Source organism: Dendrobates tinctorius, unplaced genomic scaffold (genome assembly GCF_039654945.1).
Source record: "Dendrobates tinctorius isolate UK_male_01 unplaced genomic scaffold, ASM3965494v1 ptg000070l, whole genome shotgun sequence".
NCBI lineage: Eukaryota > Metazoa > Chordata > Amphibia > Anura > Dendrobatidae > Dendrobates > Dendrobates tinctorius.
Genome location: NW_027361738.1, coordinates 29710045 through 29782133, shown reverse-complemented (window position 1 = coordinate 29782133; position 72089 = coordinate 29710045). Strand labels below are relative to the sequence as shown.

General features: G+C 45.2%; 1 protein-coding gene across 1 annotated transcript; it reads left to right on the top strand.

The window, feature by feature from the left end:
- The first annotated feature begins 34798 nt into the window (after nt 1–34798).
- LOC141095505 (nuclease EXOG, mitochondrial-like) lies at nt 34799–60309 on the top strand. Its single transcript, XM_073581532.1, has 6 exons — nt 34799–35004; nt 41655–41804; nt 43959–44098; nt 44538–44614; nt 51855–51969; nt 58811–60309. Exons 1-6 carry the CDS (start codon nt 34875–34877, stop codon nt 59267–59269), a joined length of 1071 nt encoding a protein of 356 aa, XP_073437633.1. The 5' UTR covers nt 34799–34874; the 3' UTR covers nt 59270–60309.
- Nucleotides 60310–72089: the final 11780 nt, after the last annotated feature.

Below are 72089 nucleotides of genomic sequence, written 5' to 3'. Positions count from 1 at the left end.
TATAAATTACACAAGTGCATATGGTATATATTTGTTGTAATCCAAAGGTACAGGAAATAGATGTCTTTAAATCTCTTACCTGTCTCCTACCCTGTCTAACTGACATGTTATAACTGCCTCATACTTTGATCAAATGTACTTCGATTAAATGTGCATAAATGCCCCCTGCATAAATGCCTTCCCCAAGCTATGTCTGAATACAGTTGTGGCCAAAAGTATTGACACCCCTGCAATTCTGTCAGATAATACTCAGTTTCTTCCTGAAAATGATTGCAAACACAAATTTTTTGGTATTATTATCTTCATTTAATTTGTCTTAAATAAAAAAACACAAAAAAGAATGAAGCAAAAAGCAAAACATTGATCATTTCACACAAAACTCCAAAAATGGGCCAGACAAAAGTATTGGCACCCTCAGCCTAATACTTGGTTGCAGAACCTTTAGCCAAAATAACTGTGACCAACTGCTTCCGGTAACCATCAATGAGTTTCTTACAATGCTCTGCTGGAATTTTAGACCATTCTTCTTTGGCAAACTGCTCCAGGTCCCTGATATTTGAAGGGTCCCTTCTCCAAACTGCCATTTTTAGATCTCTCCACAGGTGTTCTATGGGATTCAGGTCTGGACTCATTGCTGGCCACCTTAGAAGTCTTCAGTGCCTTCTCTCAAACCATTTTCTAGTGCTTTTTGAAGTGTGTTTTGGGTCATTGTCCTTCTGGAAGACCCATGACCTCTGAGGGAGACCCAGCTTTCTCACACTGGGCCCTAGATTATGCTACAAAATTTGTTGATAGTCTTCAGACTTCATAATGCCATGCACACGGTCAAGCAGTCCAGTTCCAGAGGCAGCAAAGCAACCCCAAAACATCAGGGAACCTCCACCATGTTTGACTGTAGGGACCGTGTTCTTTTCTTTGAATGCCTCTTTTTTTCTCCTGTAAACTCTATGTTGATGCCTTTGCCCAAAAAGCTCTACTTTTGTCTCATCTGACCAGAGAACATTCTTCCAAAATGTTTTAGGCTTTTTCAGGTAAGTTTTGGCAAACTCCAGCCTGGCTTTTTTATGTCTCGGGGTATGAAGTGGGGTCTTCCTGGGTCTCCTACCATACAGTCCCTTTTCATTCAGACGCCGACGGATAGTATGGGTTGACATTGTTGTACCCTCGGACTGCAGGGCAGCTTGATCTTGTTTGGATGTTAGTTGAGGTTCTTTATCCAACATCCACACAATCTTGCGTTGAAATCTCTTGTCAATTTTTCTTTTCCGTCCACATCTAGGGAGGTTAGCCACAGTGCCATGGGCTTTAAACTTCTTGATGACACTGCGCACGGTAGACACAGGAACATTCAGGTCTTTGGAGATGGACTTGTAGTCTTGAGATTGCTCATGCTTCCTAACAATTTGGTTTCTCAAGTCCTCAGACAGTTCTTTGGTCTTCTTTCTTTTCTCCATGCTCAATGTGGTACACATAAGGACACAGGACAGAGGTTGAGTCAACTTTAATCCATGTCAACTGGCTGCAAGTGTGATTTAGTTATTGCCAACACCTGTTAGGTGCCACAGGTAAGTTACAGGTGCTGTTAATTACCCAAATTAGAGAAGCATCACATGATTTTTCAAACAGTGCCAATACTTTTGTCCACCCTCTTTTTTATGTTTGGTGTGGAATTATATCCAATTTGGCTTTAGGACAATTCTTTTTGTGTTTATTCAATTAATACAAATTAAATGAAGATAATAATACCAAAGAATTTGTGTTTGCAATCATTTTCAGGAAGAAACTGAGAATTATCTGACAGAATTGCAGGGGTGTCAATACTTTTGGACACAACCGTATATAGGAGGCTAAGGCTTAGATTTTTTTTTTTTTTTGCTCTCCTCGCTAATCCATCAAACTAAACTAAGACAGCAGGGCACAATAAATGTTGGGCTCAGATAAACCAATGTCCAGGCCTACATGCATCATAAACCACTTAGAAAAGTTTCTTGACCTCACAGCATAAGGGGACAAGCAGAGTAAGTTGAAATAATTATACACCAGATATAAGCTTGCATAGTTTCAAACACATATGTAGCATTCAGGATTAACTGCTTGCTGACATTGAATGGAGTGTAGACACACAGGAGTTGATTCAGAGCAGAGACTGAAAAAGCTGGTTACCTGTATGAAGAGACTAGAGATGCGTGTCACATTCATCCATGTTATAACTGCCTCATACTTTGATCAAATGTGCTTCGTACATAGGCAAACTGTAGTATCAGGTAGCCCCCCCATCCCCTATAGGCAGACTGTAGTATAAGGCAGCACCCCTCATCTCCTATAGGCAGACTGCAATATAAGGCAGCCCCCCCATCCCCTATAGGCAGACTGTAGTATAAGGCAGCCTCCCATCCCCTATAGACAGACTGTAGCATAAGGCAGCCTCCCAATCCCCAATAGGCAGACTATAGTATAAGGCAGCCTCCCAATCCCCTATAGGCAGACTATAGTATAAGGCTGCCTCCCCATTCCCTATAGTAAAATAGTAACATAGTTTTGAAGGCTGAAGGAAGACCTTATGTCCATCTAGTTCAGCCTATTTTTAGTGCAGCTGTTCTGCATTGTTGATCCTGGGGAAGGCAAAAAACCCACAGAGTAGAAGCCAATTTTCTCCATAGGGAAAAAAATTCCTTCCCGACTCCTAAGCTGGGTCACCCATCTATCTATAATATTATGTTATTCGTAACCTATACTGTTACTCACAAGAAAAGCATCAATTCCTTTCTTAAATTCATTCAGTGAGTTGGCCATCACCACTGTTAAATGTCACCTGCTTAACCCAGCAGGAAGTACGGTGGCGTCTAAAAATCACTAAAATTGACAAATCCCCGGGCCCGGATGGGATACACCACCGAGTACTGCAGGAATTAAGCACAGTCATAGATAGACCATTATTTTTAATCTTTAAAGATTCCATAATAACAGGGTCTGTACCACAGGACTGGCGTATAGCAAATGTAGTGCCAATATTCAAAAAGGGGACAAAAACTGAACTTGGAAATTATAGGCCAGTAAGTTTAACCTCAACTGTGGGTAAAATCCAGGAGGGTTTTCTAAGAGATACTATACTGGAGTATCTGGAGAAGAATAACCTCATGACCCAATATCAACATGGGTTTACAAGGGACCGTTCCTGTCAGACTAATCTGATAAGCTTTTATGAAGAGGTAAGTTCTGGACTGGACCAAGGGAATGCAGTGGATGTGGTGTACATGGACTTTTCAAAAGCTTTTGATACGGTGCCACACAAAAGGTTGATACATAAAATGAGAACAATGGGGATAGGGGAAAATATGTGTAGGAGGGTTAAGAGCTGGCTCAGGGATAGGAAACAAAGGGTGGTTATTAATGGAGCACACTCAGACTGGGTCACGGTTAGCAGTGGGGTACCACAGGGGTCAGTTTTGGGCCCGCTTCTTTTTAACATATTTATTAATGACCTTGTAGGGGGCATAGAGAGTAGAATTTCAATATTTGCAGATGACACTAAACTCTGCAGGGTAATCAATACAGAGGAGGACAATTTTATATTACAGGAGGATTTATGTAAACTAGAAGCTTGGGCTGATAAATGGCAAATGAGCTTTAATGGGGATAAATGTAAGGTCATGCACTTGGGTAGAACGAACAAGATGTATAATTATGTGCTTAATTGTAAAACACTGGGCAAAACAGTCACTGAAAAAGACCTGGGTGTATGGGTGGACGACAAACTCACATTTAGCGGCCAGTGTCAGGCAGCTGCTGCAAAGGCAAATAAAATAATGGGATGCATTAAAAGAGGCATAGATGCTCATGAGGAGAACATAATTTTACCTCTATATAAGTCACTAGTGCGACCACACTTAGAATACTGTGTACAGTTCTGGTCTCCGGTGTATAAGAAAGACATAGCTGAACTGGAGCGGGTGCAGAGAAGAGCGACCAAGGTTATTAGGGAACTAGGGGGTCTGCAATACCAAGACAGGTTATTACATTTGGGGTTATTTAGTTTGGAGAATCGAAGGCTTAGGGGTGATCTTATTACAATGTATAAATATATGCGGGTACAATACCAAGAGCTTTCTAATGATCTTTTTACTCTTAGACCTGTGACGGGGACAAGGGGGCATCCTCTACGTCTGGAGGAAAGAAGGTTTAAGCATACTCACAGACGCGGATTCTTTACTGTAAGAGCAGTGAGACTATGGAACTCTCTGCCATATGATGTTGTAATGAGTGATTCCCTACTAAAATTTAAGAAGGGACTGGATGCCTTTCTTGAAAAGTATAATATTACAGGGTATATACACTAGTTTCCTTAATATTGCGTTGATCCAGGGAGCTAGTCTGATTGCCGTATGTGGAGTCAGGAAGGAATTTTTTTCCCCAATGTGAAGCTTACTGTTTGCCACATGGGGTTTTTTGCCTTCCTCTGGATCAACATGTTAGGGCAAGTTAGGATAGGATATGGGTTGAACTAGATGGACTTAAAGTCTCCCTTCAACCTTAATAACTATGTTACTATGTTACTATGTATGTTACTTCCTCAGGAAGAGAATTCCAGAGCCTCACTGCTCTTACCGTGAAGAACCCTCTTCTATGCTGGTGCAGAAATTGTCTTTCCTCCAAACGAAGAGAATGCCCCTTGTTCTTGTCACAGTCCTTGGTACAAACAGTTCATTGTAGAGATCTCTGTATTGCCCTCTGATATACTTGTACTTGTACATATATATTAGGTCTCCCCTAAGTCTTCTCTTTTCTAGAGTAAATAGACCTAATTTTGATAACCTTTCTGGGTATTGTAGTGAATCAACTCCATTTATCATTTTAGTAGCCCGCCTTTGAACCCTTTCAAGTTCAGTAATGTCTTTCTTGGGCACCGGCATCCAAAATTGCACACAATACTCCAAGTGTGGTCTGACGAGTGATTTGTACAGAGGGAGAATTATGTTTTCATCTCGTGTCCCCAGACCTCTTCTAATGCATCCCATGACCCTATTTGCTTTGGTGGCAGCTGCCTGACACTGGGCACTCCAATTTAGCTTCTTATTGACTAAGATGCCTAAGTCTTTTTCCATGTCTGATTTCCCCAGCTGTTTCCCATTTAGTAAGTAATTGTAGCATCTGTTTCTCCTTCCCATGTGCATAACCTTACACTTATCTGTGTTAAACCTCATTTGCCATTTTTCAGCCCAATTCTCCAATTTACTCAAAACTGTCTGTAGTTGCAAACTGTCCTCCTTTGTGTTAACTACCTTACATAGTTTTGTATCATCTGCAAATACTGATATTTTACTGTGTAAGCCATCCACTAGATAATTAATAAATATATTAAATAGTAGGGGGCCCAATACAGACCCCTGTGGTACCCCACTAGTAACCCTGGACCAATCTGAGTATGCATCATTAATAACCAAGCTTTCTCATCTTACTTACCAATCTTTTATGTGGGACAGTGTCAAATGCTTTAGAGAAGTCGGGATAAATGACATCCAATGATTCTCCTTGGTCCATTTGAGAGCTTACATCCTCATAGAAGCTGATCAGATTAGTTTGACAGGAGCGAGCCTTCATAAATCCATGTTGATATGGAGTTAAACATTTATTAACACTGAGATATTCCATAATGGTATCCCTTAGAACAGGGTTCCCCAACTCCAGTCCTCAAGGCCCACCAACAGATCATGTTTTCAGGATTTCCTTAGTATTGCTCAGGTGAAAATTGCATCACCTGTGCAATACAAAGGAAATCCTGAAAACATGATCTGTTGGTGGGCCTTGAGGACTGGAGTTGGGGAACCCTGCCTTAGAAACCCTTCAAAAATTTTACCCACAACAGATGTTAAGCTTACAGGCCTATAGTTTCCAGGTTCCCTTTTACACCCCTTTTTGAATGTTGGTACCACATTTGCTTGCCGCCAATCAAAAGGAACAGACCCTGTTTCTATAGAGTCTTTAAATATAAGGAATAGAGGCCTGTCTATCACATTACTTAACTCCCTTAATAACCGAGGGTGAATGCCATCAGGGCCTGGTGATTTGTCAATTTTAATCTTACTAAGGCAGAGTGTAGTATAAGGCAGCCCACACCCTACAGTCAGACTGTAATATAAGGCAGCACCCCCACCCTAAAGGCAGACTGTAGTATAAGGCAGCCTCCCCATCTCCTATGGGCAGACTGTAGTATAAGGAAGCCCCCAATAGGCAGACTGTAGTATAATGCACCCCCATAAAAAAATAAATCTAATACTCACCTCTCTTGCTCCCGGCTCCTGCACTGCTCCAGCTCATCTCCTGACAGCGGGTGCCAGGTAGTGATGTCATCGCACCCGCTGTCAGCGAGAGGGAGATGATGGGAGGTAAGCTGTATCGGCACCGGGCCCACCCCACCTGGTCAGGGGCCCATAGCGGCTGGGCGGCAGGGCAGGGAGATCGATTCTCCTTGCTGTGCCGCAGAATGTAACTGTATCGGCGCGCTATGCATGGCGATACAGTTACTGTAGCGTAGCTCCAGGTGGGCCTCCTCTAGAGCGCGGGGCCCGGGGTCACCGCTTCCTCTGCCCCCCCGGTAGCTACGCTACTGCAACCAGACTATTGCATGTAAAAACATCATTAGGTCCTTTACATTTTATTCTGCAGATGAAAACTATTTAAAATCACAAATTATATGTCATGTGTCACTACTCGTTATTTACTATGCCACATGTACATGTTATTTGATTTATGTATGTTTCATTTTCTGGGTATATACAGTGGGGAATAAAGTACTTAGTCAGCCACCAATTTTACAAGTTCTCCCACTTAAAAAGATGAGAATGACCTGTAATTGACCTCATAGGTAGACCACAACTATGAGAGTCAAAATGAGAAAACAAATCCAGAAAATCACCTTGTCTGATTTGGCAAAATTTATTTTTGCAAATTATGGTGGAAAATAAGTATTTGGTCATTCTTTCATGTACATGGATCAGTCGTCCTGGTCTCTTTGCAGAGAAACAGCCCCAAAGCATGATGTTGCCACCCCCATGCTTCACAGTAGGTATAGTGTTCTTTGCATGCAACTCAGCATTTTGTCTCCTCCAACCATGACGGGATTTATTTCTACCAAACAGTTCTACTTTGGTTTCATCAGACCATTTGACATTCTCCCAATAATCTTCTGGATAATCTAAATGCTCTCTAGCAAACTTCAGACGGGTCAGGACATGTACTGGCTTATGCAGGGGGGACACGTCTGTCACTGCAGAATCTGAGTCCCTGGCGGTGTGCTACTGATGGTAGACTTTGTTACAGTGGTCCAAGCTCTATGCAGGTCATCCACTAGGTCCCCCATGTGGTTCTGGGATTTTTGCTCACCGTTATTGTGATCATTTTGACCCCATGGGGTGAGATCTTGTGTGGAGCCCCAGATCGAGGGGGATTATCAGTGGTCCTGTATGTCTTTCATTTTGTTATTATTGCACCCACAGTTGATTTCATCACACCAAGCTGCTTGCCTATTGCAGATTCAGTCTTCCCAGCCTGGTGCAGGGCTACAATTTTGTTTCTGGAGTCCTTCGACAGCTCTTTGGTCTTCACCATAGTGGAGTTTGGAGTGTGACTGAGGATGTGGACAGGTGTCTTTTATATTGATAACAAGTTCAAACAGGTGCCATTAATACAGGTGATGAGTGGAGGACAGAGGAGCCTCTTAAAGAAGAAGTTACAGGTCTGTGAGAGCCATAAATCTTGCATGTTTTTAAGTGACCAAATTCTTATTTTCCACCGTAATTTGCAAAATCTTGCCAAATCAGACAAGGTGATTTTCTGGATTTGTTTTCTTATTTTGACTCTCATAGTTGTGGAATCCTATGATGTCAATTACAGGCCTTTCTAATCTTTTTAAGTGAGAGAACTTGCACAATTGGTGGCTGGCTGAATACTTTTTCCCCCACTGTACAGACCAGACAGCATGTCACAGATATCCAGGCAGCACGTGAGATTGATGACATCTTCGTGCTCAAGACCATCCCAAGGCACTTCACCTCCTGACATAGCTGAGACTCTACTGGTTTTAGGCCATGTGCACACGATGCAGATTTGCAGCGTTTCCGCAGCGGATTTTACCGCGCAGAAACGTTGCATATCCGCATTGTGATGTACAGTACCTTTAAAATGAATGGAAAAAAAAAAACGCTGTGCAGACGCTGCGGATTTTTCCGCGCGGTTTTCCTGCGGTACAAAATCCACAGCATGTTACTTCTTTTGTGCGGTTTTCTATCTCCCCTGTCACCAAATCCACAGGGGGAAAACCGCAATGGAAAACCGCACAAAAACCGCATGAAAACCGCATGAAAAATGGAAGAAATCCGCAGGAAAAATGCAGGTCATTTGACCTGCGGTTTTCTTCCATTCTGCACGGAAAAATCCGCAGAGCTCAAAACTCCGTCTGCACTCAGCCTTAAGGTGCGAGGCATTTACTGGCTCCACTGTGGCATCAGGGGGATGATGTAGAACGCTTGTTGGTACAACTAGAATGTTGCTGGACAGTGACCTTGGGTACCATGGAACAATATTTTTCCAATTTCTAATTATTATTCTTTTATTACTTTTTATCATTGTTTTTTATTCTCCAAAAAATATTATTTGCTTTTTTAATTACCCATATATAGTCGAGTATAAGCCGACCCGAGTATAAGCCGAAGCACCTAATTTTATCTAAAAAATCTGGGAAACCTTATTGACTCAAGTATAAGCCTGGTATGCGTTGTCCCCTCATCCTGGTATGCACGGCCTCCTCATTCCCATCATTGCATTCATGGCACCATCCCCATCCTTGTATGCATATTACCACCCCCATCCTTGTATGCATGGCCTCATCCCCATCATTGCATACATGGCTCCATCCCCATCCTTGTATGCATGGCCCCATCCCCATCATTGCATACATGGCTCCATCCCCATCCTTGTATGCATGGCACCATCCCCATCCTTGTATGCATAGCACCACCCCCATCCTTGTATGCATGGCGTCATCCCCATCATTGCATACATGGCTCCATCCCCATCCTTGTATGCATGGCCCCATCCCCATCCTTGTATGCATGGCTCCATCCCCATCCTTGTATGCATGGCCCCATCCCCATCCATGTATGTATGGCCCCATCCCCATCCATGTATGTATGGCCCCATCCCTATCCTTCTATGCATGGCTCCATCCCTATCCATGTATGTGTAGGGAAGTGGACTGACCTGTTGACCTGTCTGCAGTAGGAAGGTGAATGCAAAATGTACTGTAAAAGTGCTTGATGTGAACTGATTAATATGTATGCGGGGAGACAGCTAGAGACAATGAAAGATGGTAAAGTACTGGGTTTTGACCACTAGGGGGAGACCAAGAACAGCAGGAAAAGTAGACGGTGCAGTACTAGAGTTTGGCCACAAGATGGAGGCAGAGAACAGTGAGGAAAGGGCTTAACAGCAGCTTAAGGCTAGGAAACCATTTAGTCATGGTGGGCGGAGTTACAGGGGCTCTAGAGGGAAATTCCCTCGGAGGAGAATAAATAGGCAGAGAGAGTTCCAGAAGGGAGCCAGTCCAGGAGGAGGAGTTCAGCAGAGAAGGAGACTGAAGGAGGAAGAGACAGAGAGGAAGAACTCCAGGAAATACTGGAAGGCAAAACGGTCAGGGGGGTGGCCCTGACAGGAGAGCCGCAGGACATAGGAAGTCCAGGGGTACCAGACGGACGGACTCAGACAGGAGAAGCGTTGTGGTGGTAGGCCTAGGGCAGCCACAGCGATAGAGCCGCGAGGGATGTCAATTTCATGAAAGAGAAGGAGCTGAAAGGTACCCGGGCCTGTGTGTATGGAAGCTGTCGTGCTGCTGTGGTCGTCGGGAGGACGACCAATAAAGACCTGTTGAACGTACATTGGTTTCTGTCTCCAGTCTGTTCGCAGCACAAAGGGACCACCCCCCCAGTCGACACACGTACCTACAATTGGCGTAGTTGGCAGGATCACCACCGCCAATACACCAACGGCAGCGGTAAGAGCGCGCCGAAGAGCCAAAGAACCCAAGCTGAATAGGTTGAAGATTTACCGCTGTGGATTACAAATTGGACTATGATTGTGATTGCGGGATTTAATCAGAGGAAAAAGGACTTTACAGAAATGGCTGTGGCATATAAGCGCCTGAAGAATCGCAGGAGTTTGCTGCTGCATTGGACTATCGGGGCAGCTAAGCCGAGCCCGCCCCTGGAACACTGCTGGGTAAGCTGGATGCCGCTGCTGGAAAGCTGGGTACCCTCCCACGCTAAAGGGCTACAGCGGGACCTGGGAGCCATCACAAAAGCAGCAAGCTCTCAGCCGTCCTGAAGACCTGCCGCAGATGGAGTCCTCGATATCGGGGCCTTGGAGCTGGATCGCCTGGCAGGGGTGCGCCCGCGCTCTCCACTGTTCACGCCGGAGTTAGAGGCAGCGCAGGAAGTGGGGCCTGCTCTCCAGCCACTGGAGCAGCCGTCGCTGACGTGTCCTGCGGGACCATCGGGCCTGGAAGCTGGTCCTGCCGAACGGTGGGATGAAGAACAGCAGCGAAGACCAGATGACGGGACCGGGAGCTGTGGAGGAGCAGTGGAGACCAGCGACACCCCAGACCCTTTTGTCGCATGGATGCACCGACCCCTGGAAGATCGGCGGAATGGCCTGAAGGGAGCTGCGGATGGCGCCAAATGCAGACTGTCAACTATGCCGGGTCTGCCCCTGGGAGCAATGGTATACGCGAGTGACAAGCGTCCTCCCCACCGAATGCTGGAAAATGGGTGGAGGCCGGCGAGATCCCCACCCTGGAACGGGAGTGATGCGGCTGGGAAAGCTGGGTGCCGCGGCAGGAAAGCCGGGCACTCTGAAGGACTACAACGGGAGGTGGAATCACCAACAGCAGGACCTTTGGAGCTGGGAGCAGTTACAAAAGCAGCAAGCACTCATCCGTTTTGAAGACCTGCCGCATATGGAGTCCCCGACATCTGCGCCTGCTGTCCCGGAGCCGGATCGCCCAGCGGAGATGCGTCCGCACTCTTCACGGTCCATGCCAGAGACAGCGCGGGAAGCGGAAGCCGCTCTGCAGCCAGAGGAACTGAAAGACCCGGGAGCTGTTCCTGCTGGGCGGCAGGCGGAAGGTGAACCCCAACGCACCCGAGACGGCGGGGACAACTCAGGAGGAGAAAATCGAGGAACCGATGGAGACCTCGGCCTCCAGCATGCAGCACTACCTGCAGGAGATGAAGGCCAGACGGAGCGGAACCGCAACATCAAAGGGGGTGAGTTCATCTCTACCTCAGCCGGTGGCGGACCACGCAGCCCCAATGCTGTCCTACTGCGGGGATTCGGGGCCCAAGGTCCACGTCACTGAGCACCCACACTTCCGCCCCCTGAGACCACCGAGCCCTCCGGAGAAGATGTCGGTCCCCGTGCAGAGGCAGCTGAGGTCGTCTTTGCCCGTTTATCCTTCGCGGGTTGCGGGCTCTGCGGCTGCAGAGTCCTCTTCGGCCCGGGCCTCCCGTAGAGACACGGCACAGGATGTGAGCCGCGGAACTCTCTGTGGCCCCTTCTTGCCCTTCTAGTGCACGTATGCACCATCTGAGACTGCCAGTCATCCCGAGGGCTCCACGGCAGTGGAGTTCCTTTTTGCCGGCGGAAAAAAATCAGCCACCAGGAGACGCCCCCAAGCACCGCTGAAGTAAACGGACTGCTGGGACTACCGTGCATGGTTGCACAGCATGGGGACTGTTCTGGTCCCCTCAGGGTAAGAAACCCTGTCTCCTGATGCGGCAGGGATGTACGGAGTGCTTCCCTCACAGGAAGGGGAGCACTGTTGCCAAATGTTTGAAAATGATGGAAGATGTTGAAAATATACATATTTAAAATGTTGCAAATATTAAAAATGTTATAGATGAAAATGTTAAAAATGTAGATATATAGGAAAATGTAAAATGCCTGCCATGACAAAATGTAAAAGAAAGCAAATGAAATTTTCATATGATGGTTTATGACTTGGTGCAGACAGCGGTCCACGGATTAGGTCCTCGGTGGGAAATATCTCAAAAGCAGGAGGGGGGAACAATTACCTGGTAGGCTCCATGGCAGCCTCGGTCATTCTGCCCCTGGAACTAAAGACGATTCTGGAAGCATAAGAAAAGTGGGGGAGAGCACGCGTTGAGGAGTCCGGGTGGTCCTACCCCAATCAAAGATGGGTATTTGAAGTGTAAGAAAAGTGGGGGAGAGTACCTGTTGAGGAGTCCGGGTGGTCCTACCCCAATAAAATGGAAATTGTCATATAGGCGCAAGCGCCTGCGAGTAGCCGTCAGCTACTCGGAGCTTAACTGCTCCAGGCTCTGCCCAACACCCCGTGTAGTGCTAAAGTGCTCCGGGCTCTGCTCGGCAACCGGCCACACAGACAAAAGCAAATTGGGGAAGTGCAAAAAAAAAGAAAGGTTAGGGATTGTCGGGGACGACAATGGTTACAGGAAGGGGGTATGTAGGAGGGTGGACTAAGACGTGGACCTGTCGGAGTGTATAGGACAAATGAATATGTGCTGTAACCATTATATGTAGATGTTGGAGGTAGAATGTATCAGCTAGGGAAAGTTGGAGTTTGGTAATTGGCCACTAGGAGCAAAGGATAAAAAGGTGGGGTCATGCCTGCCAGACGGGCTTTGGCCGGGAGTATGCATATCACATACATCACCGCCGCTACCGGCTCAGAAACGCGCAAATCCTTACGGCACACAGCGCTGCACTCAAGGGATTCATAAGTCTACAGTCACACAGAGTGACTGCAGACTTTACATTTTAGGCAGGACAACTCCTTTAACCTCTTCCCAACACGTGCCATACAGATACTGCTCTATGGGAGCTGCATTCCCACAAAGAGAAGAGTATAAGAAAACCTACAAAAAATACTCCCATGAAAAGCATTTATAATCAAATATCTCCATTTCAACAAAAATACATAAAACAATTAAAAAAGGAAATATACTGCAGAATGAAACAACTGGTATACAAATAAAACGGTGCACATTACATGACATGTTAGAAAAATAGGAAATAAACTGATCCATGTGGAGTATAGACACAGGGATACACAACATTAGCCCTGGGAGCCAAAAAATAGTACAATCCTGCCCCCTAGTGGTTATGGAGGGTATAAGAAAAAAACAATGCAAGGGATATACTGTATATACAGAATGTACACACACGTGTATCAGTATATTATAAGACATATAGTGTAAATTAAATGAATCCATATATTAGAGAAAGTGCCAGTGCTCACATGAACAATCTGTGTAAGGCTGGAGTCACACTAACCTGCGCAAAATACGGTCCGTAGTTTACTTGCGTAATACGGATGAATGACCACTAAACAGTGCTCCGTAGGTCATCCGTAAGCAAGGTGAGGTCGCGTATTTTGCACATGTGTGCATCCGTATGTAATCCGTGTGGCATCCGTATGTAATCCGTATGGCATCCGTATGCAATCCGTATGGCGAGATTTTCTCGCAGCCTTGCAAAATGGACATTTAACGGTTTTGAGGCCTGCAAACAATTTAAATCATTAGCCTGCACCCTATTTAGACACTCAGAAACAGGTGGCTGCCTACATTCTGTACATTTGTCACCTTGCTTTCACGAGGTGTGTTGGTGTTCTTTGTGCAGCATGGCAGAGGGTCTGCGATTCAATACAACTGAGCAGGTTCTCTTTACCTGGCTTTTGTCACGGCGCTTTGGGCAACCATATCCTGTGATAGTGGATCCGCGGAGGAGGAGACGCATGTGGGTCCATCCACTTTTGAGGCAACGACTCACAAGAGGGCATTTTCACCGCCTCTATTCTTCTCTGTGGGAGCATCCGGATAAATTTTACCAGTACTGTCGCATGAGCCTTTCCACATTTGATCGCCTCTTGGAGACAGTGCGCCCTGGGATAACCTTTCAGGATACAAGGATGCGCAAAGCCATATCTGCAGAGGAGCGACTTCTACTCACAATACGGTATGTACTACACAACCACATTCTCTATATTCCTAATGTGTGTGCTAAATTATGTTTTTTGGCCTTCTTGGACAAAGTTGAATGCCATCATCTTACTCCAAATATGAATCACCTGACACAGCAGAATGTTACATCTAATATGTCCAGCATATCACTTAGTCATTGTGCCACCAAATATGTGTGTGTTCTTCTCTATCATTTCCTAACAAGTTTGGTCGGCATGTAACTGATTTTTTTTTACTTTAGCCATTCTAAACTTTACTATTTCTGTTGTTCTACAGCTTCCTGTCCACTGGCCTGTCTTATGCCGCCCTCCACCATGAGTTTCTCATAGGAAAATCAACCATTTCAGGCATAGTGAGGTCTACATGTGCACAAATCTGGACAAGACTCCATCAAGTGGTCATGCCCGAGCCCAGGATGGAAGACTGGTTAAGGATATCAAGGGAGTTTGAGGAGGACTGCCAGTTTTCAAATTGTATTGGGGCCCTGGATGGCAAACATATCAGGGTGCGTAAGCCGCCGAACTCTGGCTCCCAATTCTTCAATTATAAACAATACTTTTCTGTTGTATTGTTGGCTCTGGTAGACCCTCAATACAAGTTTATAATTTTTGACATTGGGGCCTATGGAAGGACGGGAGACTCTAGAGTCTTCAATACTTCCATAATGGCTCGGCGGCTACGCACCAACCAGTTGGATCTACCACCACCACGCTAGCTACCAGGCTCCCCCAAACAATCAGTCCCTTATGTCCTTGTGGCAGATGAGGCCTTTCAGTTATCGCGCAATGTCATGAGGCCATATCCCCGGCACAACCTTGACCACAGGCGCAGAATTTTTAACTTGCGCCTATCACGTGCTAGGCGACTGGTGGAGTGTTCCTTTGGGATTCTTTGTGCCAAATGGCGAGTACTCCAGTCTGCCATTCAGATGAGTGAGCAAAATGTGAAGTTGTGAAAGCCTGTGTTATTCTGCATAACTTCACCAGGATACATGATTGCTCCTCCTCTGATGGTGTTGTGCGTAGGCCGGACAATGTGCGCAGGGTGAGACCACCTATGAACCCTCAACGTAGACTGCTCTCTGGCCTCAAAGTGCGTGATATTTTCACTAATTACTTTATCTCACCTGAGGGGGCAACTTCTTGGCAAAAGCATGCTGTGTCTATGTTATAATTTGTTTCTTTAAGTGTATCAAAATATATATTACTCAAGCCTTTATGATTCTATGTTTCAGTGCTTTGGTTGGTGTCTGTTAGTATGTTGTGAGGGATTGTGAAAAATCACACAGAGACGTTAAGTAGAGTAGACAAATATTTAGTTTTGCCTTTTTTTTTTTCGCTTAAAGGCAAACATAATTTTGCCATAAGACAAATTTGGCAATGGCCAAAATGACCCTTTGTGCCTTCTTTAACTTGTTGTAAAATGAACATTACAGAACAAAACAGCCACAAACATTAGGCAAAAAAAACATTGCTGCATCACTAGATTAACCTAGATTTGCCAACAAAAGGTGAGCTCCATCACCAAAATAAAGGCAACGAGATAACACTCACATTTCCACATAATGTTAGCCAAACATAGAAAGATTCCACCATGACAGGCAAGGCTACCTCACATCTTTCACACAGATATTACCTGTCTGTAGACCAGACAATATTTAAGCATGCTATACCGAAAAGGATGAAAATACAAAACTCACTTGTTAAGACATAGAGAAAGCGGGTTACTCTGAATGCTTGTCGCCTAGAAATTTTGTACTAGAGATTGCTAACAAAAAAGGTGACTACTTAACTAAGGCGAGCACGCCTTTCCTATGCCTTAGCAAGTGAGTAGTGTATTTTCATCCTTTCAGTTTACAGCATAGCGCATTTAAAGATTCTCTTTTCTACACACATGTAATATCTGTCTGAAAGGCGTGAGGTAGCGTTGCCTGTCATGATGGATTGTTTCATATGTTTGGAAAACATTGTTTAAAAATGTGAATGTTAAAATATGTTATAAATGTTGGTGAAGGAGAACACCTGTTTTTACATTTAGATTAGGAGCACCAGTTACATCTGACTGGACATCTCCAACCAACAGAATCATAAATCTTCATATGTTGGGGAAGGGGAACGTGGAAGAACAGCCTGTGGGTGCTGCTGGACATTGTGGCCAACATCGCCCTGTGTGGGGCCATACTGTTGCCCATGATGCTGGAATTGTCCAGCCTCCTGGGACTGTTGGGGATACTGGCCAGAGTACTGATGATGGTGAGGGGCTTCTTGTTGGCTCTGGTAGGCCCGTGCTCATACCCACCAAGATAGCCAGATCGTCCCCAACCAGGTTGGGACCAGCCTCCAACACTGGGTGGGTACAAGTGGCCATATTGGTGGGGTTGGCTTGAGGAAGACATTTGGTGCTGCGGTATAGACGGTTGGGTAGGGGGAGGAAGGGGTTGAGGTGTTGGCCCACGTATTAGGGGCTGTTCAGACCCTGCTTGAGCAAGCATCTGTGTAGATGGTCTCATGCGCATTAAATTTCGTGGTGAGAGCTGCCACCTCTCCAGAAATTCAAAAACCTCATATGGGGTATTGGGGGGGGGGGTGCTTGCATCAAGCAGGATCTGAATACATCCCCTAATACGGAGCCTGACCTCACGGGTAAGGGAACGGAGATAAAGGGTGAGGCTACGTGCATAGGCCTCCTCACCATCATCTGTTGTTACTCTGGACAAATAATTTAGCACCCCTGTGTCCACATGGGTCCTGCTCTCTTGAAGAGTGACCTGGCGCCTTCTTGTTCGCCGTGATGCTAGAGCAGCCTGTGGGGAGGACCTGATCTGGGCAGTTGGGCTGCTGCTCAAGTTGCCCGGCTCTTCCAGGATGGGTGAGGTGGCAGCAGCAGACCGTCCTGGTGGTGTGGTGTGTAGGGAAGCCATTGTGTGGTCTTGTGATGCCTCATCTTCAGCCATCCTTCTTGTAGGGGGAGAAGATGGGCCAGCCACCTCATCCCCTACAGGATCTATAATGGGCTCTGCCTCTGAGGCCGTTCCTCGATCCATAAGGTTGGAATGAGTTCTGTTATGAAATAGAACAGAGGCAAAAATACATCAATATTTTTGTCCCTGTAAAGTATTTGTGTAATGTATTTGTGTAATGTGGTGCGAGCTATGTACTTACGGTCTCAGATCCAGAATTGGGGCGAGGAAGTTCAGCTGGTCATAGTAGATATATTTTCTCTTCACATGCCCAGCATCCACACTCCTGGACCGCTGCTGGCGTTCCCGGCGGAACTGGTCCCGGATGCTTCGCCAGTGTTTCATCACATCTTCCACTGCAATGTGACAGGAAAGATTGTCAAAATCACATACTGTATTTGAGAGGTCACATTTTCTAACAGTAGTCTAGGCATGGGGCCTTCTGGGGTGTGCTTTCTACCCATGGGGGCATATGTAATTGGGCCGATACACAGGGTCTCATTAGCTACACTGAAACTAATTTTATTGGCTAGGAGGATGAGGAGCTTGTGGCCTAACCCCTAATTATGGCTGTGTGAAGCCACGTGTCACATCCAAATGTAACGGCCTCATGAGGCTAAGAATATTACATGCCCAGGAAGGGGGGGTGCTGATTGTAGATTCATTTTTAAGCGCGCTAAGGTTAATGATGTTTTTATGGTTGCACTTACGAATTTTATGCTGCTCATCACGTGGTCTGTCACCAAAGTCCTGGTACATCTGGCGACAGATGCGCCTCCATGACGCCTCCTTTCTTGTCCGGTTCGCATAATTTGCATCGCGTGGGTCCCATATTTCGGGACGCTCCTGCACCAGCACAATGAGCATCTCAACATTAATATATGTGGACGCCATGCTGCTGCTGTACTCCGTGGAGGCGTACTTCCTGGATGTCTGGAGCGCTTTTTGAGCTCATTTGCATGTTAAGGCTTCCTGATGATGGATTGGCCCATTTCCTGTCACCAGCCAAAAGACCTGCGTATTGCTCGCAGGTCACACGTGTATTCCGTGTGTAATCAGTATTTTTTGCACACCCATTGACTTGCATTGGCGTATTACGGCCGTAGTACGCTGACAATCGCAGCATGCTGCGATTGGCACGGAGCGTAGGATACTGAGGAGAAATATACGCCTGGTGCGAGTGACCCCATTGAAAATCATTTGTCCGTGTCTAATGCGTGTTTTTCGCGCCTCTAACGCGCCCGTATTCCTCGCCAGTGTGACCCCGGCCTAACGTGGAAATGCAGGAAATGCATATCATAAAGTTACCAGTAAAGGCAGTTTCCCATCCTAAGGAGCCCCCAGACATTGCAGGAGGTGCATCATGTGTAGAGCTTCATTACCAGCCGGGATCCTCTAATGCCCGTTGGGGCATCGGCACGCTCAGGAGAAATTGCACAGCAAATTGTATGGTGCAATGTCTCCCGTTACCCTTATGAAGATGCAAAATGTGGAGCTAAAAAACATTTTCACAGTCACAGTGGACTCTCTCCATAAGCTGCAGTATTGTACTGAGAGAATAAAGTTAACATGTCCCTTATATCTATTGGTAAGCTGCAGTAAAGCACCACTCTGGGGTTTCTTTTATTTCTGCGGTGGCTTACATGCATTCCATTATTATATTTTATTAAATTACTCTGGCCTTTAACCCCTTGACGACCTTGGACATATAGATACTTCCAAGATCGTGTCTCTGTGCCGGAGCCCGCAGCTTTCCCTGCACGTGACTACTGATCTGATCAGCTGTCATGTGCATCTAACAGCAGTGAGTGGATTCACGATCCACCCACGGCTGGTAATCAATGCCGCCGTCAACCTCTTACAGCGGCATTTAACTCGCGCTAACCGGAAGCGTGTCACAAGAGCCGCCTTTTGGCATTCCTGTCACATGATCGTCTGGTGCCAATGGGTTGTCACAACAGCCGGAGGTCTGCAGGAGACTCCCGTGCTTGTCATTGTGAAGCTAATATGAACGCTGGCCCGTGGCCGACGTTCCTAGGAGATGATATTTGCTACATATGGTGGGCTAAAAAATATAAAAGTTCAAATCTCCCCCCCTTTTGCCCGATTCAAAATAAAACATTAAAAAGTAAATAAAAAAATGCACATATTTGTTATAGCCGAGTTCAGAATCGCCCAAAATATCAATATACAGTCATGGCCAAAAGTATTGACACCCCTGCAATTCTGTCAGATAATATTGAGTTTCTTCCTGAAAATGATTGCAAACACAAATTCTTTGGTATTATTATCTTCATTTAATTTGTCTTAAATGAAAAAACACAAAAGAGAATGAAGCAAAAAGCAAAACATTGATCATTTCACACAAAACTCCAAAAATGGGCCGGACAAAAGTATTGGCACCCTCAGCCTAATACTTGGTTGCACAGCCTTTAGCCAAAATAACTGCGACCAACCGCTTCCGGTAACCATCAATGAGTTTCTTACAATGCTCTGCTGGAATTTTAGACCATTCTTCTTTGGCAAACTACTCCAGGTCCCTGATATTTGAAGGGTGCCTTCTCCAAACTGCCATTTTTAGATCTCTCCACACGTGTTCTATGGGATTCAGGTCTGGACTCATTGCTGGCCACCTTAAAAGTCTCCAGTGCTTTCTCTCAAACCATTTTCTAGTGCTTTTTGAAGTGTGTTTTGGGTTATTGTCCTGCTGGAAGACCCATGACCTCTGAGGTAGACCCAGCTTTCTCACACTGGGCCCTAAATTATGCTGCAAAATTTGTTGGTAGTCTTCTGACTTCATAATGCCATGCACACGGTCAAGCAGTCCAGTGCCAGAGGCAGCAAAGCAACCCCAAAACATCAGGGAACCTCCGCCATGTTTGACTGTAGGGACCGTGTACTTTTCTTTGAATGCCTCTTTTTTCTCCTGTAAACTCTATGTTGATGCTTTTGCCCTAAAAGCTCTACTTTTGTCTCATCTGACCAGAGAACATTCTTCCAAAATGTTTTAGGCTTTTTCAGGTAAGTTTTGGCAAACTCCAGCCTGGCTTTTTTATGTCTCGGGGTAAGAAGTGGAGTCTTCCTGGGTCTCCTACCATACAGTCCCTTTTCATTCAAATGCCGACGGATAGTACGGATTGACACCGTTGTACCCTCGGACTGCAGGGCAGCTTGAACTTGTTTGGATGTTAGTGGAGGTTCTTTATCCAACATCCGCACAATCTTGCGTTGAAATCTCTTGTCAATTTTTCTTTTCCGGCCACATCTAGGGAGGTTAGCCACAGTGCCATGGGCTTTAAACTTCTTGATGACACTGCGCACGGTAGACACAGGAACATTCAGGTCTTTGGAGATGGACTTGTAGCCTTGAGATTGCTCATGCTTCCTCACAATTTGGTTTCTCAAGTCCTCAGACAATTCTTTGGTCTTCTTTCTTTTCTCCATGCTCAATGTGGTACACACAAGGACACAGGACAGAGGTTGAGTCACTTTAATCCATGTCAACTGGCTGCAAGTGTGATTTAGTTATTGCCAACACCTGTTAGGTGCCACAGGTAAGTTATAGGTGCTGTTAATTACACAAATTAGAGAAGCATCACATGATTTTTCGAACAGTGCCAATACTTTTGTCCACCCTCTTTGTTATGTTTGGTGTGGAATTATATCCAATTTGGCTTTAGGACAATTCTTTTTGTGTTTTTTCATTTAAGACAAATTAAATGAAGATAATAATACCAAAGAATTTGTGTTTGCAATCATTTTCAGGAAGAAACTGAGTATTATCTGACAGAATTGCAGGGGTGTCAATACTTTTGGCCATGACTGTATAAAGTAAATTCATCCGATCGGTAAACGACGTAACGAGAAAAAAAATCAAAACGCCCAAATAACTTTTTTGGTTGTCGCAACATTGCAATAAAATGTGATCGTATCTACCCCGAAATGGTATCAATAAAACGTCAGCAGCAAAAAAGAAGCCCTGACCCAAATCACAAAAAACGGAGACGCCCCAGATCTCGGAAAATGGCGCCTTTCTTTTCTTATAATCTTTGGACTTTTTTCACCACTAGACATGTTTGATATCTGAGAACACGTGACGACCTGGAGAATCATAAAGGCGGGTCAGATTTATCATTTTATGAACATGGTAAATTACATAAAAGCTGAATAGCTGTGGAATTGCTTTTTTTTTTTTTTACAATTTCACTGCACTTAGAATTTTTCTCCATTTTCCAATACGCTATATCGTAAAATAATAATAATACATTTTATTTCTATAGCGCCGACATATTCTGCAGCATTTTACATTTCAGAGGGGATTTGTACAGACAATAGACATTACAGCATAACAATAATCACATAGATTATAACAGATACCAAGAGGAGTGAGGGCCCTGCTCGCAAGCTTACAGTCTATGAGGAAAGAGGGAGACACGAAAGGTGGGTGGTAACAATTGCCCTGATTGTATGGACCAGCCCTAATGTTAAGTGTGTAACAGTACGGACACAGAGGGCTAATGGATGCATAAAACATGTGGGAACATGATGCGGGGAACCTGGTGTCGGGATCCCTCAGATTACTCTTTCATCTGAAGGACCGATGTTCTTGGGTGTGAAGCATCATATGTCTCTAATTAAATCAGCTCCGTGGAGAAGAACTATACAAACAACAGCTGTATGGTACAACTCGGGATGCCTGTCAAGACGCCTCTGGCTTATCAGTTAGGCTTCCGTCTTTTATAGTAAAGAATTTAAACGTTTACAGACATGCGCAGTACAAATGATTTTACAACTTGTTTTCGACAAAGAAAGTCATTTAGGCGAAAAAGCAGAGGTATTTGACCTTGGTTCACAAGGGAGATGTCTGAGACATCTCCTCGAAGAAAAGATAAGGTTTTAAACAAGAGAATGCAACATAGACAGAACTCAATTTAACTCCTTCAGTTCCTATCATTCCCCCCTTTGACATCTTCATTTTTCATCAATCTGGAACACTGGGTCCTGCAACGACAGCTGATAGTGGCTCGTTCACCAGGTACTATGCCAGGCCGACGGGTTGCCTGAGGGAGACAGGCATCTTCTTTTACCCTCTCCATCCCCTGGTTACTAAGGCCACGTCTGTCATCACAAGAGTACGCTCCTTCATGTCAGAAATGAGATGTCAACCTGAAACCTAAAGAAAACAGTTATCAATTTTGGCATATGTTCTGTCATTAATTTATCTATTTCATCTATACCTGTACTTTTTCTTACATACAGAAAAACACCAAAAAACAAGTTTAAAAAATACATATATTACGAAGATACAAACAACAATACGTAATAGACTTAGTATAATCCCAGCTATCCAGCCTCCAATACCCTTAAACCAATTAGCTGGATTAAGAAAAGAGAATGTATCTGACCACCAACTATCCTTAGTACGATCATTGTCTTTATCGTACTGATCTCTAAGTCTTTGAACATCCTCTATTTTTGATCTTAACTTTAAACTACTGTTGGGATCTATATAATGACAGCAAGCGGGTCCGATGACTTGACACATACCTCCTTGCGCTGCAGTTAAATAATCTAATACTATGGTATGCTGATTAGTGACTATGATAAGCTGATTTTGGACAGCAACGGTGGTGTTCAATATATCCAATATATCCCATATTTGGTCATCTAAGTAATCTGTAGCCCTGACTAATTTATCCCACATTTGAGTGATCATAGGATAAATAAAAATAGAGCTGACAATTTTATTAGCCACACTCATCTGCACTATATGTGGTCTCCCAGAGAGGCGAGGTGTATTGTCAGCAGCTCTTTTGTATAATCATAGAATCATAGAATCATAGAATCGTAGAGTTGGAAGGGACCTCCTGGGCCATCTGGTCCAACCCCCTGCTCAAAGCAGGATTCGCTAAATCATCCCAGTCAGATGTCTGTCCAGCCTCTGTTTGAAGACTTCCATTGAAGGAGAACTCACCACTTCTCGTGGCAGCCTGTTCCACTCATTGATCACTCTAACTGTCAAAAAGTTTCTTCTAATATCTAATCTGTGTCTCCTCCCATTCAGTTTCATCCCATTGCTTCTAGTCTTTCCTTGTGCAAATGAGAATAAAGTTGATCCTTCTACAATGTGACAGCCCTTTAGATATTTGTAGACAGCAATTAAGTCTCCTCTCAGTCTTCTCTTTTGCAAACTAAACATTCCCAAATCCTGCAACCTTTCCTCATAAGACAGGGTTTGCAGACCGGTCACCATTCTGGTCGCTCTTTTCTGAACTTGCTCCAGTTTGTTGATGTCTTTTTTAAAATGTGGTGCCCAAAACTGGACACAATATTCCAGATGAGGTCTGACCAAAGAGGAGTAGAGGGAAATAATGACTTCACGTGATCTAGACTGTATGCTTCTGTTAATACATCCTAGAACTGCATTTGCCTTTTTTGCTGCTGCATCACACTGTTGACTCATATTCAGTCTGTGATCTATTAGTATACCCAAGTCTTTTTCACATGTGCTGTCACTTAGCCCTATTCCTCCCATTCTATATATGCTTTTTTCATTTTTATTGCCCAGATGTAGTACTTTGCATTTCTCCCTGTTAAAAACGATTCTGTTAGTTACTGCCCACTTCTCCAGTTTATTTAAATCTTTTTGAATCCTCTCTCTCTCTTCTCTAGTATTAGCTATCCCTCCTAGCTTTGTGTCATCAGCAAATTTAATCAGTTTACCCTCAATTCCTTCATCTAAATCGTTGATAAAGATGTTGAACAATACAGGGCCCAGGACAGAGCCCTGTGGTACCCCACTTGAGACATTCTTCCAACTGGATGTGCAGCCATTTACGACCACTCTTTGGGTCCGATCACTAAGCCAGCTATGAATCCACCTAACAGTTGCCTTGTCCATTCCATACTTAGTCATTTTTTCAATAAGGATTGTATGAGAGACTTTGTCAAATGCTTTGCTGAAGTCAAGATATACTATATCTACAGCATTTCCTTGATCCACCCAATCAGTGATACCGTCATAGAAGGAAATTAAGTTAGTCTGACATGACTTATTAGTTACAAACCCATGCTGACTCTGTTTGATCACTTCATTCTTATCCAGGTATTGACTTACATGTTGTTTAATAATTTGTTCAAAGATCTTTCCTGGTATAGAAGTCAGACTCACCGGCCTATAGTTGCCTGGGTCCACCTTCTTCCCCTTTTTGAAGATAGGAACAACATTTGCTCTTCTCCAGTCTTCTGGCACTTCTCCTGTTCTCCAAGAATTTTCAAAGATTATGGAGAGTGGTTCAGAAATTTCTTCTGCTATCTCCTTCAGTACTCTGGGGTGTAATTCATCTGGACCTGGAGACTTGAATTCATTTAGGTTAGCTAAGTGTTTCCTCACTATCTTTCTGTTTATAGATATCCTGGATTCTTCTATTCCCTTAATAGGACAGTGAATAACAGTTGGTGTTACATTTCCTTTCTGAGAGAAAACAGATGCAAAATAGGAATTTAAAAGTTCAGCCTTCTCAACATCCTGTCTTACCATTTCATCATTTTCATCCTGTAAAAATCCTATAGCATCTTTGACTTTTCTTTTACTTTTGACATATCCCCAAAATCCTTTATTATTGCTTTTGACATCTCTTGCAAGCCTCAATTCATTTTCAGCTTTAGCTAATCTGATTTGTGCCCTGCAGATTCTGCAGACAGCATTATATTCTTCTTTAGATATGCCTCCCTCTTTCCATTTTATAAACATTTTTTTCTTCCTTTTTAGCATGTGCTTAAGTTCTGTGTTCACCCATCCTGGTTTCCTTAAATGCTTCCTATTCTTCCCTCTTTTCGGAATTGTTAACAACTGTGCTTTGAGAATTTCATTTTTCAAGATTTCCCATCCTTCCTGGACATTTTTGTCTTTAAGGATATCCAGCCATTGGATCCCTCCAATTATCTTTCTGAATCCCTTAAAATCTGCCTTTCTGAAATCTAACCTTGACGTCTGAGTCTTCACAGGTTTTCCGCCTCTAGTTATCCAAAATTCTAAAATAGCATGGTCGCTACCTCCTAGGGTTCCAGCCACTTTTACCTCCTCAACCATTTCCTCCCTGTTTATAAGGATTAGATCCAAGGTAGCAGTTCCCCTTGTTTTCTCCCCTACCTTTTGGAAGATAAAGTTGTCAGCAAGAGAGGATAAGAATTTCCTTGACCTGTTAGTTTTGCCTGAGAGAGATTCCCAACAAATGTATGTTTGGGTATTGCCTTCATATCTAATTGTTGGCTTGGAACGATAAAGGTAGCCGGAGTCAAACGTCCCAGAGTACAAGTACCTCTTACCCCTACTGGCAACCATTTATATGCATTGTCTCCACATACCCAGTACATGTCACTAGGTAGGTCCCATAGGGCTGAATGTTGTAATACCAGTCTATGGACTAAATCTATGAACGCAGATACATTCTGAAGCATACACCAATTTGGAAGTTGTCCTAAAGGGCTACAATACCCTACATCGGGATTTCCACAGGTGGGAGTTCCTTTCTCATATCCAGATAACTCGTTACAAGGCATATTACCTGAAATATTAAAACAAGTTTCATTATTCCCCTGGGGAAATAAATTGGAATACTCCCAGGACGTATTATGCAACCTTCTTTCTAGCAGTATTGGCTTAAAGGCGTCAGTAGAGTGAGAAGTTACACTAAAACTAACTTGTAGGCTATACATTGGAATTTGCCCCAGGTAGGTTAATCGAGTTCTATTCCTGGGTACCCAAGCCCCCCCTTTATATGCCAGATATTGAAGGTGAGTATTACTTCCTGAAAGGTTACCCTGCCACCAAGGGTATCCTACCCATCCCACAATAGGTATTCCAACAGTTGTGTTCCATAACTTCACATTATTTGTGGCATTATTAGCAAGTGTATCAGAACAACTGGTCCAGGCAAATAATTCCTCGGGTGGCACAGGAATAACAAGGAACGGAATACTAGTGGCTGATACTGGTGAATGTGTGCAGATCCAGCAGTCTGCTGGAGACTGAGTGTCTTTTGACCAATCATTTAGTATTTTTTCATGATGTTGTATAAACTTATTATTCAAGGACATTGGAGAATTTAAACTATCCCACGCAGCTACCATTATTACAGAAAATGCAACAAAACCAAACCAAAACATTATGCACTCTTATGCTTTGTTAATTCCTGTGGCTAGTTTGCAATGTGATGCGTGGATCCAGTTTGGTCGTCCCTCCAACTTAACAGAAGTAGGCGTTGTCAGGAGTACTTGGTAAGGTCCTTGATATCGGGGTTCAAGGGTCTTTCTGGAGTGTTTCTTGACATATACGTAATCACCAGGTTGTAGACAGTGAGTTCCTTCCACACTATCTGGATCTGGAATGGAAGAGAAAACTAGAGAATGCATTTGAGTTAAATGCTTTTGCAACTGGATTACATAACTTGTCAAATTATCCACATTAAGTGTTATGACCTGTGGGTAGTACAACCCTGTGTTTGGTGGTCTTCCAAACAGTATCTCGAAGGGTGACAGTTTAGTTTTCCCCGTGGGTGTGTACCTTACTGAGAATAATGCTAATGGGAGACACTCTGGCCATGGTCTATGGGTCTGTTCCATGGTTTTCTGTATTTTCAATTTCAGTGTCCCGTTCATTCTTTCTACCTTCCCTGAACTCTGTGGGTGGTAGGGTGTATGAAATGCTTGTTCTACACCTATCATTTGCATTACATTTTGCATTACCTCAGCAGTGAAATGTGTACCTCTGTCTGATTCAATTGTCTCAGGGACACCGAATCGTGGTACTAGTTCCATCACTAGTTTCTTTGCAGTGGCTCGAGCTGTAGCCGTTTTCACCGGGTAGGCCTCTGGCCATCCAGAGAACATGTCAACACACACCAGAACATATTCATATGGTCCACTTCTGGGGAGTTGAATGTAGTCGATCTGTAGTCTCTGGAAGGGATATAACGGCCTAGGACTGTGTTTCAGTGGAGTTTTCACCACCTGTCCGGGATTGTGTGCTAGGCATATGGGACAGGTAGTACAGTGTAGCTGCGCCACCTTCCCAAACCCAGGAGCAATCCAAACCTTCGTGACTAGGCGCGTCATTCCATTGGCGGACATGTGAGTTGGAAGGTGAACTGCTTCTGCCATCCTTGGGTACAAAACCCTAGGCAAACAGTACTTCTGATCTTTCTTCCACATTCCGTTCGTCTTCTCAGCTCCCATCTTTTCCCAAGTCTCCTTGTCCGTCTGAGCGGAGTCTTCTTGGAACTTTTGTAAGTCTGTAAACAATTCTGATGCATCCTTGTGCACTATGTTTACTTTTTCTGGAGTCCCCAAGGCAGCTTGCTTCGCCGCCTGGTCTGCTTTTTCGTTGCCTTTTGCTTCCATGTTGTCTTTTCTGGTGTGTGCTGGCACCCTCATAATGGCCACCCCCTGTGTCTGGGCCACATTCTCGAGGATTTCTCTGATCAGTGTGGCATGTTTTATGGGTGTTCCTGCTGCTGTCATGAAACCCCTTGTGCGCCACAAAACCCCAAAATCATGTACTATCCCAAAGGCATATCTTGAGTCAGTGTAGATATTTGCTGTTTTTCCTTTGGAAAGTTTTAATGCCTCATTCAGAGCTGTCAGCTCAGCCTCTTGTGCGGACATGTGGGGTGGAAGTGCCTTTGCTACAATAGTCTCATGTGGTGACACTACCGCATATCCTGTGTGGAATTTTCCACTTTCATCGGCATATCTGCTGCCATCCACAAAAAATATAAAGTCTGGATTTGACAATGGTGTGTCTGTGACATTGGGCAAGCCAACAACTTCTTGCTGCATCAGTTCTATGCAATCATGTTCAACCTCGTGTGGGGGCTCAAAAGAAAGCGATAATGTGTTCTCATCTATATCCCCCCCTTCAGAATCTGCAATTGGCAACAATGTAGCCAGATTCAGATTCTGAGTTTTGGTAAACGTAACATTAGGAGGCATAAGCAAGGCACATTGCAATCTGAGTTGTCTTGCCATAGAAATATGTTTAGCAGAAACCTGATTCAGGATACCGTATATATCATGTGTGGTACAGACAGTTAGTGGGTTATCCAGTACAATATCAGAAACTTTGTCAAGCAGCAATGCGATTGCAGAGACTGCTCTAACACAGGATGGTGTTCCCTGTGCCACAGAGTCTAATTTGGCAGAATAGTATGCAAGGGGTCTATTCTTTTTGTCATGTTTCTGTGTCAAAATGCCAGTAGCATGCCCTCTAATTTCAGCGGCCATCAGTTGAAAGGGTATATCATAGTTAGGTATACCTAATGCTGGGGCTGACACTATGGCCTTCTTCAGATACTGGAATGAGTCTCGTGCAATGTCAGTCAGTTGGAAAGGTGTTGTGTTGATGCAATCATACAGTGGCTGCATGTGTTCACTAGCATGTATGACCCATTGGCGGCAAGACGAAACTAAACCCAAAAATGCTCTCAACTGCTTATGGGTTGTCGGTTCCTTCATTTGTTGTACAATTGTGATTCTGTCATTGGTTAAGTGTCGGGTACCATGTGATAGACAATGTCCTAAGAATATGACTTTTGGTTGGCAAAACTGTAATTTTTCTCTGTTGACCTTACATCCATTGTCTGATAAAAACATCAGTAGTGAAAGTGTATGGATTCTACAGTTAGCCTCATCAGGTGCACAAAGCAACAGGTCATCCACATATTGTAAGAGCACAATATCAGGTGGATGTGGCCAGCCGGCCAACACAGACTGTAATGCTTGCGTGTACAATGTGGGTGAATGCTGCATGCCCTGTGGCAGTCTGGTCCAGGCATATTGTTTGCCCTTAAATGTAAAAGCGAACAGATGCCAACAGCTTTTGTGGAGGGGCACTGAGAAAAATGCGTTTGACAAATCAATCACTGAAAAACATTTCGATTGACTAGGGATTTTTGCCAATAGCGTGTGTGGGTTAGGTACTACTGGTGTCAAAGGAACAAGAACCTTATTTATCTCTCTCAGATCATGTACCATGCGATATTTCGGGGCATCACCTGGTCCTCCTTTCTTTTTGACAGGAAACAATGGCGTATTAGCTTGTGATTTAATTGACACCAATGCTCCATTGTTTACAAGATCAGTGACTTGTGCCTCAATAGCAGCCTCTTGTTGGGCACTGATAGGGTACTGCCGCAGCTGTGGCAACCTTGTGTCTGCGGGCACCTCCACCACAACTGGGGATACGGGAAGTAAGCCAATATCCGCATTCCCTTTTGCCCATAAGGTATCAGGTAATTTGTCTAGGGCTGGGTCCCATGGTTGTGATGTGGTGTCATCAGGATTTTGTGACTCGAGAGCTTGAATTATCATGCAAGCCTCAAGAGCATCCTCATCCTCATCTGGGATAGTAAGATGTACTGTACCATCTTCAGTAAATTTGATGTCTGCCTGCAATTTCTTTAGGACATCCACTCCCAATAGGCAAATTGGTGCTCTTTTGACAAACAAAAATTTATTCAGGAACATTTTAGGTCCTATCTTAACTGGTAAAGGTTTGCTAAAAGGAATTAGGCTAGATTGTCCACTGAATCCTGAGACAAAAGTCGAATACTCTGAAAGGAGGTCTGGAGTTATTACTTTGTCATTGACCACCGAAGAGGTTGCTCCGGTATCTAATAGAAAGGGTACCTTTTTACCATTTACCTGAATTTTAACTACTGGTTCCCTAGAGTCGAGTTTCAATCTAATTGCATTTAGTCAGTCAGTAGGTTCTTCCCTTCTAGGCTGAGATTCTCTATCCGCTTTCCTCTTACGGCAATCTCTTTGGAAATGACCTGGCTTCTTACAATAGTGACATGTAAAAGTTCTCCTCCTAGCCCCACTTATTGGATTTCCCTGATTATCAAACTGAGTCACCGCTACTCTTATTTTTGCTGGCGGTGCATTCTTCCTTTCCTGTACATCTAGCTCAATTCCCATAGCTTTTTGTCTTAATCCATGGGCATCAGGTACTGATCTCCAATCGGGGGTGCTTATTTTCAGGGGATCTCGTATTTCTTTGAGTAACCCTTCCATGAAGGCTTTTGCCAATAGTCTCGATACTCCCTCATTATTGGTGTCAAGACCCTCATCTTGGAAAGCTGTTTCCAATATCCGGAAGAAATCGGTTACTGATTGTCCCGGTTTCTGCGGTATGGCTGTCATGTTACCTCTCTGTCTCTGTTTTGTCTGCATAAAATTATCAAGGGCGGTTAAGAAAGGCTCTCTTGAAGCCTGAGTTCGAAGGTTACCCTCTTGGTCATCGTCAGGCGGTCTGTTTGGTCCGATAATGTGTGAGAACTCCCCTTGGGTAGTTAATGGTAATTTCAGTCTACATAGGTCTTCCCCATCCAACCAAGTCCCTCTGTGTACAGTCAGTACCTGTCTTATATATCGGGCAAACGCCATAGGAAAGGTAGTTGGATCTGGAGCATTGGACAATAATGCCATACATTCTGGGGCAGACCATGGAGTGTAATGAAGGGTCTGAATATGTCTGGTGCGGGTAACACCTTGGTCATCCACTTCTCTAAAAGGGGTGTTTTGAGTCCTAACAGGGGCTAACCTGCTAGGGTGGTGGTAACGGGGTGCTCCACAGGCTAGGCAAGTATTTCTCCAGTCTGGATTTTGTTGACCACAATTACTACAAACCCATCCTGGATTGCCATTATCAGGTGATGGTGATTGTACATCAGGGTACAGTCCAGTGGACGGTGGTGGGGGTGAACTGGGAGTTGCGGCAGGAGCCATAGGTACTGGTGGTAGCACTGACAAAGGGATTGGATAGGGTGGAGGCTCACGCATTTCCTCCACTGGGTCATCTGTCTTTCTGACCTTCTTTGAACGTATCCATTTCCCTGTCTTCTCATTATATGCCCACTTTTCCCTCTGAGCAACTTGTGAACATTTTAAACATGCTTCAACCTGTTCCCCCCATCCCGCATCTGCAATTTTTCCTGACTTTGTGTCTTTTATTTCTTTCCATTTATCCTCATTTAAAGCCTCTTTCCCTTTTACCTTGAATTTTTTTAATACCTTCTCTAGGTCTCTTGCTGCACGTCTTCCATATCTATCCTCAATTATATCACATAACCAATCTCCTTCTTCAGGTATCTTTCCCTGACTGTTCCCCATCTTATCTTTTATTCTTATCCTGTCTCTCTTGTTGTCTTCCTGTTAGTCCCCTGCCTTAGGTGGTGTATTGGGTAAGCTCAAGACTAGGCTCTACTATACCTCGTTACCTTCTTCCTAAGGTGCTAACAGGCTAAATGGAGTGTCTGTTCCTCGGTGTACTACGTGTTTCGTGTACTTATATGCTATGTAGCATCCGAACAGAAATACTCCCACAACACACAGGATTGTAAACAAAGTATCCATCTATCGGGGTTCTTCAGTCATATCTTGTCACAGGCTCATTTCACAGTCCTGTGCTCATTCAATCACACTCTTATCTGTCACAAGGTTTATCCGTAAAGGGTGTTGATTTAAGCTTAGGCGGTGACCTCCCCGGAAGGACGCAGTCACATGACCCAGTTAGGCAATATCACCACTCTTTGAACGAATACCTACTGTGCAGCTTATTTTTCTACTTTCCACAGTCCTTCAAATCAAGGCAGTCACTTAACAACCTCCTCTATTCCTAGTGCGGAATCGTCTATTGTGAAAAACTTGTCCGTCCGGGCTGCGCAGTATGAACTGTTCACCCAGCCTTATCTTCCGTAATGTCAGACCTCTCAGCGTGTCACTCAATGGGACATGTGTATTCAATGCTAACAATACCCACCACTGTTCTCCCTTCTTGAAGTGGTGAAACTTTTTTATGTTTGTGTCTGGGGTTGTCCCTGCAAATGTCCAATCACCATACCCGTTATGATTTGCATCAGTTCTTCTTCTAAAAATAGCTGTGCACAGGCAGAATCTGCAACAGCCTCTCATTCGGACAGGGATACAGGAATTACATATGCGTGTCACACCCGATTTCCTCAGAGTTCTTATATGGACCTGATTTTACGGCCCCCTCCTCTACTAGATTCCCCTTTATACGGACCTTAGTTATAATGATAGATTATGAAGAGCAGAGAAGAGAAAAATTGATCTCTTACCTGGCCAGGTGTTTAGGTCTGCTGTTCACAATTTCATCAGTAACAGGAGTGGTCCGTAAGCCGGGTGGTCTTGGAGAGGTGCCTATATCAGGTCCCTGTTCGGGCGCCAGGAAACTGTCGGGATCCCTCAGATTACTTTTTCATCTGAAGGACCGATGTTCTTGGGTGTGAAGCATCATATGTCTCTAATTAAATCAGCTCCGTGGAGAAGAACTATACAAACAACAGCTGTATGGTACAACTCGGGATGCCTGTCAAGACGCCTCTGGCTTATCAGTTAGGCTTCCGTCTTTTATAGTAAAGAATTTAAACGTTTACAGACATGCGCAGTACAAATGATTTTACAACTTGTTTTCGACAAAGAAAGTCATTTAGGCGAAAAAGCAGAGGTATTTGACCTTGGTTCACAAGGGAGATGTCTGAGACATCTCCTCGAAGAAAAGATAAGGTTTTAAACAAGAGAATGCAACATAGACAGAACTCAATTTAACTCCTTCAGTTCCTATCATTGGTTATGGTAAAACTTTTGGCTGTGCCACACAGGGATAGATTAGGTTAATGTGTTGAGGCGGTAGGCCAATCTGAATAAATGCATTTTCAGGGCACGCTTAAAATTGTGGGGATTGGGGACTAATCGTATTGACCTGGGAAGTGCATTCCAAAGAATTGGCGCATCACGTGTAAAGTCTTGGAGACGGGAGTGGAAGGTTCTGATTATCGAGGATGCTAACCTCAGGTCATCAGCAGAACGGAGGACGCGGGTAGGGTGGTATACTGAAACAAGGGAGATGTGGGGTGGTTTATACTGAATTCTGGAGTGGATGGGTAGCCAGTGTAATGACTGGCACAAGGTAGAGGCATCGGTGTTACGATTGGTGAGGAATATGATCCTGGCTGCAGCAGTAAAATCAATGGTGTCGTTCAAAAGTACAACTCGTTCTGCAAAAAACCAAGCCCTCATGTGGGTGTATTGGCGGAAAAAGAAAAAAGTTATGACTGGGGAGAAGGGGAGGAAAAAAAGGAAAACGCAAAAAACAGAAAATTGTAAAGTCTCGAAAGGGTTAAAGTGATGATTGGGGACTTCAGACTGATCGCTGTCTGTAGCATGGGTCATCAGTATTAGCTCAGGGGGTATCTACATCTCGGCCCGTGAGCTGTATGAAGACCCCCAGCACCATAGAGAGCGCAGCGTCCTCATCATTATCTACGAGACTCCGGTATGTAGGTAAAGTAGCGGCAATAGGACGGAGCTGTGATACTGGACCACCTGCGACCGTGTTATAGGCCGGGGTCAGACAAGTGAGAAACTCGGACGAGCCTCACACATCAACACCCGGCACTGCCGCCGGCTCTCGGCCCGGAGCGCTCAGCCACATAGAAATACATGCAGCCGCTCACTCCGGTCCCGAGTGCCGGTGGCAGTGCCGGGTATTGATGCGAGGCTCGTCCGAGCTTCTCACAAGTCTGACCCCGGCCATAGGCTAAGTGCACACGTACCGGAACTCTCGCGGAAATTACCGCGAGAATTCCGGAATTCCATTCCGCGGGAAAATCGCATTTTAAATTCCCGCGAAAAAACTAGCATTTTGCAAGCGTATTTAGCTTGCAAAATGCTAGCGTTTTCCAAGCGATCTGTAGCATCGCTTGGAGAACTGATTGACAGGTTGGTCACACTCGTCAAACATAGTGTTTAACGAGTGTGACCAACTTTTTACTACTGAGGCCGCCTATGCAGCATCAGTAGTAAAAGATAGAATGTAAAAAAGAGTAAAAAATGGTGTTATTCTTACCTTCCATCGTCCCGCGCATCCGTTCCCAGTAATCCTTTGCGAAAATGCCAGCTATGATGTCCGTTCTCGCGGGATCGCGGGCATTTTCGCAAAGGCTTACTGGGACCGGGAGCGTGGAGAGAGGCGGGAATGCTGCGCGGGACTTCGGAAGGTAAGAATATCAATATTTTTTATTTTAAATTCTATTTTTAACAGGGATATGGTACCCACAGCCCGGAGGACAGTCTCCTCTCCTCCGGACCGTGGGTACCATCCGCAATTGTTCTGCTTACTTTCCGCATGATGTGCACAGCCACATGCGGGAAGTAAGCGGAACAATGCATTCCTATGGGTGCGGGATCGCCGCGATTCCGCAAATTAATGAGCATGCTGCGGTTTTTACCGCAAAGCGATTCCGCCATGGTAAAAACCGCAGCATTAGCACAGCATTGCGGAATCCCATAGGAATGCATGGGATGCTTATTTTTCGCGTTTTCACGGCAAAATCACGCGGTTAAAACCGCGGCGGAAACGCGAAAAAAACGCCACGTGTGAACTCAGCCATAGAGTCGTGTTACTCCAACCTCACTTCTTACAACCTACAAGTGCACAGAGATGTCTCACATTCATCCCACACGTGGCCTGTGCACCTACAATGCCGCGGCTGAATTCTCGCCCCAGTCCGGCCCTGCTTACACCTATACCTGACTCCTGAGGTGACCCCAAATCACAGCTCAGAGATGTGACGCCTCATGTCCGATCACCAGCACAGCAGCAGTCATATTCCGCGCCAGTAGGTGGCGCCCGTCTACATACAATTTATTCACATGCAATAAACAAATCTGGCCGTAAGATGTCGCTGGTAGCACGCCTTGGGTTCTAAATCGAGTGCTGTACTGTTCCCGGCCAGCAGGTGGCGGCTCCGGTTCATTCGTCTTTTACAACTACTTGGAAGATGTCAGGACATATTTCCTACAGGATTATAAGCCGCCGCTTTCTGGGGGGTTTCGTGCTGGGGGCTACACTGAGCACATCGTCCTGCTTAGCCGCGCTGTACTTATACGAGCGAAAAAGAGCCGAGCCAGGTGAGAAAGCCGCCCCCTGGCGGAGAGTGTGCGCCGTTACCCCTGTGGAGGGAGGCCCTGTCATAGACGCGTGGGCTGCGGCCTGCATCCGGGTCCCTGCTCTGTGCGCGCTCCTCATGGCATCCGGGGATCTCAACAGGCACGGAGGGGTTAACGCCGAAACTGCGGCCACAGTGAATCAGGGCGGAGTCACGTGGCCTCGTGTCCGCGCTCACGCGTGGGAGTGACCGGTCCGAGCAGGGTACAGTGTATGTGTCACCCCCTAGTTCCCAGTAGTGATGTGTCGTTCATGAACCATCCGATTCAAAGAGCCGGCTCCCCGCTGAGCACGAAATGAGCCGGCTCTGCACTGTGAACGAGCCGGTTTTTTTTTTCTTTTTCTGGCGCCAGGCAGTGGCAGTGACTCATCTGGGAGGAGGCGGAGCTGTCAGGAGACAGAGAGAAATGTGTGCTGTCTGTGCTGGAGTGAGTGGAAATATTGAAAGTGATACACTCCTCCTAGCTTCAGACATGCATGCATGGCATGTGACTGTAGAGGGGTTAAACTCAAGTGACTCAGCAAATTGGTCTCATGTAGACTCTCACATATACTATTAGTTAAAGTCCCCCGACTCAGCAGTGCAGCACTGAGTGAGGCCGGTTTCACATTTGCGCTTTATGGCGCAGCGACTGACTGCGCACGGCCGCCGCTAAGCCCCGCCCCCTGCCGGCTCCCTGACCGCCCCTTCCGGTCATTGCCGCCTGCTAGCGCACATGGACGCTTGCGATCTGTGCACCCTAAATTTAGCATAGGGTGCACAGATCGTGCGCTGGCAGGATTTTGCCATGGACTGCGCACTTTTGAAGGTGCGCCGTGCGTGCCGAAATGCAACATGCTGCGTTCGGCGCACACGGGCACACCTTCAAAAGTGCGCAGCGCACGGCAAAATCCTACTAGTGCACGGCCAGCACACGATCTGTGCACCCTATGCTAAAGATAGGGTGCGCAGATCGCAAGCATCCATGTGCGCTAGTAGGCGGCAATGACCGGAAGGGGCGGGCAGGGGGCGGGGCTTAGCGGCGGCCGTGCGCAGTCCGTCGCTGCGCCATAAAGCGCAAATGTGAAACCGGCCTGAGTGAGGAGGATTCAGGACAGTCACACAGGACAGGAGCCCTACAGGGAGAAGCGTCAGTTTTTGCTGAGGGTAGGGTAAGGGTAAGCAATATAATAAAGTGATTTCAGGCAAGACTGTGCAGAGATCTAGGTCCAGCCCCAATAATTAGGCCATGTGCACACAGAATTTTTGGTGCTGCGGATTTGGAAAAATCCGCAGGTAAAAAAGACCTGCGGATCAGCCTGCGGATTACCCCTGCGGTTTCACATCTCTACAATGGAGGTTTGAAACCGCAGCTGATTCCGCACAAAGAATTTACATGCTGTGGATATGAACCCGCAGCAAATCTGCAGCATGTGCACAGCGTTTTTCAGTTTACCATTGAAAACAATGATACTGTACAATGCAGCTAAAGCTGCTGCGGCCCCACAGGGCCTGAAACGCTGCAGATCCGCAGCAGAATCCGCACCGTGTGCACATGGCCTTATAGGGTTAAGCTGGTCTCACACTTGCATATTTTGGCTGCACATGGATCCGTTTTCGTCTCCATTGACTTTCAGTGGTGACGGATGGGACTGTGCATCCAGTTGTCACCGTTTTCCCACAGATCGCTGTGTCTGCATATTTTATCAGATGCACAAAAACGCAACTTGTTGCAGTTTTGTGTCATCTAAAAAACACGCAGGCACAGGGAGACGCACGGATCCGCGGCTACACGTCTGGAATTAACATGGAGCTCTATGGAGCACGGATCCAGGACAACACGGGTCCGTGTGCAGGGATCCGTGTTGCGGCACTGATGCTCGGAAGTGAGGGATGTGCTGTACGGGAAAGTGATGAAACTGCATGGGAACAGACTGCAGACATAATCTAGACTATGTCCGCATGCTGCTCTGTCATACAGGGATCTTTCCCGCCTCACTAGAAGGGCTTGTGCCCTGTGTTACAGTGTGGTAATGATAATAACATGTATTGGGAGCATGTATATGACATGGGGGCACCTGGTTACGGGCTGCACGAGTCGGGCTGCGTTCACACTAGCGTTTTGGTACTGTGCGTTGTGAAGCGTAGCAATCCTGATCCAGATCACATCTCTATACTTAACATAGGGATGCACGGACCTGCGTTTTCATCAGGATCAGGATGCATCAGGATTTTCCATGTTCTCCCAAAACGCAGCTTGTTGCGAATTTTGGGTGTTGAAAAAAATCTGCAGACATCCTGATATGTGTCAGCAAAACCATATGATTGTCAATGTAGACGCACCTGAATCAGGATGCCTGCGTCCAATCTGCATGTGGATTTCATACTGCGCAGGCTCCGAGGTCCATTTTCTTTTTTTCTTTCACCAGTCTCTCTCTTCCCTCCCCTCTCCTCTCTCCCCCTATCCTCTGCCCCAGAAGTCAGAATTTCACATTTCCAACCAAATCCTGATCAGGCTGCAGTTCCATGCGTTTGCATCCATTTGCAGAAAAAACACGGATGCAAATAAATCGCGTCCAAGAGGGAATGACTGCAGCAATGAAGGTGCGGACGACTAGTCTGGGGGAATAGACGTCCCGCTGGGCTACTGCTGGTTCATTATCAGATCACCAGTGCCGATATGAGACTATTCTTACTGCACATGAGGTTATTACACTGCAGGAATAGGGGGTTAGGAGGAAGGGGCCAGTGGGGAACAGAAAGGATCATTTCAGTGTAATATAGAAACAAAACTGGCCCAAGTCCAAATCATTTTGCAGGCTTCAAATAAGCGCACAAGCGAGATTGTCCATGACTTTAATGCTGGCTGACCTTAGAATAGGTCAGCAATGTCTGATCAGTGAGGGTGCGACACTGAGCCCCCCAGCCCGGCAGCTGCTCTTAGTGTCTGATTTTACCATTCAGTATGCTTTGCTAACATATTTTGGAGTGTGTGTTGGCACAGCGCTTCCAACAGACCTTTTACGGATTATACTCTTAGGCCGGAGTCACACTAACCTGCGCAAAATACGGTCCGTAGTTTACAGGCGTAATACGGATGAATGACCCCTAAACAGTGCTCCGTAGGTCATCCGTAATCAAGGTGTGGTCGCGTATTTTGCGCATGTCAGCATCCGTATGTAATCCGTATGGTGAGATTTTCTCGCAGGCTTGCAAAATGGACATATAATGGAACCCTATGACAGGGTTTATAACAGAAACCAAAGAATAGATATAGACACATAGAATGCATATATATAGATATATGTGTGTATTCTATGTGAATATATCTATTCTTTCGTTTCTTTATTAAACCTGTCAGTGTGAGTTTACTGTATAGCGCACTGAATTGCCGGCTTTGCTAAAAGACACCGGGTGCGTATTTCTCGCAAGTCACATGTGTGGTCTGTGTGTAATCCGTATTTTTTGCGCACCCATAGACTTGCATTGGCGTACTACGGGCGTAGTACGCCGACAATCGCATCATCATGCTGCGAGTGGCACGGACCGTAGAATGGATGAGAAATATACGGCTGGTGCAAGTGACCCCATAGAGAATTATTGGTCCGTGTCTAATGCGGGCTTTTAGCGCCTCTCACTCGGCCGTATTCCTCGCCAGTGTGACCCCGGCCTTATACAGCGCCAACACAGATTGCAGCACTTACTAATCCAGACAGGACATGTACAAAAAACTCCACAGATTAGAAAGGAATACATTATAGGGCAGCACGGTGGCTCAGTGGTTAGCGGGTCCTGGGTTCGAATCCCCACCAAGGACAACATCTGCAAGGAGTTTGTATGTTCTCCCCGTGTTTGCGTGGGTTTTCTCCGGGTTCTCCGGTTTCCTCCCACACTCTAAAGACATACTGATAGGGAATTTAGATTGTGAGCCTCATCGGGGACAGTGATGATAATGTGTGCAAACTGTAAAGCGCTGTGGAATATGTTAGCGCTATATAAAAATAAAGATTATTTATTATTATTTTAATACATGGTAAGACTGTCTGCAACCAAGGAGCCGGGGCCTGATCACAAGAGCTGACAATCTGAGGAGACAGCAATGCTGAATAACAGTCTACACTGCGTCACTAGATCCTTATACAGGTGGAGAATGAGGCCCTCAATTTACAGGCAAAGACCTGGCACGAGGACTGTGGAAAATGGATTAATATTAAAAAAAGAGCCGGCTCTTTATGGTGAGCGGAGCCGAATGAGCCGGATCGCCAAAAAAAGCCGAACTTCCCATCACTAGTTCCCAGTGACGTCAGTACGAGCTCCCCTCTCACCCTCTGCCTTACTGCAGCGCCCCCTCCTGTCAGGACGGAGCAGAGGGGACATGGATCGTTATGGTGTCTGTCTGGGGTCTGTTCTGTGTTGGTTTATAGGAGAGAAGTAAAAAAGCGCAACGTCCACACCGTGGAATCAGTGATGAGTGAGCGGGGTCGGATGAAGTGTTATCTGGGCATGCTCGAGTGCTCATAGTGCCCGGCGTGCTCGAATACTATGCTCTGGTCCCCGCGGCTGCATGTCTCGTGGCTGATTGACAGCAGCGGCACATGCAGGGATTGTCAGTCACTCCTCAGGGGATGTTCCCACGGTCAGTATTGGCAGCACATGTCCGCTCCATCCACAGCGCTGCCGGCTTCTGAACGCCGCTGATTCCACATGTGATCACTGAACCGTGCGGGATCACGGCTCCCATTACATTGTACGGGTGAGATTTATCCTGTGGAGACAGAGCGTCTCCGCTACATATATAGACATGCTGCGGGCGGGAGAGACGCTCCACATGGAAGCCGGAGGCGTCTGCCCGCATAGTGGGCGTGGGATATGATGACACCCCCTCCACTGTGCTGTAACATCTGGACGCTGCGGATGTACACAGCGTCCACTGACCGTGGGAACATACCCTTACATGTGTCACCGCTGTCACGAGACATGTGTAGGGAAGGTGACCGGACGGACCTGTCAGTATAGAGAAGGAAAGGTTTGCACAGTTCAGATAGTTGTCAGTTACTACAGTGGGGAAACAGCTAGGAAAGTGTAGTGGACGTGCAGTACCTGGGTTGACCATTAGAGGGCAGGGAGGAGTGTGAGCAAAGGACTTGACATCAGCTTAGGGCTTAGGAAACCATTGGTCATGGGGGCGGAGTTACAGGGAACCAGGAAAGGTATAAATACTGAGGGAGGGTTCCAGAAAGTTCCAGTCCCCAGGGGGAGCTCAGGTGACAGAAGGACTACGACAGTCTGTGCGCTCTGAGGAGAACCGAACCGGGGGACTGAGGAGAGAGAACGTCAGGGGGGTGATCCTGACAGGAAGAACCGCAGTGGAGACGAGACACCGGGTGTGGGACACCGTATTTGACACGACGCCTGACCAGTAAAATTGCTGTTGGTTTAGTGGCCTAAGGCGGCCACAGTGACGGACCTGTCAGGAGCGTCAAACAGTGAAGAAGGGACGGTACGTGCATGTACGTCCCTAGTGTGAAAGTACGGTGTGTATAACGGGCCCTAGAAATGGAGGGCCGTGAGGTGAAGTGCGGTGTACTGCAGAGGCCGTCAGGCGGACGGCGAGTGGAATAAACTTGGACCTGTTGCACCCAGAACCTGCCTCCATCTTGTCTCTGTTTTGTCTCTGCGCAGTATATCGAGGGACCACCAGCTCGGCCCACCGACCCTACACATGCAGCCGCAGGGACAAGAACATATTATTCAGCACACCGAAGTCACTGTTAGCGCTCCAGCATGCCCAGATAACACCTCAGCACGCTCATCACTGCTCAGCATCTCTTCTGTTCTGTTTTTTATACACTTTTTTTCTTTTTTCGTCTGTGTAGCTCTGATATTTGGTGTTTTTTCTGCAGGCTGAGTTGTATTGTGAAACAACAGCAATTTACACCATTGTTTGCTTCATTTTAAGTTTATGCCGCGGTCCTGGGGCTCTTGTGTGATGTGACACGTGACTCCGGTGCCCAATCAGTGCTGGCATCACTGTCCGCGCCTTCAACGAGTTGTACATGAAGAGTAAGTCCGGGCTGCGGCTGATCTCCGACTTCCTCTTCATGTTCAATTCATATGAAGGGTGGGGACAGTGATGCCAGCGCTGATTGTGTGCCAGTGTCAAACCGCATGAGAGCCCTGCAGAGAGCGCGTGCTGACACCGTGGGAGCAGCACAGGCACGGGATGTGAGTATAGGCTTTTTTATCTTATTGGGGCAAAGCGTGGGGTATGACAAGGGGTTGTCCTAGCAGTGGACAACTTTAAATGAAATGCGGCATTGCTGGTGTGAGACATGTAATGACTGACAGTCAGCTCTCCTGATCTACACTGGTAACACCTCCTTTTATTTAAAAAAGTCTCTGGAGGCAGATTCTCAGGGAGATCTATGTCCGGCCCGTAGATCTTAACCGTTCATTTACATATAAAGACAAGTGTAGATTTCTAGGTAATAAGATCAGATTGAAGACGTCACGTTATCATTTTATTAATTTTTTTTTATTTTTACTTACTTGCGTGGCCATCTAGATGGCTTAGGAGGGTTGATCCTACTGAACCAGATATAATGTTAATATTAACCTTTTTTTTTCCCCCAGAACCTGTACAGAAGTCTCCATTGGAGGAGTTTGGATTCCCGCAGAGTGGAGAGGAGGTCAGGCAATATATCGGTCATGCTTTATCTTATGATCAAGCAAAGAAGACCCCACGTTGGGTCATTGAGCATCTTACAAAAGAGAAAATAGTTGGTGAGTAAAAAGGGAATTAATTCCATTACCTCGGCTGGTCTCCTAGTAAGGAGCACAATGGGCAACAAAGTGTATGGTGGCTCAGTGGTTAGCATTGTATGGTGGCTCAGCGGTTAGCACCTTTACTTTGCAGCTCTGGGGTCCTGGGTTCAAATCCCACTGAGGACAACATCTGCAAGGAGTTTGTATGTTCTCCCCGTGTTTGCATGGGTTTCCTCCGGGTTCTCCGGTTTCCTTCCACACTTCAAAGACATACTGATAGGGAATTCAGATTGTGAGCCCTGAGCCCCAATGGGGACAGTGAAGACAAGATCTGTAAAGCGCTGTGGAATTAATGGCGCTATATAAGCTAAAGCATAATAATGTTTACAAGCGGAGCCAGAGCCGCCTCCTGTAACAGCAGCTGAGCACTGCGTTCCAGTGAGCGGTGGAAACATGCGGCTCGTCTCATCTGTCACAATGTATTGAGCGCTCAGTGCCATTCCTATTTTCTGACTGCATGCTCGCCGGGAGCTGTGCCCTCCTGAAGACAGAGAGTGGGACAGCCCCCTTTATTCAGCACTGGATTCCCAGAGGTCTAACAATATGTCAGGATCACAGTTATCCATTTTTAGTGGCACTTTTACACATCTGATTTTTGATGTATTTAGTATTTTTTCTGACAATTCACCACTTAGGCCAGACAACGTTGTAGTGAATTCTTATTGTTTATTCCCATGCAGTAAAAAAAAAGTTTTCAAACCTCTTCTATTTGTTTCTGATTTGACTCCGTTTTCACTTACTGACTTCAGTGTTGGGAAAACTGTAGCATTAGACATTTGTCTAGAGCGGTCACATTACAGAGCGCCTGCCACCAGTCTCAGGTCGCCCTTTTTTATTTAAGAGAACAGCGGGCAGCCTCCGACTGGTGATTTTTAATTTTTTTTTTTTAAACAACCTATGGGCAAAAATGAAATAAAAAAAGTGTTGCTAATACCAACCTAAAAGACCCGACTTTCTAGCAAAATTCAGGTTCAAACTTGCATGTTGTTAGATCGTGGCATTCAGATTCCCACAGTGTGAGACCTCGTGAGGTGTCATGAAATCTCACGTTGGAGCCAAACCAGTGTCGCCCCGTCCGGTATGTAGCAGTTACCAGTCGTAACATCATTAGAGCGGTTACCTCGCCTCTCAGTAAATGATGTATCCGCTGTGGTGTAGATAATCGGCCTCGCACTTTACTGTCACGGAGGCCACGGAGGGTTGTTGGATCTCGCTCTGTATGTCGGGATCCCACAACCCGGAAGTTCGGACCTGATTTTTTTTTTCTAGACAGTCCGGTCGTTTTGCCTGTCATTAGGGACACTGCTGGACGTCTTTCTTAATGAGTTATGATTTGTAAAACCGTCGGTCTGTGGCTGCTCTCTCTTTTCTTACATCGTACGTGCAGCCACACACAGGTGACAGGTCCTCTTTAAGTGAGGCTGCGGCATGTCCTGAGGCCAAGTTCACACTTTGCGGAATTGTGGTTTAGTCTGCAGCAGTCTAGAAGACTTGAAAGTCTCAGTCACACATTGCAAAAAAATGAAAGCATGGTGCCGACTTCAGATCTGCAGCGTGCTCCTTCATGTACAGATTTTGATTGTGGATTTCACCCTATTCAATAATGCTTAGTAACGGAGCAGGGTGGAATCCATGATCAACAAATGCTGGTTCCTTCTGTGGATTCATTACACGTTTTGTTGTGGATTAGTGACCAAATCCACAGTGGAAATGATCATCTGTTATCCGAGTGCAGTGCGATGTTACACACTCTCCTATAGACTTGTATGGGTGCGTGAGAACCGAATTTGGCGTGCAATCACAGCATGCTGCCATTTTTTTTTCCTGTCCGATTGCAATCCAATCAGCGCTGGCAAAAACCCGCCACTGATAGATAATGAAATATAGGATTAAATTGGTTCGAATGCAATCTGATTATTATTATTATTTAATCGCCAGTGGGAGCGAGCCCTAATGGTCGTATACAGCTGCCAATGGAAAGGCCCCTCTTGGGACTGTAAACAGCAGGACGGCTCAGTATAAATATAGTTGCCCCCCAATTCAGGGGGTGTTGTGCTTTATTTTGTTTGTCTAGGTTTTAGAACATGTTTTTCTTTTTTATCTTTTCCTTAGGCGTTGCTGACCGGAAACACTGCCGATTTAAACCGGATCCAAACATTCCGCAATTATTTAGTGCCAGCAATGAAGACTATTTACGTAGCGGGTGGTCCCGGGGTCACATGGCGCCAGCGGGGGACAGTAAATATTCTACAGTAAGAATCTGTTTTCTGCTTATCTGAAGAAGAAAATCTATAAAAATTAGTCTTTTTTTTTCTTTTCTTTTTGTATTTATATAAGAATATGGAATATAAAGTTCATTACTTTGACTTGTCATAAAGCTTTATGGTGTGTGCAGACATTAAATGTTTGGTGCAGAAATTTCTGTACCATTTCGGCATCTCTTGGCACGAAAAACCGTGTAATGCATGCGTTTTTGCCCCATTTTTTTAAATGTTTTTTTGGTGCAGATTTTTCCCACTCATTAATATGAGTGAAATCTGCAAGTCACAAATAAGCAATAAGTGCATGAGACTTCAGGATTCTCATTCACTTTATGACAAATCTGTGCAGAAAAAAAGCGACAACTCTGCAGCGTGTGCACAGACCCTTACTATTTTGACTATTTACATCAGTTCCCTTTTACGTCCACAGGAGGCCATGGCTGAAACATTTTACCTGTCAAACATTGTGCCCCAAAACTATAAAAACAACGCCGGCTTCTGGAATCGGTAAGGTCCATGGTCAACAGGGATTTACTTTACAATCTGAAATGCAGATGCAGTCCTGCCTCATGTTCAAAGATTAAAGGGGTTGTCAATAGCAAAAATCACCTCCTTACCACCCGGACTCCACATCTCAGTGATTTTTGGAGCTGTCTTCCAGAGGTTATGTGACATGACAATCGGCTCCAGCCTTCATCGTGGCATCAGACAAAATGGCTTCACCTGACTGAAGGCTGCAGCTGATCGGTGTGGCAGTCTGCAACGCTCCTGTGACACCATTGTCCTCTATCAAAAGACTCGGGTTATACCAGCGATTAAAAATTGCTGGAATAACCTCCATCCGACAAGTGTGTGTAAATATCTAGAAATATATTTTTTCCTCTTCGCCACGACAGCACCCACTGAGAGAGGGGATCCGCCCCCGGAACAGGAAACCTACAGAGAGATAAATGGGGCGGTCCCCCTCGCTCCCTCAGTTTGGTTTCCTGTTCCTGGAAAGGAACCCGCAGAAGAGGATTCCTGGTCTGGTAGCCGCCTGCGTGCAGAATATGAGCAGCAGGGGCCCCAGGGGTTAAGGTGAGGAGGACCCCGTGCGTTGACGCGGAGCGCAGATGCGCGGTGGGCATCGCCGGCTGCATCACTAATCCCTGTGACCGAGCGCTCCCCAGGAGAGGCAACCCGGAAGTGGAAGGAGGACTTCCGGGATCAGGTCAGAAGGCACAGATCGCGGGACAACGCCCGCGCATGCGTAGTAGGGAAAAAAAAAAAAAAATGGGGACGGAAAAAAAAAAAAAAATGAGGAGCAACTATAGCAAAGGCTTTAAAAGGAAGCCACAGACACAGCGCTAGTGCGCAGTCATGTCGTCCTTAGATGACCCAGCTTCGCTCCCATTAGGTCAGCTAGTGGAATCCCCACATGGCAGTAGACAGAGCAGTGATACAAGTAGAAGCAGTAGCACCAGGAAAAGTGGCAGCTCCAGGAAGGAATCCAGTGGACCTTCCAGGCAAGATGAGCCTTTAGAGAAAAAACGCAAAGAAAAGAAGTCGTCCCATGCCTCGCCTCAGCCTGGGTCGCGGACACCGCAGCCGGTAGTTGCTGACGAAACTCACGGGTGAGTGTTTTTTGGTCAGGATAAATAATTGATGGCCTTCTCTTTCTGGTCCATACCCCCTTTAGGCTAAAAAAACAGAAAAGGCGAAACATAGAGAGTGTGCCTTATGTTCGCAGCCACTCTCGGACGGCCACCCTAAGAGATTATGCCAATCGTGTATTGAGGAGGCCTTACAGGGGGAATCCTCAAGAAAGAAGGAGGATATCCGGGCAATGATAAGAGAGGCGCTACGGGCCTTAGGCGGTTCCAGTAGTCTGGGGGGTCACTCCTCCGTGAGAGAAATATGTTCGCCTAGAGGAGGAGTCTCGCTGGCGTCAAAGTCGCCGTCAAGAACCGAGGAACTAGATTCCGATAAGTCCCAGGAATACCTTTCCTCAGAGGACGAGGACCAGACGTGTTTCCCCACGGACAGTGTCAGTAATTTAGTGAAGTCTGTCCGAAATACCATGGGGTTGCCAGAAAGTAAAGACCCCAAGACCCCTCAGGACATAATGTTTGCGGGTATTTCCCGTAGAAAGGTCCGGGCATTCCCAGTGGTCCCAGCTGTTAAAGAGCTAGTTAAAAGGGAGTGGGAGAAACAAGGTCAGAGAACCTTCCTCCCCTTAACGTCAAAGCGTAAGTACCCCTTTGACGATGAGGAGTTAACAGCCTGGTCGAGAGCCCCCAAGGTGGATGCGGCAGTGGCCTCTACCTCCCGTAGATCCTCCTTGCCGGTAGAGGATTCGGGAACTTTGGCTGATTCCTTGGATCGTAAAACCGATACATTCCTTAAAAGATCTTGGGAAGCATGTACGGCAGCCTTTAAGCCCGCAATAGCAGCCACGTGCACGGCAAGATCAATGTTGGTGTGGCTGAATGAATTAGAGGACAATATTAAGAATGGAGTAGCTAGGAATAGACTTCTTTCCTCTATGCCCCTCATTAAGGGAGCAGCGGCCTTCCTCTCCGACTCCTCCGCGGACTCCCTCCGGTTATCGGCTAGAGCGGCAGGACTGACCAATGCAGGCAGGCGGGCCTTATGGTTGAAGGGGTGGAAAGGAGACACACAAACAAAGACTAGACTGTGTGCTATACCCTGCCAGGGTAAGTACCTGTTTGGCACGGAACTGGATGAGATTTTGACAAAAGCGGGGGAAAGGAAGAAGGGGTTTCCTAACCCGTATGTTCCGTTCAATAGGAGGGCCTACAGGAAGCCGCCGTTCGGTAAAAAGAAGGACTTTAGACCCCAGGACCGCTGGGGAAATAAGGACCCCAAGCAAAGGGGCAACCTATTCGGGAAACGTCCCTTCAGGGGAGACAGATCCCGATAAAACCATTACACCGGTAGGTGGCAGGCTATTAAAATTCAGCCGCCAATGGGAGAAGGTGACATCAAACCCGTGGGCCATAAATATTGTGTCATCAGGCCTAAAATTAGAATTTGTTCGGCATCCACCGAACTCCTTCCTATTGACTTCTATGAAGTCCCGAACACAGCAGGAAGCACTGGAGATGGAGATTGCAGTACTGCTAACTAAACAGGTCCTAGTAGAGGTCCCAGGGGACGAAATAGGAATGGGCTTTTATTCTCCTCTATTCTTAGTCCCAAAACAGGATGGCTCTTTTAGGACCATAATAAATTTAAGGAAGCTTAATACCTTCTTAAAGCTGAGGTCATTTAAGATGGAGTCGACCTAAAGGACGCCTATTACCATCTCCCCATATATCGTGGGCACCAGAGGTTCCTGCGGGTAGCAGTCTGGTTCAAAGGTCGGATTCAGCATTTCCAGTTTGCGGCAATGCCATTCGGACTATCCATGGCTCCTCGGGTATTTACAAAATTGATGTTGGAGGTGATGTCGTATGTAAGGCTGAATGACACCTTAGTTATCCCTTACTTAGATGACCTACTCATAGTAGGAAACTCTGTTTCACAGTGCGAAGCCAGAATAGCTAAGATTATCTCATCCCTAAAGACACTGGGCTGGCTAATTAACTGGGAGAAGTCCAGGCTAGAACCTGTAACCTGTCAGAGGTTTCTAGGCCTGCAACTAGACTCCGTAACTGAGGAGTGTTTTCTGCCACACGCCAAAGTGATAGCCATAATCAATAAGATACGGAATACTGCAGAAAGACCTGTAATATCATTGAGACAGGGTATGTCCTTGCTGGGGTCGCTAATATCGTGCATTCCAGCGGTGCAATGGGCCCAGTTCCACTCCAGAGAACTACAGTGGGCTATTCTGCAGGAAACAGACTGCAGGGGCGGTTGGAGGGGAGGATGTCCCTATCGCCCGAGGTGGTTGAATCCCTAAAATGGTGGTTAAATCCTTCCAATTTATCGAAGGGAGTGCAATGGTGGGTGACTCCCTCCAAGATACTCACCACGGATGCCAGCCCCTTAGGTTGGGGGGCCCATCTAGAGGAGCACATGGTACAAGGCTGGTGGCGTAATGATGAAATAGAGACCTCCTCTAATGTAAAGGAGCTAACAGCGATTTTTTTATGCAATATCTCATTTTCTCCCGCAGTTAAGGGGCGCCCACGTAAAAATCCAGACAGACAATACCACCGCAGTGGCCTATATAAACCGGCAAGGAGGCACGCGGTCAGTGCCACTGATGTCTATCGCGGGAAAGATCCTGGAAATGGCCGAGGTCCATCTTCTCTCCTTGTCAGCTCTCCATATAAGAGGAGTAGACAACTCCCGAGCAGACTATCTCAGTCGCCAAGCCCTATATCAGGGCGAGTGGGTCCTCAGCAGGCACGTCTTCGAAATGATAGCGTCAGAATGGGGCAGACCAGAGATAGACCTATTCGCGACCAGAGCCAACAGGCGCGTAAAAAGGTTTGCTTCTCTCTACAGGTCGGACAACCCAGACATTCTAGATGCCCTCCAAGCACCCTGGACATTTCAGCTAGCCTATGCCTTCCCTCCAATGGTTCTACTACCAACAGTAGTCAGGAAAATAAGACAGGAGAGGGCGAGGGTCATCTTGATAGCCCCTTTTTGGCCAAAAAGACCGTGGTTTTCATGGCTGAGAGCCATGTCAGTAACCGACCCGTGGATCCTGCCGCTGCACCAGAATCTTCTCTCGCAGGGATCCTGCTACCATCCACAGGCCAAAGCCCTGCACCTAGCGGTCTGGAATTTGAAAGGGAGCTACTGAGGCAGAAAGGTTTCTCAAAGAACCTAATCAATACCCTGCTGCAAAGTAGGAAGGAGTCCACAACAAAAATATATGCTAAAGTGTGGAAAAAGTTCCTGGCCATTCACCCAGCAAAACTAACCGGTGAAGTACCCATTACGGCCATTCTAGAATTTCTGCAAAGAGGCCGAGAATTAAGGCTCTCGGTAAGCACTCTAAAGGTCCACGTGTCAGCTCTAGGAGCCCTATTTAACTATAACGTGGCAGCAAATAGATGGGTGACCCGTTTCATCTCAGCCTGTCAACGCTCAGAACCAGTGCATATTCCTCAGCTACCAGCATGGAACCTTACTCTAGTTTTGGATGCTTTCACTCAGGCACCATTTGAGCCTATAAGCTCAGCATCAGTGAAGTGCCTCTCTCTAAAAACTGCTACGCTAGTAGCCTTAGTATCGGCTAGAAGAGTGAGTGATCTTCACGCTCTATCAGTAGACCCTCCGTTCCTGTCAATAACACGAGACAGTCTGATTTTAAAGACAGACCCGTCCTACCTTCCAAAACGGGCAACTAAATTTCATAGTTCTCAGGAGATATACCTACCTTCCTTCCATGAGAACCCGTCAACACAAGACGAGGTAAAATATCACACTTTAGATGTGAAAAGAGCAGTGCTAGCCTACCTAGATAGGACCAATCCCTGGAGGCAGAGTAGGTCTCTTTTTGTCTCCTTCCAGGGTAGCAGGAAGGGGTCTGCAGTTACATCAGGCACGATATCCAGATGGATTAGAGATGCTATCACAATGGCGTATCTGGCAAAAGGAGAAGACCCTCCACTGGGGATTAAGGCGCACTCTACTAGAGCCATATCATCCTCCTGGGCCGAGAGAGCGAACGTGCCAATTGAACAAATATGATGAATCCAAAGGGAGTTTGTAGCTATATTCCGCGCTGCCGCTTTAGACAAATTCCAGGAGAATGCTGTATGATTGCAGTGGTTTTATTCTACGCGTTTCAGGGGTCTCATGCCCCCTTCATCAGGAAATACCACAAATACATACAGGTATCACAGACATATGTCTGTGATACCTGTATGTATTTGTGGTATTTCCTGATGAAGGGGGCATGAGACCCCTGAAACGCGTAGAATAAAACCACTGCAATCATACAGCATTCTCCTGGAATTTGTCTAAAGCGGCAGCGCGGAATATAGCTACAAACTCCCTTTGGATTCATCATTTCTTTGGTCACTGAAGACCTGTGGATCTGCAGCAGCCGCTACCTACACGCTCTTATCTCATCCTAACCAGGTGAGCATATTTCATGATATACTGTCTTTTGTAACGTGGATAAGACCCTATTGCGCTTTTTTGTCTCCCCCTTTTTTTGCAATAATTGAACAAATATGTAAGGCTGCAACCTGGTCTTTTCCGTCTACCTTTTATAGTCACTATAGACTAGATTTGTCCTCTACAGAGGATCTAACTTTTGGTAGATCAGTCCTTAACACGGTGTGCCCTCCCAAGTGATTATCTCTGGAAATCTCTCAGTGGGTGCTGTCGTGGCGAAGAGGAAAAACCGGATTACTTACCGGTAATACTCTTTTGTAGAGTCCACGACAGCACCCGCTCACTTCCCTCCCGTAAAGATTTTTTCACACATGGGTCTCCTTGGTGGTGGAGATTATGAGGTTAAGTTAGATATGTAATTAAACTTAGTAAGCATAAAGCTACATAGGGGTAAGATAGATGAATCGCCCAAACAAATTGACTAAAACATGTATGGCGGTTCCTCCGTTGTTCTCGGTAACACAAACTGAGGGAGCGAGGGGGACCGCCCCATTTATCTCTCTGTAGGTTTCCTGTTCCGGGGGCGGATCCCCTCTCTCAGTGGGTGCTGTCGTGGACTCTACAAAAGAGTATTACCGGTAAGTAATCCGGTTTTTATTTTTATAAAATCTGGGGTCCTTTAGCATTTAATGAGGGGCTGTTCAGTAATGGACAATACTTTTAACATATCGTGGTCTTTCCTGGACCACTGCAGCTTGAACCCACATTGAGCCTTCAATGTCACAGACACAAAGATATGACGAGACATGGCTGCCTTCTACAGCCTTCCTTTCTTTCTGGCTCCTTCTTACGGAACCATTTTGCCCAGAAAACAATATAGCTAAAATGGTTTTGGCAAGCAGGAGCCGGAAAGACATGTGCCGGCGCATGCGCAGTTAGGTTTTAGGCTCGGCCTGCAGTAGAGAAGAGGAAAGTGCGTTTGTGCGATCCGGCAATGTCCCTGCTAAGGCACGAGATTTCATTCAGCTATGTGGATGACACAGGACACGTCATCCACATCAATCAAAGCTGGAAGACGGCTTTTAGCAGGGGAGAGGAGGGACAGGCCCCGCTGTAATGACTCCCCTGGGACCGGACCGTCCTAATTTGTATACCTTGCTGGAGCACTTCAGTAGTTTTTTTTTGGAGATATAAGGGGGAGTCAGGAAATAGTATACAACTTTCTGTAATGCAGCACAGGCGCTGAGGAAGGTGGTGGTATACCGCTGAGCTGTAGTTCCCCTCTGGCGTCACTGTGTAGAGAGTGCAACATTTTCAGGATCGGTGAGGGGCCCATAGGTCAGACCTCCACCGATCATAAAGTAACATGCCATCACTTTATGGGATGGGAATACCCCATATCATAAATGTCATTATTCACGGTGATTTCATACTCTGTCCTGGATGGCATCTATTTGTATGGTGACACCCCTCTGCTTCTGGATTACTATGTAACTAGGTAAATTTCCTATTCACAGGTCTAGGAGAACCGTATCTGGAGCTTCAGATACAGATATGTAGAAATTTCTGCAAAGAATGACATAACCGATGGCGGCTTGAGGCGGACATGTTCTCCGGGGACAGTCATCAGCCAGGCCATTGCATGTGTAGTGTAATGAGATCAGTCCTACAATGGAGTAATGGCGGCTCATTTTTCTCATTGCTTGAAATCTTTATCCAGGTTTGAAATGTATTGTCGAGACCTGACACAGCGATTCGATGATGTCTGGATTGTGAGCGGCCCCCTGCTGTTACCCGTGCAGAATGAGGACGGCAAGAAAAGTGTCACTTATCAGGTGAGCCGCTGTTTACCACCACATGTTCATGTAGTGACTTCAGAGATGACCGGTCGGCCGCCGTGCTCTAGAAAACAATGAGCCTCCTTCAGTCTGGCTGATCATTGCTTTCTGCTCCTGCCTGATTGTGTTGAGAAGCGTTCAGTCGTGAAATGAAGTTCCTCTTATCGGCAGCCTCCGATCCACTAAATTTCTTAGTTCAGGGTGAAAGACACCGCACATTCTCACTAAGAGCTACCTGTTTGCTCAGTAACCAGGGTGAGATTCTAATTTGATAAATTATAAATTCAGAATTTAAATGAGGAGCTAAGGGCATAATATGCAATAAAAGGCTTCGTGGGGCAGCGAATGGCAGGTTTGCAACACCTCCATGGCATGATCATTGGAATCATAAGTGATTCTGGGCAAATATTCTTTGTCGTTTTTGCACCTATGTGTGATTTGTGCCAGCAATCAGCTGTAATCGTAATCTGGGGGGGTGTACCTAGTATAATATCCAAAACCAGGGTAAATGCTTGGACCTGCTACCCTCATCACTGCTGTTAGTGCAAATACAGTTAGGTCCATATATATTTGGACAGAGACAACATTTTTCTAATTTTGGTTCTAGATATTACCACAATGAATTTTAAACAAAACAACTCAGAAGCAGTTGAAGTTCAGACTTTCAGCTTTCATTTGAGGGTATCCACATTCAAATTGGATCAAGGGTTTAGGAGTTTCAGATTCTTAACATGTGCCACCCTGTTTTTAAAGGGACCAAAAGTAATTGGACAGATTAAATAATTGTAAATAAAATGTTCATTTCTGGTACTTGGTTGAAAACCCTTTGTTGGTAATGACTGCCTGAAGTCTTGAACTCATGGACATCACCAGACGCTGTTTCCTCCTTTTTGATGCTCTGTCAGGCCTTCACTGCGGTGGTTTTCAGTTGCTGTTTGTTTGTGGGCCTTTCTGTCTGAAGTTTAGTCTTTAACAAGTGAAATGCATGCTCAATTGGGGTGAGATCAGGTGACTGACTTGGCCATTCAAGAATATTTCTTTGCTTTAATAAACTCCTGGGTTGCTTTGGCTTTATGTTTTGGGTCATTGTCCATCTGTAGTATGAAACGACGGCCAATCAGTTTGGCAGCATTTGGCTGGATCTGAGCACACAGTATGGCTCTGAATACCTCAGAATTCATTCGACTGCTTCTGTCCTGTGTCACATCATCAATAAACACTAGTGACCCAGTGCCACTGGCAGCCATGCATGCCCAAGCCATCACACTGCCTCCGCCGTGTTTTACAGATGATGTGGTATGCTTTGGATCATGAGAGCTGTACCACGCCTTCACTATACTTTTCTCTTTCCATCATTCTTGTAGAGGTTGATCTTGGTTTTATCTGTCCTAATAATGTTCTTCCAGAACTGTGCTGGATTTTTTAGATGTTTTTTAGCAAAGTCCAGTCTAGCCTTTTTATTCTTGATGCTTATGAGTGGCTTGCACCGTGCAGTGAACAATCTGTATTTACTTTCATGCAGTCTTCTCTTTATGGTAGATTTGGATATTGATACGCCTACCTCCTGGAGAGTGTTGTTCACTTGGTTGGCTGTTGTGAAGGGGTTTCTCTTCATCATGGAGACTATTCTGCGATCATCCACCACTGTTGTCTTCCGTGGGCGCCCAGGTCTTTTTGCATTGATGAGTTCACCAGTGCTTTCTTTCTTTCTCAGGATGTACCAAACTGTAGATTTTGCCACTCCTAATGTTGTAGCAATTTCTCAGATGGGTTTTTTTCTGTTTTTGCAGCTTAAGGATGGCTTGTTTCACCTGCATGGAGAGCTCCTTTGACTGCATGTTTCCTTCACAGCAAAACCTTCCAAATGCAAGCACCAGTCCTCAAATCAACTCCAGGCCTTTTATCTGCTTAATTGAGCATGACATAACGAAGGGATTGCCCACACCTGTCCATGAAATAGCCTTGGAGTCAATTGTCCAATTACTTTTGGTCCTTTTAACCCCTTACCTACAATGGACGTAATATTCCGTCCATGTGACCCTGGACCTAATTACCATGGACGGAATATTACGTCCCAGCGATCAGCGGCGCCCACGTGGTGAGCGCCGCTGATCGCGGCCGGGTGTCAGCTGATTATCACAGCTGACACCCGGCACAATGTGTCAGGGGCTGTTACGGACCGCCCCCGACACCTTAACCCCTTTCACACCGCGATCAAATGCGATCGCGGTGTACCGGGGGTTAAAGGGAAGCATCGGCAGGGAGGGGGCTCCCTCCGTGCTTCCCTGAGCCCCCCACGGCAGCGCAATGTGCAGCGCTTCTGCGGGGGTCTCTTTCCCTACAGGCCCCCGGATCCAAGATAGCGACGGGGGCCTTCGGGGGCCTGTAGGGAGCTGACTTCCTCACTGCCTGCAAAGCGCAGGCATGAGGAAGTCTGCAGAACTGCCTGTGACAGATTGCTGATCTGTCTCAGTGATCTGTGATGTGACAGATCAGCGATCTGTCAGAGGACAGTGATGTCCCACCTGGGACAAGGTAATAAAGTAAAAAAAAAAAAAAAGTGTTAAAAATAATTTAAAAAAAAATCGCTAAATAAATTAGTAAAAAAAAACCAAAAATATTCCCCAATAAATGCATTTTTTCAAAATAAAAAAAAACAAAATAATAAAAGTACACATATTTGGTATCGCCGCGTCCGTAGCGACCCGCCCTATAAAACTTTCCCATTAGTTAACCCCTTTAGCGAACCCCTTAAAAAATAAAAAACGAAGCAAAAAATAGTGCACAAAAAGTGCAATAACGCGCGATCAAAAAGACGCATATAAATATCCATGGTACCGCTGAAAACGTCATCTTGTCCCGCAAAAAACGAGCCGCCATACAGCATCATCTGCAAAAAAATAAAAAAGTTATAGCTCGCAGAATAAAGAGATACAAAAATAATTATTTTTTATATAAAATTGTTTTCATTGCAAAAAACCGACAAAACATAAAAAAACGACCTAAATGAGGTATCGCTATAACCGTACTGACCCGAAGAATAAAAGCGCTTTATCAATTTTACCGCACGCGGAACAGTGTAAACGCACCCCCCCAAAAGAAATTCATGAAACGCTGGTTTTAGTTCATTCTGCGTCCCAAAAATCGGAATAAAAAGCGATCAAAAAATGTCACGTGCCCGAAAATGGTACCAATAAAAACGTCAACTCGTTCCGCAAAAAATAAGACCTCACATGACTCGGTGGGTCAAAATACGGAAAAATTATAGCTCACAATATGTGGTGATGCAAAAACTATTTTTACAATAAAAAGCGTCTTTTAGCGTGTGACAACCGCCAAACATAAAAACCGCCATAAATAGTAAATCAAACCCCCCGTTATCACCCCCTTAGTTAGGGAAAAATAATAAAACTAAAAGAAAATGTATTTATTTCCATTTTCCCATTAGGGTTAGGGCTAGGATTAGGGCTGAGATTAGGGTTAGGGGTGTGTTGGGGTTAGGGTTGGAGTTATAATTGTGGGGTTTCCACTGTTTGGGCACATCAGGTGCTCTCCAAATGCAATCTCAATTCCAGCCAATTCTGCGTTGAAAAAGTCAAATGGTGCTCCTTCCCTTCCAAGCTCTGCCATGCGCCCAAACAGTGTTTTACCCCCACATATGGGGTATCAGCCTACTCAGGACAAATTACAAAACAACTTTTGGGGTCCAATTTCTCCTGTTACCCTTAGGAAAATAAAAAATTTATTTTCATGCCTGGGCATTATAAACTTCTTTGAAGCACTGGGGGGTTCAAAGTGCTCACCACACATCTAGATAAGTTCCTTGGGGGGTCTAGTTTCCAAAATGGTGTCATTTGTGGGGGGTTTCTACTGTTTTGGTACATCAGGGGCTTTCCAAACGCGACATGGTGTCCGATCTCAATTCCAGCCAATAAAGTCAAATGGTGCTGCTTCCCTTCCGAGCTCTGCCATGCGCCAAAATAGTGGTTTACCCCCACATATGGGGTATCAGCGTACTTAGGACAAATTGCACAATAACTTTTAGGGTCCTGTTACCCTTGGAAAAATAAAAATTGGGGGTGAAAAGATCATTTTTTGTGGAAAAAATATGATTTTTTAATTGTACCGCTGTACGTTATAAACTTCTGTGAAGCCCTTGTGGGTTCAAAGTTCTCACCACATATCTAGATAAGTTCCTTGGGGGGTCTAGTTTCCAAAATGGGGTCACTTGGGGGGGTTTCCACTGTTCAGGTACATCAGGGGCTCTCCAAACGCGACATGGCGTCCGATCTGAATTCCAGCCAATTTTGCATTGAAAAAGTCAAACGGCGCTCCTTCCCTACTGAGGTCTGCCATGCGCCGAAACAGTGGTTCCCCCCCACATATCGGGTATCGGCGTACTCAGGACAAATTGCACATTAACTTTTGCAGTCCAATTTCTCCTGTTACCCTTGGTAAAATAAAGAAAATTGAACCTGAAGTATTTTTTTTGTGAAAAAAAGTTAAATGTTCATATTTTTTTTTTTAAATATTCAAAAAATTCCTGTGACGCACCTAAAGGGTTAATAAACTTCTTGAATGTGGTTTTAAGCACCATAAGGGGTGCAGTTTTTAGAATGGTGTCACTTTTGGGTATTTTCTATCATATAGACCCCTCAAAGTGGCTTCAAATGTGATTTGGTCCTAAAAATAAAATGGTGTTGTAAAAATGAGAAATCGCTGGTCAACTTTTAACCCTTATAACTTCCTAACAAAAAAAAATGTTGGTTCCAAAATTGTGCTGATGTAAAGTAAACATGTGAGAAATGTTAGTTATCAAGTTTTTTGTGTGCCGTATCGCTGTGATTTAAGGGCATAAAAATTCAAAGTTGGAAAATTGCGAAATTTTCAAAATTTTCGCCAAATTTCCATTTTTTTCACAAATAAACGCAAGTTATTTGAATGAAATTTTACCACTAACATGAAGTACAATATGTCACGAGAAAACAATGTCAGAATCACCGAGATCCATGGGAGCGTTCCAGAGTTATGACCTCATAAAGTGACAGTGGTCAGAATTGTAAAAATTGGCCCGGGAGTTAACGTGCAAACCACCCTTGGTAGTGAAGGGGTTAAAAACAGGGTGGCACATGTTAAGGAGCAGAATCTCCTAAACCCTTCATCCAATTTTAATATGGATACCCTCAAATGAAAGCTGAAAGTCTGAACTTCAACTGCATCTGAATTGTTTTGTTTAAAATTCATTGTGGTAATGTCTAGAACCAAAATTAGAAAAATGTTGTCTCTGTCCAAATATATATGGACCTAACTGTACCAGTCTAGCTGGAACTGTTCCAATGCGAATGCTTTGTAGTTTGGCTACCACTCTGTTTTCAATGGTCAGTTTCAGGTCATTATTATTTTGCCAGCACTATAGAGTCTGGAACTTCCTTTTTTCCCTTACTAGAGTACACCCTTCTGACACTCTCTTACGTGGCTTCTTTTTTTTCCAGTTGGATACTCCAGTTCATTATCATTCTGCCAGCACTATAGAGTCTGGAACTTCCTTTATTAGAATACACAATTTTGATACTCTGTAACTTGGCTTCCACTTTTTTTTTCAGTAGGCTGCTCAATGTCATTATTATAATTCTGTGAGCACTATAAAATTCTGGTGCTTTGTAACTTTGCATCAGATTTTTTTCTAGTGGGCTGCCCCATTTCATTATCATTCTGTGGGCACTATAAAGGCTGGATTTGTGGTTTCAGGCCTCCCCATCCCTCCCTCTGGCTCTTGCTCACTGTTCTTCTTCTTTAATTGACGTAGGTGACTCCTTGATGCATCCACATTGCCTGGCGAAATCTTGACGTGAGGCATCATCCATGTCAGTTGAAGGAGGAGGGCGGTAAGCAGCAGCCGGGGCGGAGGGTGGTGAGCAGCAGCCGGGGCGGAGGGCGGCGAGCAGCCGTCGGGGCGGAGGGCGGCGAGCAGCAGCTGGGGCGGAGGGCGGCGAGCAGCAGTCGGGGAGGAGGGCGGCGAGCAGCAGTCGGGGAAGAGGGCGGCGAGCAGCAGTCGGGGAAGAGGGCGGCGAGCAGCAGTCGGGGAAGAGGGCGGCGAGCAGCAGTCGGGGAAGAGGGCGGCGAGCAGCAGTCGGGGAAGAGGGCGGCGAGCAGCAGCCGGGGAAGAGGGCGGCGAGCAGCAGCCGGGGGGGAGGGATCAAGAGGCCCGAAACCATGGCCATCAGACAGGACCGACCCGATTTTCATACAACGCGGGAGAACTTTAAAGGTTCTTTTGGGAGTATACAGGGGGTATATAAGCATTTATGGAATGCAGCACAGATGCTGAGTAAAGTCATAGTTTTAGCTGTTATGACACTTCTGGTGACAGGTTCCCTTTCTGTTGCCACAGACCTGACATTAGGCATTGGACGGACAGGTTAGTGAGAATGAATGCACCTTGTTGGTGGCACTTTTAAACAATCTAATTTGTAATAAAGGTATTTGCTGATTTTCTATTTATCCATTAATGCAGTCCCCGCTTCCCGGGACCCAATTGTCAGATAACAGTGAAATAAGTGGGCTGAATGTTTCTATTATTGGGGGCAAGTTGGGTCCCCAGGAATAGAGATGCCCACCACAGCTTCTTTCGCTTTTGCTATTTGATGGCATTTTTATATTCGTTTGCTAAATCTTACAAGTCCTTAAAGTTTAAACTTTAATAGTGAAGATGGGTGGGGTGTGTGAGAGGCGATGTGGAAATCTCCATGTAGGTGCACAGAGGCCTACTGCAATTTGTGGTGGTGCACTGTGATCTTTTTGGTGTAATGAAGATGTTTTTGCTCATTTTTTATTTCAGGTTATTGGCAGTGATGATGTAGTCGTGCCCACACATCTGTATAAGGTGATCCTCGCCAGGAGGAGGCCCTCTGAGGAGACTCTAGCTGAAGGAGCTTTTATTGTTCCCAACGTCCCCATCAGCTTTCAGCATCAGTTGCCAGAATTTCAGGTCCCTCTTGAAACACTTGAGAAGTCGTCTGGTCTTGTTTTCTTCCCTCAAGTGGACAAATCAAAAGAAGTGAAGAACGTTTGTGAGGAGGACACCTGTAAGCTTTTTGAACTAGAAGAGTTCAAACTATACATTGCAGGACGGAGCATGAAGAATGCAAGAAGCCTCCAGAAAGTGGAGAAGATCATGTTAGAATTGCGTGAGGCCAACATAAAGCCGGACCGGTATCTGTCAGAACTTTATGAACAGAAGAAGAATGAACTGGAGTCTGGTGAGACCGTTACTGTACGAGACGGAAGACAAGGGTAACAAGTCATAGCTGCATGTTACAGGGCCCATAATCACATGGAACCAAGTTCTATTTTTCTTTGCTCAGGAATCTGTAAAGGTGACCTTTAACAAGGAAAAATCCCTTTAAATGAGGACTTTTGTAAAGTACTTAAAAAAAAATATGGGGGGAATAAATCATAGAAAAAAATGTTACATTTGTCATTATTCAGTGGGTCGGTCTGTGAGCCGGACCAAGAAGGCTGTGATCACTCCCTTCCGGACTCATGAAGGGGGAGAAATCTTGCTGCACGCTGAGTGTTCGCTTTGTGCGGCTACGACTATTGATACCAGGCCATTATTACCAACTCATCAGGGATTATCAGATGTTTTCTTTTAATGGCCAAAGGATGGAAATACATCTATAGATTTAAAGAAATCCATCAGCAGGCTTTCGCTATGTAATCTGAATAAAGTATGAGGTAGGGTTTAAATGGGTAACTCATCGATGTGTCCCTTATGAGGCTTTGTGCTGTTGTTTACTTATAATGAAGGTTTTATCACCAGGACTTTATCACTGCTCAGACTGCAGCAACAGGTGACACCAAGTTCGACTCCGCCCCTCCTGTGATAAGCAGCTCACTGTCTATAGATAATGTACATAGCTGTGGTGTGGCCCGTGGCAGCTTTTCAGCTCTTCTATTGTATGTGCTGTATCTAAGAACTCTGTGTCACATCTGCCACAGTAAGCTAAGTGACTCATCACTGGAATCTGTCTTTTCCTAATTTTGTGCTCCTGTCAGATGAGGTAGCAAAAACCTGGTGACAGATTGGTGACAGATTCCCTTTGAAGTTAGATTTACATGGTGTTCAATATACGTTATTCTTATAGTTGGCACATACCTAAAAATATGTCTGCCTACATTCTTATGACTTATCCATAGGACTCTCTTCATGTAATGGAGGCCAGCCAGAGCGTACTTTGGGCCAGTATATACAGTGGGGAAAATTAAGTATTTGATAGACTGCTGACCTTGCAAGTTTTCCAATTCCTGCAGCAAAACCTGATCTCTCTCATTTTTGCTGTGTTTCTGGCATGCTAGACTTGTTTCTTATGCATGCTGATAAAGTTTAGTGTTGAAAAAAAAGTTCTGTTCTATAGAATCAGGTTTTGGCACAAAAAATCAGCAAAACCTGATACATTGCCCATCCTTCCTGGACTTTTTTGTCTTTAAGGATGGCTGGATATCCTTAACCCCTTCACCCCCAAGGGTGGTTTGCACGTTCATGACCGGGCCAATTTTTACAATTCTGACCACTGCACCTTTATGAGGTCATAACTCTGGAACCCTTCCATGGATCGCGGTGATTCTGACACTGTTTTCTCGTGACATATTGTACTTCATGTTAGTGGTAAAATTTCATTCAAATAACTTGCGTTTATTTGTGAGAAAAACGGAAATTTGGCGAAAATTTTGAAAATTTCGCAATTTTCCAACTTTAAATTTTTATGCCCTTAAATCACAGAGATACGGCACACAAAAAACTTGATAACTAACATTTCCCACATGTTTACTTTACATCAGCACAATTTTGGAACCCACATTTTTTTTTTTTTTTTTTAAACTCTATTTTTATTAGAAATTTTCTTTGTTAACAACAAAAGAAAGTACAGAAAGGAAAAGCCATACAAATACATATCATGTTACAAATTTGCATTCTTCAGAGAGACGCAACATCACGGCTCTAATCAAGAGCATGTATCTCTAGTAACAATCTGTCCAAAAGTCGGTGGCGTCCACTTCTTCCTTAAGATTACATATTTAAAGAACAGCTTTAACTCTGCTACCCTCTTCCCTCCCCAACAATCTCTCCCCCCCCCCCCCCCAACACCCTATAACCTTTTCCTCCCTTGCTTTGTGGAGAGCCTACCCACTCACAGGCTCTATGACTCTCCATAATTGACTTTCATTGGCTCACAGAAATCATTTGCCTCAGTTCAGTTTTAATCTTCCCAGTGTTCCCCCCAAAGATTCCTTGTGGTACCATGTTGTGTCCCTGAAAGGAATAACTATGCGTTGAATTTCCTCCTTGTTACAATGTTCCACAATATAATGCCTCCACTTTGTAAAAAATCTAGATGTTTCGCAAGACTTCCTCTTTTCTGCTTCCAACCTTTCCATTAGCATTACATGTTTCAGGCGACCCGAGAGTTCTTTTATGGTGGGCATGTCTTTTTGCAGCCAATTTGTTAGTAATATTTTTTTCATGAGCATTATGATTATATGGACAACATCCGGGGGTCCTCCCCCCCCTTCATGAGCAACGGGGGACTTCTCCCAATAATGAAATAAGATCAAATCTCTCGGGATTTCATCACCCCAATCCCATATGTTCTTTATATATTTTCTAACCGCACCCCACATATCCGCCACGTGCTTGCAAGTCAGTAGGCCATGGAGTAAGTCAGTAAATGGGACATTACACTTGGGACACTGCGTGATTCTATCTGGCTTATCAGAACTCCTTGGAAACTAGAAGGCGTATATTGCCCTATGTATTATTTTGAATTGAGTTTCTCCAACTCTCATTAATAAGGGACTGTCGAGCTTTAGTCCACCCCTTCCTTATTTTGTCTCCAATAGCCCTGTCCTCCAGCTGCGATTCCCATTTTTTATAGAAGGTATCTGGATGACTATCTAAGAGCACCCCTCTCATCGTGTTATACAGCAATGTAATAGACGAAAAATTTTTTGCTGCATCAACCATTTTATCAAACTCGTTGCATGTGAACTCCGCCTGCGTGTCTACTAAGTGGGACATGATATGATACCTAATCTGTTCAAATTGTAACGTTTGAAATTTTTGGAGATCAAATTTTTCTATTATTTCGTTTTGTCTTAGCCATCTGTTCTCTGTAGGATGAACCAGATGAGCTATCTCCTGTATACCCCTATCTCTCCATTCCTTAAACAGTTTATTCTCTACTCCCGGTAAAAACTCTATGTTGTTCCACATTGGGAGGTATTTAGATATTCGGAACGAAAGTTTATATTTTTTTCTCACCGTCTTCCAGGTGGCAATAGTATCCCGGAATATCAAAGAATTTTTGATTTTGGCTGGGAGCATCTTTAATCTTGCATGCAACAAGGACCTAAGATCCCAAGGATGGGCATATTCCTTCTCTATGACATAGGCCGAATATTTACTCTCACCATGCAACCAATTTAAAAAGTACCTTGTCAGACACGCTATATTATAATTTCTAATACTTGATAAGTTTAAGCCCCCTTCCGTCTTTGGATTCATCATCTTTTTAAGACTTATGCGTGGTTTTTTGTTCCTCCAAATAAATTTGGAGAACGCAGAAGTCAATGCTTTTACATCCGCGTGTTTCAGCAGGAGTGGGATTGTTTGAAGGTGGTACATTAATTTCGAAGTACTCATCATTTTAATAAGTTGTATTCTCCCTGTCAAATTTAATGGGAGATCTTTCCACTTTACTAGATCATTTACTATATTTGTTATTAAAGGAGGGTAGTTTAATTTGTATATAGAAGATGGCTCTCCCCCTATTTTAATGCCTAAATATTTAATATAAGATTTCGCCATACCCACCCCCAATTGAGCTCTATTTAATTTCTGTCTATTCGTCTCGTCCCACCTTCCCAGGGGAAGCAGTTCGGATTTAATCTTGTTAATTTTAAAACCCGCATAATCCCCATATGTATTTATCGTTTCTATAGCCGGTTCCACCTGCGCAAAGGGATCCCTAAGGAAAAGCAAAATATCATCGGCAAAGAAAGTAGCACGCACTGTCTCCCCACCGATCTGAATGCCAGGAAACCGCTGCGGGTCGGACAACTCTCTCACCAAAGGTTCCAGAGCTATATTGAATAGCAGAGGCGACAAAGGACACCCCTGCCTTGTCCCCCTGGACAATGGGAACCTGTCCGAGAGGAAACCCGGAATGTAGATCTGGGCCTCCGGCCTTGAATATAACTCTGTGATGTAGGTCAGGAAGGAGCCATCAAAACCCATTCTTACCAACACCCTGAAAAGCCATTCCCACCTGACATTATCAAATGCTTTCTCAGCATCGATTGTTAGTAATGCTGGTTTTTCACTTGGAGTGGGATTAAGGTTTACCCTGTCCAAGACCAATAATAATAATAATAATAATAATTTTTATTTATATAGCGCCAACATATTCCGCAGCACTTTACAATTAAGCGGGGACATGTACAGACAATAAATTCAATACAAGTTAAGACAATTCAAACAATGACATTAGGAGTGAGGTCCCTGCTCGCAAGCTTACAATCTACAAGGAAATGGGGGGACACAGTAGGTGAGAAATGCTTGTTAATTCAGGTCTGGCAATTATAATAGGGATTTTCATATAAAGCTGCATGATCCGGTCATCAGCCCGTGTGTTTAAGCGCAATAGACAAGTATCAAGTGCAGTTATCATGTGCATGAAGGGTGTGGAGACAGATGAATAGTAGGGTGCAGATTCAGAATAATATTTGGAAGGAGGGAACAGGGCAAAGTTAGCTTGCTGAGTAGTTGATGTGATAGGCTTCTTTGAAGAGATGGGTTTTCAAAGCGCGCTTGAATAGGTCAGGGCTAGGTATCAGTCTGATCGTCTGGGGAAGTGCATTCCAGAGAGCTGGAGCAGCACGAGAGAAGTCTTGGAGACGGAGGTGCGAGGTTCGGATTACGGGGGATGTTAGTCTTAGGTCATTTGTAGAACGGAGGGCACGTGTAGGGCGATAGACAGAGATGAGAGAGGAGATATAAGGCGGTGCAGAACAGTGGAGAGCTTTGTGGGTGAGAGAGATGAGTTTATACTGGACCCTGTAGCGAATAGGTAGCCAGTGTAATGACTGGCACAAGATGGAGGCATCGGTGAAGCGGCTGGACAGAAATATGACCCTGGCTGCCGCATTCAAGATGGATTGGAGAGGAGAAAGTTTGGTAAGAGGGAGACCGATCAGAAGAGAGTTGCAGTAGTCCAGACGAGAATGAATAAGAGCGACAGTAAGAGTCTTAGCAGTTTCAAAGGTGAGAAAAGGTCGGATTCTGGAGATGTTTTTAAGATGCAGGTGACAAGAGCGACTGAGTGATCGGATGTACGGAGTAAAGGAAAGTTCAGTGTCGAATATGACCCCAAGACAGCGGGCATGCTGCTTGGGAGTTATGGTTGAACCCTCCAGGGTTATTTCGATGTTAGGTAGAGTGAGGTTAGTAGAGGGGAGAAACACAAGAAGTTCAGTTTTAGAGAGATTTAGTTTCAGATAGAGGGAGGACATGATGCTAGAGACAGCAGACAGACAATCCTTGGTATTTTGAATTAGGGTAGGGGTGATGTCAGGGGAAGAAGTGTATAATTGGGTGTCATCAGCATAGAGATGATACTGGAACCCAAATCTGCTGATTGTTTGTCCAATAGGGGCAGTGTATAAAGAGAAGAGGAGGGGGCCTAGGACCGAGCCCTGCGGGACCCCGATAGTAAGGGGACGAGAAGAGGAAGAGGAGCCGGAAAAAGATACAGTGAAGGAGCGGTCAGAGAGGTAGGAGGAGAACCAGGAGAGGGCTGTGTCCTTGAGGCCTATAGAGCGGAGCATAGTGAGGAGGAGCTGGTGATCCACAGTGTCAAATGCGGCAGAGAGATCCAGGAGAATCAGCAGGGAGCAATGACCTTTCGATTTAGCTGTTATTAAATCATTAGAGACTTTAGTGAGGGCAGTTTCAGTAGAGTGTAAAGAGCGGAAACCAGATTGTAAGGGGTCGAGAAGAGAGTTATCCGAGAGATAGCGGATTAGACGGGAGTGGACCAGGCGTTCCAGGAGTTTAGAGATGAAGGGAAGGTTAGAGACAGGTCTGTAGTTAGCAGTGCAGTTCTGGTCCAGGGATGGCTTTTTAAGTAAAGGGGTTATGATGGCATGTTTAAATGAAGAGGGAAATATACCTGAAGAAAGAGAGAGGTTAAATATTTTAGTCAGGTGAGTGGTGACCACTGGTGAGAGAGACTGCAGGAGCTGTGAAGGAATAGGGTCACTGTTGCAGGTTGTAGGCCGAGCAGAAGCGAGGAGCTTGGAAACTTCTTCTTCTGAAACAGGCTCAAAGATGTCTAGTGAGCTTGAGGTGCGGCAGGGAAGGGGATCCAGGCACTGAGGAGATAGGGCTGAGATATCCTGATGGATGTGGTTGATTTTTTCTAGGAAATAAGTGGCCAGATCCTCACCGCTGAGGTTGGTGATGGGGGCCTGTACTTTAGGTTTCAGGAGGGAGTTTAAGGTTTCAAAAAGTCGTCTTGGGTTGTTGGATAGTGAGGTGATGAGGGTGGTGAAGTAGGATTGTTTGGCCAGATGAAGGGCAGAGTTATAGGTTTTGAGCATGAACTTATAGTGGATGAAGTCTTCTGCTAAGAGAGATTTTCTCCACTGCCGCTCTGCACACCTCGAGCAGCGCTGAAGAGAGCGTGTTTGTGTTGTGTGCCAGGGCTGCTTTTGTCTGTGTCGGGTCTTTCTGCGTATAGAAGGTGCTGCTTCATCTAGGGCATTCTTCAGTGTATTATTGAAGTGTGACAATGCTATGTCTGGACAGGAGAGGGTGGAGATGGGGGCTAAAGATGTGTGGAGATTGTCCCTAAGCTGTTGGGTATTAATGGTACGTGTATTCCGATAAGTGTGGTAAGTGGGGGTGTCCCGGGTGAGGAGACAATTCTTGACAGAAAAGGAAAGAAGGTTGTGGTCCGAGAGCGGGAGAGGTGAATTAGTAAAGTTGTGCAGCGAGCCGGGACGGGAGAAAACCAGGTCCAGAGTATTCCCGTCCTCATGTGTAGGAGAATTAGTAAACTGTGAGAGGCCGAATGAAGAAGTTAGAGAAAGAAGATGAGAGGCAGACTGGGAGAGCGGATCATTGATGGGGATGTTAAAGTCTCCCATGATGAGGGTGGGGATGTCACAGGACAGAAAGTGAGTAAGCCAGGTGGTGAAGTGGTCTAGAAACTGGCGGGAGGAGCCTGGAGGGCGATAAACGACCGCCACTCGTAAGGAGAAGGGCTTAAAGAGTCTGACGGCGTGGACTTCAAAGGAAGGAAATGTAAGTGATGGAACCGGGGGGATGACCTGGAAAGCACATTGTGATGAAAGGAGCAAACCAACACCTCCACCCTGTCTGTTCTCAGGTCTGGGGGTATGTGAAAATTTCAGCCCACCAAACGAGAGAGCGGCAGCAGCGGTGGTGTCTGAATGCTGGATCCAGGTTTCTGTAATAGCCAGAAGGTTAAGGGAATTAGAGAGAAAAAGATCGTGAATGTAAGTCAGTTTGTTACACACAGACCGTGCATTCCAGAGAGCACATTGGAAAGTGAGAGGAGAAGGCATGCACTGAATGTTAATAAGATTAGCAGGGTTTCTATATGCAGCTGGAGGAGAGTAATGTATGCTGGTGGAGGGAGGCCCAGGGTTGGGGGAGATGTCACCTGCAACTATTAAAAGGAGAAAAAACAGAAAAAGCAGGTGGTGGGATGATTTGTATGAACGTTTTGAGTGCTGCATGGAGGTTTTGGATGGTTTGGTGTGGGTAAGAAATGTCAATAGAGCCTCAGAGTTAAACATGGGAGAGGGGAAAAGGGAGGGGTGGATATGCAGAGAGTGCACAGAATGTGTAAAAGGGCAGGCGAGTTGTTAAAAAGCAGAAGTGAAGACAAATAAGCAGCAGGTTGATATGATCAATGCATATTTAGTACAACTGACCAAGAAGCAAGCGTGCATGAAAAACTTATGCACCTTACCTGTCTCCTGCCCTGTCCAACTGCATTGTCTAATTGACTTTTCTCAAGTTACTCGTTGCTGACCTACCCTTAACAAAACCCGCCTGTGATTCCGATATTAGGTTTGGTAATATTTCTGCCAATCTATCAGCCAGGATTTTAGACATAATTTTATTATCTACGTTTATTAAGGAAATGGGACGATAAGATCCCGGCGACAGGGGATCCTTTCCTGGTTTTGGTAAAACTTTGATATATGCTAATTTGCTGGGCCTCGTCATGGGCTTCCCTTCTAGTATCCCGTTAAATATTTTTGCTAAAACAGGGGATGCTTCATCCTGTAAAATCTTAAAAAATTCTCCCGAATAGCCATCAGGGCCCGGGGCTTTCCCATTCCCCAAGTTCCTAATTGTCTGTTTAATTTCTTCTTGTGTAATGAGTGTATTTAAGAGTTGTTTTTGTTCATCTGACAACTTCGGGATATCTGGTCGATCGAGCAATGTGGTCTTCGGAAATCTCCGATCCACCTTATCCATATAAAGGTTCTTATAGTATTTTCCCAGAATATTGGCTATTTCTTTTGGTTTAATTTGTATGTTACCATTTTGGTCTTTTAGATGAAAAGGGCCTTGTGCAAAGAATCTATTCCTGACCATAGAGGCCATCAGTTTTCCTGCTTTATTTCCAAATCTATGGAATTTGGCCTCGTGAGATGATTTAAATAATTGTTCCCTCTTAGCCATCCAAGTATTAAATTCTCTTTGCTCCATTAACCAGTCATCCTTATTTATTTTGTTGGGGTGACTTTGAAACAGGGTATAAGTCTGTCTGAGCCTGTTCGTGAGTTCTGTGTACTTTTCCTGTGTTTTCCTTTTTAAAGCTGACGTGTATGAAATTATTTTTCCCCTCATGACTACTTTAATTGTTTCCCATAATAGGGGTGAGTTAGTCTCGTGTGACCTATTGTCCTCTCTTATCTCTCCCCACCACTCCTTCAGTTTTAATGCGAAATCTTCGTTGTCATGTAAATATCTAGGAAATCTCCATAAATAGTCTGTTCCTCTAGGGAACGCATCTGCCAGTTCTATTGTCACAGGCGCATGATCCGATATCACCAGATCATGTATTGTAGACGACAACACCCTGCCAAGGACAGTCGGGGAGACCAAGAAATGATCTATCCTCGACCACGCGTCTCTGGCAGGTGAATAGAAAGTGAATTCCCTATCCTGCGGGTGCAGATATCTCCAAGTGTCAGTCAGGCCCGTGTTTTTTAGCATTGGGGAAATTACTTTATCTTGGCCTCTCAGCCCCGGTGTCCCCTGTGATTCGTTTTTTCTATCTTCTGAGACATTTACCACCGAGTTGAAATCCCCCCCGATTATCAGGTCATGTATGGGATCTTTCAGTATCTCCTGTTCTAGAAAATGGTAGTATGCTTTATTATTTTCATTGGGGGCATATACGTTCATTATTTTGTATGTGCTGCCTGATGCCGTTATGGTAATCGAGTGTAGCCTCCCCTCATGATCCGTTTTAGTGTTCACCACCTGGTGTTGGAAATTTTTATCTATCAACATTAGTACTCCTGCCTTATTATTAATAGCTGGTGACCCGTATGTTTTGCCCACCCACAATTTTTCCATCCTCTTAAAGTCTGACAATTCCAAATGTGTCTCTTGTAATAGGGCTATATCTGGCTTAATACGTTTAAGATGTCTGAGAATCATTAACCGCTTCTGTGGGGACTTCAGGCCCCTTACATTCCAGGTAACTATCCTCATAAATTCTTATTTATTATATATATTTTTTTTTTTTTTTTTTTTTTTTTTAGGTGGGCCAACTGTAGTTAACTTAGTGACATCCAACACTGGGATACGAGCAAAGCTTCTCTGTCCATGTGAGCCAATTTCAAAATCAAAAATACAGTTATATCCCCCACAAACAAGTTGAACCAAGATTAACCTTTTCCCTGCCCCTTTATCCCCTAAGGAGCCTGGAGAACATCTCCAGGATCCTTGTCCAGATTGGCATACCATTTTTGACTTCACTTCTTCCCCGCACCTTTTCCTTCCCTTGCTCCCCTCCCCCCTTTCCCCTCTCCCATTATTGCGTGATCAGTTATAAACAGACATATAGAATACAAATCCCTCGGGCGGTCCGAGAGGTGATCAGACCCCAGAAAGAGAAGAAAACAACTATACGTCAAACCCCAATCTGTCCTCAGTAGCGACCCATACACCCTTCTTCAAACCTTCCCGGATTGTTTGGACGTTCTCTGGGCCTTCGGTGAATCCGATACTAGATTCGGGCTTCTGTCCTCCGTGTATGTCGGCCAGTCCTTTAGATGCTCTTTGGGACTGTTTGCGCTTCCCTGCGATCTTGCAACCTCTGTGTGAACGACTCTCAAGGTCTTGAGAAACTTCTCTGCTTCTTTGGGATTGTAAAATGAATGTGAAGAGCCATCTTGATGCCTAATGTAGAGGGTTGCCGGGTATCTCAATTGGAACCGCACATTGTTTTTGTGTAGTTCTGTGCATATCACACTGAAAGCTCTGCGTTGCCTGGTCACTTCAGCAGAAAAGTCTTCAAATAAGAGCACTTTTTCCCCCCTAATTTCAAGGGGTCGTCTAAGTCTTTTATAGGACTGAATGACATCATTTTTGTCCGAAAAGTTCAGGTACTTGGTAATGATTTGTCTAGGTCTTATCTGGTTGCCCATTTCGGACGGGTTCTTTTGGGGGCCAATGCGATGTACCCGCTCAATTATCTTCCCCGCCTCTAACCCCAAAGCCTCGGGGATCATATTTTCGCACAGATTTCTTAAGTCCTTTATGGGGAATTTTTCAGAGATTCCTATAATCCGAATATTACTCCGTCTGGATCTGTTTTCCAGATCATCAATTTTATCTCTCAAAATCAGGTTTTCCTTAGATAATCTAGATATTGTTGACTGATCATCATATACATTGTCTTCCAGTGTAGATACACGTGTCTCCATTGCGGACACCTTCTCAGCGGTTTCATCTAGATGCTTCTGCATATCATGCAAGGCCGTTCCTATGTACTCCCTCAGCTTTGACGTAATCTCAGGCAGTAAATGACCTGCCACCTCCCCTGCCAGCTTTTTATAGTCCATCTCAGGTATGTGCGATCCAGGGGGGTCACGCTCCTCACAATCACCGCAGTCCTCCATAGCAGTGGGGGATGCAGGGGCATAAATCGCGTCAGGAAGAGTACATGGCTTAGGGGTGCCCTGGGTCTCCCTGAGCTTCTCAATCGCGGATTTCCCAGACTTGTGTGTCTCAGCCCTGCCGTCTCTCCTTCCTCCCTGCTCCCCTCTCCTCACCGTCTGCCTTGAAGCAGCTGCTGCCGCCGCTGAGGTCGGCGCCGGCGCCATCTTGGAAGGCGCGCGTGTCTCTCCCCCTCGGTTTTGAGCTGCCTCTTTACCGCTGTTCCTGAGGACGTATCTGTCCATGCAGCGGTGCAGCAGGGCCGGGGCTTCCTCTCCTCCCGTTCCCGGTAATCCGGGGATCAAGTTTGCGGTGTAGATGCTGCCTTTTAGCAGGGGGTTGGGGAGCGCTGGAAGCCTTGCTCCTCACATGCGGGCGCCGGAACCGGAAGTCCCCCACATTTTTTTTTTGTTAGGAAGTTATAAGGGTTAAAAGTTGACCAGCGATTTCTCATTTTTACAACACCATTTTATTTTTAGGACCACATCACATTTGAAGCCACTTTGGGGGGTCTATATGATAGAAAATACCCAAAAGTGACACCATTCTAAAAACTGCACCCCTTAAGGTGCTCAAAACCACATTCAAGAAGTTTATTAACCCTTCAGGTGCTTCACAGTAGTTTTTGGAATTTTTAACAAAAAATGAACATTTAACTTTTTCACAAAAAATTTACTTCAGATCCATTTTTTTTGATTTTCCCAAGTGTAATGGGAGAAATTGGACCCCAAAAGATGTTGTGCAATTTGTCCTGAGTGCGCCGATACCCCATATGTGGGGGTAAACCACTGTGTGGTCGCATGGCGGAGCTTGGAAGGGAAGGAGCGCCGTTTTACTTTTTCAATGCAAAATTGGCTGGAATTAAGATCAGATTTTTGGGAGGCAGAAAGAGCAAAAAACAATTCATGAATTTCTTGTTTTTTTGGCGGGGGGGGGGTTTATACCATTCCGTGTGTGGTAAAATTGATAAGGCAGTTTTATTCTTTGGGTCAGTATGATTACAGAGACACCTCATTTATATTTTTTTTTATGTTTTGGCGCTTTTGCGGCTCGTTTTTTGCGGGACAAGATGACGTTTTAAGCGGTACCATTTTTATTTATATCCATCTTTTTGATTGCGTAATATTCCACTTTTTGTTCGGCAGTATGATGATAGATCATTTTTTTTGCCTTTTTTTAATGGTGTTCACTAAAGGGGTTAACTAGTGAGACAGTTTTATAGGTCTTGTTGTTGTGCACACGGTGATGCCAAATATGTGTACTTTTATTGTTTAGATTTTTTTCTTCATTCAAATATTTATTTAGTGATAGAATATACAGGGTGGGCCATTTATATGGATACACCTAAATAAAATGGGAGTGGTTGGTGACCCAGATCAGCGCGCTGAATTTGCAGAATGGGCAAAACAAAAATTGGAATAGGACCCTCAATTTACACAGAACATTATGTTTAGTGATGAGGCAAACTTTTTTGGGTGGGCCATTTATATGGATACACCTAAATAAAATGGGAATGGTGACTGTTTTCTTGCGTAGGGTGTCTTGCATTGAAATCTGCTGCAATGACCCGGGTACTGCGTTCACCAGACATCAACACAATTTCTATCCGCTCCTTACGTGTTAACCTCTGCGACATGTCAATAGCTGTAAACAAAGAGAACCTTGTAAATAACTCATGAAAGACTAAAGTTGCGATAAAACCAAGCACACCCTTTGTTTTTCTTGTGAAATTAGCAATAAGTTTGATGTGTCACATGACCCTCTTCCCATTGAAAAGAATAAAGTTGGAACCAAAATGGCCACCATGGTCACCACCCATCTTGAAAAGTTTTCCCCCTCGCATATA

Bases quoted from the DNA above. Each gene is read 5' to 3' on its own strand.
- LOC141095505 (XM_073581532.1), top strand. From the start codon at position 34,875: ATGTCAGGACATATTTCCTACAGGATTATAAGCCGCCGCTTTCTGGGG. The intron at 41,805-43,958 runs GTGAGTAAAAAG...TCTTTTCCTTAG, and splicing joins TACAAAAGAGAAAATAGTTG to GCGTTGCTGACCGGAAACAC. The intron at 51,970-58,810 runs GTGAGCCGCTGT...TTTTTATTTCAG, and splicing joins AGAAAAGTGTCACTTATCAG to GTTATTGGCAGTGATGATGT.